The sequence below is a fragment of the Impatiens glandulifera genome, chromosome 9, assembly GCF_907164915.1.
Source record: "Impatiens glandulifera chromosome 9, dImpGla2.1, whole genome shotgun sequence".
NCBI lineage: Eukaryota > Viridiplantae > Streptophyta > Magnoliopsida > Ericales > Balsaminaceae > Impatiens > Impatiens glandulifera.
The window spans coordinates 38396968-38450599 of record NC_061870.1 but is presented as its reverse complement, the minus strand read 5'-3'; the positions used below and the strand labels follow the sequence as shown (position 1 = coordinate 38450599).

Below are 53632 nucleotides of genomic sequence, written 5' to 3'. Positions count from 1 at the left end.
ATTTTAAGTTATATAATTTGAAACATAAAAATAAATTGAAGCAATTAAACTTTTCAAACACACATTATTAATTATTTCATTGAGTTGAATACTATCAAATAAATAAATATTTAAAAAACTAGCTGAATCAAACTAACTTATAAACAAAATTTAAGTAAGAAACCAAAAAAAGTAATTAATAAAAGGAAATATTATTTTAGATGGTTTGTTCCATAAATAGTTAATTTCATTTTTATTCAATAAACGGTTAATTTCGTTGTATTTTGGACATGTACAGATTTATAAATTAGAATTATGGTGATTTGAATGAATTCGTGGTAGAATTGAAATAAATGAAAACATAATTATGAAAAAAAAAAAAAGAGTGGATCAATGTTGATCTGTACATATTTTTTTAAATGATAAGAGTAAATAATGAAATGTATTTAAAAAATTAAGAAAAATGAGGGAGTTCATGTCACCCTACTACAATTTAAAAATATATATATATATATATATATTATAGATGGGTTAAAGATACTTCAGGCAGGCAGGTAAATTGGTCACTAAAGTAAGGGTGTATTTGATGAGATTGTTTTTGTAACTCTCATTCATATATCATATATTATACAGAATTAATAAAATAAAATCTTGGTATTTTTTAAACTTGTGTTGCAATTTGATGTAATCATATCAATGGCCGCCGGGAGTTGTTTTCTCTCCTGCAGTGCATTTGAAAAGGCAGCATTTCCTAGCTAGGAAAACGGCTGCGAATTCTTTGAATAGTAAGAACTAAACTATTTTAATCATTTATTATCCAACCAAGACCGGCTGTTCGAACCTAAAAGTGATTAACATGCTTTGTTAACATTTGTTAATTTCGTAAAAGATTGTCCTCCCAAAGCTTGGCAACGAGTGCTCTGTGCTGCCCCCCCTATATATATATATATATATATATATATATATATATATAAACCCCATATAGCTAAGTTAACCAATTTGATTAGAAAATCAACAAAGCATAATCATAATCATAAATTCATAATTACAACATATGCTTTCTATATAAATAAGCCAGCTAAAACAGTTGTATTTGGACTGATTTCCATGAAAAGCAGCAGCAACTAAATAATATGCCCAAGATTGGCTTTTACGGCGGTGCCTTCCATCATCAAACACTAGTATATAACAACAACCAGTCTTCATTTCCAGTACCAATCCCCCTTCATCTTCATCATTACCACAACATGGTATTAATTCTTGAATTTGAATGATTGAGCATGGGAAATGAGATGGGCAACACCAATGTTTCAGGTTTCAAAGGTAATAATAATTAGGTGGTCGTTACATAGATAGTCTTCTAGCTTTTACTACTCTTAATGAATAATGACATTGTTGTTTATACAGCAGCAGAAGACGAAGAAGAACCCAAGATTGAAGCTGTTGGAGATGATGATGATGATGATGATGATGCTGGAAGTGAAATTCACCAGGCACTCCTAGTCCCTTTAAGTGGAGCTAAAGATTCTGATGAAAGCCTCCAAGTGTTGTCTTCTGATGATGATGGTGACGAGGATGATCCGTTTGGAAGCCATAAGGAAACAACATCATTTGCAAGAGGTATAATTCGTCTGTCTTCTACAAATTAAAGTTAATTGTTTTTTTCTCCATATAGTTAATTCCATAACCTCCTTTGAATGTTGAATCTTGTTCTTCTTTCCAAGATTCTGAAACAGAGGAGGGCAAGATAAGTCAATTAACCTCCCACACAAAAATTGAAACAGGCGTGGTGGAGAATTCTGCAGGAGAGGCACAAATTGAAGGCGAATTATCATTCACTGCTGAACATAGAAACGTGCCTGAGTCTGAGAATATCATTTCTATGGCGGAAGAAGAGGAAGATGAAAACTTATCAACAAAGGAAGATGATCAGGATCAACCAACCGCCATTTCTAGTGAAAAGCCTGAATCATTAGCTTCTTCTCAGAATATTATTTCTATGGCGGAAGAAGAGGAAGATGAAAACTTATCAACAAAAGAAGATGATCAGGATCAACCAACCGCCATTTCTAGTGAAAAGCCTGAATCATTTGCTTCTTCTCAGAGTATCATTTCTATGGTGGAAGAAGAGGATGATGAAAACTTGTCAACAAAAGATGATGATCAGGATCAACCAGACACCATCTTTAGTGAACAGCTTGAATCATTGGCTTCTTCTCAGAATATTATTTCTATGGTGGAAGAAGAGGAAAATGAAAACTTGTCAACAAAAGAAGATGATCAGGATCAACCAACCGCCATCTCAAGTGAACAGCTTGATACATTGGCTTTTTCTCAGAATATTATTTATATGGTGGAAGAAGACGAAAATGAAAACTTGTCAACAAAAGAAGATGATCAGGATCAACCAGCCACCATCTCTAGTGAACAGCTTGAATCATTGGCTTCTTCTCAGAATATTATTTTTTTGGTGGAAGAAGAGGAAAATGAAAACTTGTCAACAAAAGAAGATGATCAGGATCAACCAACCGTTATCTCAAGTGAACAACTTGAATCATTGGCTTCTTCTCAGAATATTATTTATATGGTGGAAGAAAACGAAAATGAAAACTTGTCAACAAAAGAAGATGATCAGGATCAACCAGCCACCATCTTTAGTGAACAGCTTGAATCATTGGCTTCTTCTCAGAATACAATTTCTATGGTGGAAGAAGAGGATGATGAAAACTTGTCAACAAAAGAAGATGATCAGGATCAACCAGCCACCATCTTTAGTGAACAGCTTGAATCATTGGCTTCTTCTCAGAATATTATTTCTATGGTGGAAGAAGAGAAAAATGAAAACTTGTCAACAAAAGAAGATGATCAGGATCAACCAACCGCCATCTCAAGTGAACAGCTTGAATCATTGGCTTCTTCTCAGAGACATCACATGGACAGTGAAAGCTCCAATGAACAACTGATCATTCCCGAGATAGAGGATAATAAATCAGAAAGTGAAAGCTCCATCTTCTCCAATCATGATGAAACTTGCAATATTCAAGCAGGAAATGAATCCAATGTTGATCAGATAAATGATCATTCTTTGTTGGTGGAATTTACATTTGATCCTCCTGAGGAAGTAGAAACAATATTGGCGCCAATAGTGGAGAAATTAGAGGTTAAAGATGATGATATCCCAGAGTCTGAGGATAATGAAAAGGAGGATATGACAGCCGGAGCGGAGGTTGTGGCAATGTCAGATGAAGATGCGACAAGGCTCAGCATTGAATCAATTTCAGAGAACCCATGTCTCCAAATTGAGCTGACAAAGTCCCCCAGCTTTGGATTCGACTTTCCAATAGAACCACGGACAGAAGAATCCGATCAGACTCCATTGTTGTGCCATGGGAGTGGGGTAGTAGCAGCAGAAGCAGGAGGAGAAGAAGAAGAAGAAATGACTAGGTGTGATCAGCAAGAGAAAATGCAGGTGGAAGAAGAAATCAAGAGTGTTGATAAAATGGAGAAAAGCGATGATTATTATTCAGAGAAGTCGAGAGGTCAGGAGGAGTTGAAGAGATTTTTAAGAGAAGAAGAGGGGGAGAAACAAGATGGGAGCTTGATGGGGAAGAAGGAAACTGCATGTATGGGTATTGAATTGGCTTCATCATCAAAGAGTGCTGGGAGTTGGAAGACCAAGATGAAGCATTCTTTCTTCAGCTCCTGCATCTGTTGTGCTGCATCAACCAACTAGGCGGCAGCAGCAGCAGCAGCAAATCCATCAAAACTACAGCTTTTCAATGCGTCATCATGTATATATAGAAGATTAATTGGTGGAATATTTCTTGGAGTTGGAGTCAGATTTCTATCAAACACAGACATAATTCTGCATGGGATTGGGACCGAGTGTGCTGATCATAAGCCCTGTGCTAGCTACCTCTGTCCGTCAGCCCAGCAAAGAGTGAGCAATTCATTTTCAAACTGTTTTTTTTTTTTTTTATTGATAAAAAAAAAAACATATTTTTATATACTATTATTATTATTATTATCTTAATTCTTGGTTTTGGATTTTGTGTATGAATTTTGGGGGAATTGGAATGAAGCTTGTAATTTTTGTGATGCATTATGATTGTAATATTATTATTACTATTCTTTCAAAAAAAACTACCATAAATATACTCCTAAACTGTTTTACAATTTAGATATTTTCCCTACATACTTTGAAGAAAAAAATAAAAAATTTGGGTTTGGATGGTAAACAAAACAAACTAAATAAATATAATAACATATACAGATATATAGTTCCAAATTGATACATTAAAAATGGATACGGACATGACATGAAGAAATTAATTAAGTTTATTAATTAATTAATTAAAACACCCTTCTATATACCTATAATTAGCTACCTACAAATACTGACTGACTGTTGTTATAATAATAATAATAATAATGTAATTAGAAAGATAAAGTAATTAATTAATTATTAAAATTGATCATGTGGAGGAATGGTGGTGGTGATGATGTTGATGAATTCGTGAAAGTTGACTTTACCGTCGCCATCGAGATCAGCCTCTTTAATCATGTGTTGCACCTCTTCATCTGTCAATTTCTCTCCAAAATTCATCATCACGTGCCTCAGCTGCACATCCATCCAGATCTAATTAATTATCAAATCGATCTAATCTACCACCTTATAATTAATTAATTAATTAATTAATTACCTCATTTGCAGAAATGAAGCCGTCTTCATCTTTGTCAAATACCTTGAAAGCTTCCTTCAACTCATCATCATCTTCTTCTAAGGATATATTAATAATGTCGTCCTCATGCACCTGCTGTTGCTGCTGCTGGACATACTACATTAATATTCATTAATAATATTCTTCTTCTAATTATTATTCTTCTAAGTACGTACATGTATGTACGTACGTACCTTGGTTTGACCGGCCAGGAGGAAGTGGAGGAATTCGGCAAACTCTATGATGTCGTTTTCTTCCAGAACCTCCTCCTCCTGATCTTCATTATGATCCAGCGCCGATCCAATCACCGTCACCAACTCTTCTACCGTCATCATGCAACCTAATTAATTACATATATTAACCACACATATCATTATGCATGATGATGATTTAGTATTATATATATATATATATATATATATATATATATATATATATACACTCACTCGGACCATGCATTTACAAATGTATGTACTAATTATATATATATACCATAGCCAATATCTTTGACATCGAAGATGAAGCAGCTGAAAGCTTGGAGGAACTCAATAATAATAATATGATCTTGATCCTTCATCATCATTAATATTTAATTATCTAGCTAGCTAGTTAGCTAATTCTCATCTCAGATACATATATATACATACTAGCACTAGTAGCTAGCTAGCTAGGGTACGTAAGAAAGAGAATGGTCGGGGAGCTTTTTTTATTTATATATATTTGTATTAATTGTTGTTGTTATATATGGAATCAGAACACACAGTCCATATCAATTAATACAATTACCGCTGTTTAGTGGAATTATTATGACAATCTACCATTAATGAATTATATATGATTAATTTGCAGATCGAGGTTTAGCCAGCCTGGGACGACGACATGATACTGCAGGAACAAGGCATGGAATGCACTTCATTTTGCAATTGCACTGAACCTAGACCAGACCAAATCAACCGCTAATCGGCAATTGGATTATTAATATATATATATATATACATATGCTTATCCAATCCATCTGGAAATTTTAATAAAATAATCCATGCATTTTTCTTCTTCTAATTTCCTATACCACTCTTGTACAGAGTCTGTACAGACAAACAGCTGTAATGCTTCAAGCATACCGGACAATAACAGATCGAGAAAACCACATTCATCATGCCATGACTCTTAGCTCGGAGATCGAAGGATATATGTCATATATATATATAAATAAACCCTAGTTAGTTAGGTTTGTCTTTCACATCGGAACACTAGTTAATAATTCGTTGTTGGAGTTGATTTTTGATTACCTGTCTATTTTGTGATAACTGAAATTATCATCGATAATATTCAAGATTATATATAACTTAGCTAAGCTAATTCTTTGTGATAGCTGAAATTATCTTATTATATATAATATTGGCTCCATTAACCATAAATCTAAATAATGTTATTACTAATTTGATATTATGTACGATGATTAACAGTCCATTTGAACAAATATTGTTAACTTTTTAAGAACTTATTAAATGTTCAAAGAGAGTGAGACCTAAGTTAGACAGAATTATTTTTGATTTATTTTAGTCCCTCGCCTTTTTTAAGAAGGTGTGATCGATCCTTATGGATTATATAATGGATGCAATGGAATTTTTTTTATTGGTTCTTATCGTTCGATAAAAGCTAAAATTATATGTTAATTGCACTTATCGGAAGGTTCCACGGACTATTGACTTTAAAAGATTTTGATCCATAAGTCTTTATCATTTTTCTATAAAATTATATATCAAGACGAATAAGTTTCACGGAGTTCCTAGATAAGATTAGTTATTTTGGGCAATTAGTTGACTTTTATCCAGAGTCGTCAAATATTTGAATTTTAATGAGTGCATTAACATGGCTAAAATTGAGCATAGGAGAAATTGATCAACTAGATAAGATTTTGTATTACAATGATAAAGTTTTCTATTATTATTAATGAGAATTCTCAAACAGGGATCCATTGTCCCTTTTTTTTGTTCGCCAATGTCATAAAAAATCTTACTAGAATGATGGTATTTGCGAAAAACGCGGGTCTTATCCACGAAGTGAATTGTGGGTTGAGAAGGTCCCCTTCTCTATATCTCATTTGTTTTTTGTTTTTTTATGGATGACACTTTGTATGATTCAAGTCACGGATAAAAACATCAAATATTTGTGAGATATCCTTTTATTATTTGGAGCTTGCTTTGGGCTTCACATTAATCTTAACAAATACAAAATTTTATTTCCTAGTTGAATGAATAGATTGACTAATGTTCTCGATTTTGACCGTGGGGTTTCCCTTCTATGTATCTGGGGCTTCTATTGGGTGTTAAACCAAATCTAAAGCCCTTTTGAGACACAATTATTAGTAAGACGGAGATTAAGTTTCCATTTTGAAGAGTAAAATGATTTATAAAGTAGTTCAATTAGTTAAAGTTGATGGAGGGCACAACCATGATCCTGGTTAAACTCAAAACATTTTCAGATAAAATCGAACTAGCTAGATTACCTTGGTGGGGCAGCGACATCGCTTATTTATTAATATGCGTTGGAATTAAACAGCTAATCAAGAGCAAGTCAGATTAAAATTAGTTTGGTTGGTTCAATAAGTTGTCCTTACAATGTTGTAGTATTTGGAGGTTATTTCCGTTATGTGGAAATATTTTTGAGAATAGTCAAGAATTATTGTTGGTTATGTGGAGGTGATGTGGGGGAAAATGCCTTGTTACTAAAAACTTGTGACTTATAATTAAGGAGATCAAACTTATTATTATTATTGTTATTATTCGTAATGTTATACAATGACATGATATGAAAATATTGGTCACTGTTGTACGCTATATTATAAAGTCTATTCAGTTGACTGAATTTGTTGTGGAACTCAAAATTGACTACTAAGATTACGTTAACATATAATAGATATCATAAGGTAGATCGATGAGGCCCGATCTTTCCTCCTTTGTCATGTGGCCCATCCCTTCAATCACCAAAGTCCTCCGACAGATGGGTTTGTTAAGTAGATTTGCGGCTACATGATTACACTTTATTTTTCAAGGACAATAATATTCAACCACAAAAACACTAACAAATTACAACTTATACTATAATAATTAAGGAAAAGAAAAGTGACTTGGGAGTTGGATTTCCCTTTGGCTAAGGCTACTTGAAGTCTTGAACAGGTGGTGGTTAGAATATAATATGCGAAGGTCCCACTTCCGGCGGATGCGGTGGAAGAACATCCGGCGGACCCTGTGGAGGCAGAGTAGTAGGGGCCTCGGGGACAGGTGGCGACGGAGTTGGTGGACCCGGAAAGTCTGGCGGCGTCGGTACTGAAGGGGGAAGATCAAATTCGGGGATATTCGGTGTCTGAGGAGGATCAGGCACCTCCGGTGGGATGATATCAGGTTCAGGCACATGGGTAGGAAAGTCCGGCGGATAGGATTGGGATTGGGATTGGTTATAATGAACTAAAGCAGGCACCCTAGACTGATATTGATGATAGAGGAGCAGAGTCGGCTTGGATCGTTGGTGGTTGATGATCAGTTTATAAGTTGCACTTGTCTTCTTTTTTGTGGTCGAATTGTTGATTATAGCTGCTGCTGCTGCTGCTTCTGTTGAAGATAGCAACGCCGCCTTGGATTTCATCATCATCATCATGGATTCATGGGATCGATCGATTTTCACAAATTATTAATGTTCAACACCATATATATTATTATAATTAAAACTCATTTTGCTAATGTTGATCCAAATGTCATGACGATCCTATAATAGGGACGACGTGGCATCCATATGGACGGACACGTGTACTCCATGCATCTATCTATATATGATCCAACATCCCCACCTCTTACTCTGCTTCCGATATGGGCCTCTTTTCGGCCCGTTTTATCTTCATCAATGGCCCATCATTAAAGTAGATAGATAGATAGATATCCATATTCCATCCCTTAATTTTATTTCAAATTTCATTCATTTGTTTTAAACATTGACTTCTCCTTCCTTCATTTTCTTTTTTTTTTTGCTTTGTTGAAAATAAACTACTTATAATAATAATAATAATGTAATAAGAGTACGTAAACTAACAAAAATTAGTCGTAGTAGTGGAAGAAATGGTTGGAAGTTATGAAATCTAATTAGGACAATTGAACTTTTATCCATATTGTAATTCAATGTGTGGGTTCGTTTTAATTAACAAACTAATATCTACGATAATTTGAATTAACTTCAATCGTCATATTTACAAGAAGACATAGAAACGCTAGCATTAATTTTATTTACCCTTTGTTTTGCATCATATGTTAATTGATCAAATATGCATGGGAAATAATCAATCAATTTGGATGTTTGCTATGCCAAAATTGATTCTCTCATTAAATTAATAGAAGCAATCACTCGAATATCTCGTTTATGTAGGACCCGACCCTGATCCTGAGTCCTGACCCTAGACCTATAAACTAGGGCCCGACTGGTTTTGTTTGGTCGTATATAAATTCTTAACAGGGTAGTCTGTGTTTGTTTGTTTGTTTGTTACCAACTCTGAAAACGAGTAAAATAATTTCCTGAAGAAACAAATAATTAATGCGAGACCCCGCATTATTATGTCTTGTTTTGTTTTCCTCACACGTTTAAGTGGGCCATCTGAGCCTTTGGGCCTTTCCGAAAGGCGAAAGGGACTCATTGAAGAAGAGTGATTTTATTTATTTATTTATTCTGAAAATCACTAAAACCATCCATGATTAATAATAGTGGAAAGTTGCATCTGATATCATATGCTATCTAATCTATGGGACAATAATGTAAAAAAAAAATAAAAAATAAAAACTCAATTCACCCTAAATCAAAAGAGTACAACTAAGGGATGTGATAAATCTTTGCTCATTTTCCATCCCTAGCTAGCTAGCTAGCTAATGTCATATATAGTTTATCCATCTCTTCCTTCCTTGAAAATAATTTAGATTTAGGTAAACCAATTAACAAAATCATTCAAATAAAATTATGATCTTGATCATATTTAAATAGAGATATTGAAAGAAATAATAAATAAATAAATAAATAAACATCACCAATCAACTGCTACAATAATAATATATATTTGGACACTTTCCATGAACAGAATATTATAATATAATTTGTCAAGATATGTATGACTGACATCTTTCTCTATTCATTTGCCCCCCACCACCTTACTCTCCCCCATAATTCATTTCTCGGGAACATTAAGACTTGTTTGGATTTTATCCTTGGATTCTTACCGAGTTTTGTTTTAGATTAATTTGATTTTTTGGCCGATATTATTTGTCAGACCAAACAAGTCCTTAACCTAAAGTTGAGAGAATTAATGTCTGGACATATATACACGGACTAAATAGAATTAATATGATTTGAGGCAACATACAATAATAGTGTAGACAGATCAACAATTAGTTTTATTATATCAAATATATTAATTATATGTATTGATAATAAATTAAGTGGTTGCTGCATACACACTAAAAAATAGATTCAATTATTATTATTTTAAAAAATAATTGTGAAGCAAAATAAATTGTAGTTTAAATTAGATTCTTGCCACTTTGAAGTTAATTTATATTGTTAAAGACAAAAACTTCTTTCATTCAAATATAGTGTACATTAATTAATTAATTAATTGTTGTACCCTACTATGTTTTCACCTTTCACCTGGCCCGGATTCTCACGAGAATTTCACCTAAAGTGAGACAAATTTATCAACTTAAAATTTAACATTTTATTTCCGTGGCTGATTTTGTAACAGGGAGAAATATATTTATTTAAGTCTAAATATAATACTTTTTTAAAAAAAAATTCTAATAATCGAATCCATTTACAGAAATAATGAATTAGCCTAATTGGTTCAATAGTTGATTTGTTTTACTTAAAAAAAAAAAAAAAAAAATGTGTAACTTCGATCCTCCATTTCTTCATATTCTTCGAGATGCAAATCTCAAATTTTATTTCTTTTGATTATAATTGATTGAATATTAGTTTATTCTTTTTATTATTTGAATTTTCTAGTTGATTATGAATTAAATTTGAGAAAAAATTGCAACTATAAATTCAAATTTTGATCGTTTTATAAAATATTGATTTTTTTTTTTAATTCGGACTAACTTTTATATTTTTTGTGTATCTATTTTAATGAACATATAGTTTATGTAAATTGAATCAAACTAGCCAATGTTTTTATTATTAAAAGTATGCCTTTATATTTAAAATAATACAGATTTTAATATTTAAAGTGAAAGACTACATTAATATTGATTTGCGCTCATTAGGATTAGAAAATATATATTTATTGATTATAATTGTGATTTATTTGAATAATTTTTATATAATTAATTATCTATTCAATTCTATCTAATCGATTATATCAATTAATTTATATTCTATTTCTAAACTATATATTTTACTATATTTTTTTTTATCATAAATTAATATTTTTAAGTTTTTATTCAATAAATCAACTATGTACCATTCAATTTGATATATAGTTTGATGACATATATTGAAGGGTGGACATAGTTTGGGTTAATTCAAATCCTAATCCTAATTCAAATTCAAATTCAAATATTAATCCACGTAAATTAATTTAGTTTTGGTTAAATTTGAGTTGGGTTATGGTTCCTAAATTACCCAAATTAAATTATTTTAATTAAATTCTCTCTTATCAATCAAATACAAACTAATTATTTTTCAATTCCAATATATTCTCTTAATTTTCAATACAATCACCATTACTGACCAACAAAAAATAATTAAAAATTTTAAAACTCATTAATAATATATTTATTAATTATAGTCTAGCCATACAAAATAACATATTAATGACTTAATTTGCTTATAAAAATAAACAGAATTTATCATATTTAAGACATTGTTTAGTTTGAATTATTTACACGGATTAAAAATGTTAAATGTATCACAAATGTATTAAACGAGTCAAAACGTGTTAAATATGCCAAAACGTGTTAAATGTGTCAAAAAAGTGTGGAATGTGCCAAAACGTGTTAAAAACGTGTGAAATGTACCAAAAACATGTTAAACGTGTTAAAAACAAATTAAACGGATTGAAATTGTTAAATGTATCACAAATGTGTTAAACGAGCCAAAACTTGTTAAACGTGTGAAACGTGTCTAAAACAAGCTACATACTTGTTAAAATAAAAAACGTATTAAACGAGTCAAAACAGATCAAACAAATCAAATATTAGTTAAACGGGTTAAAAACGTATTAAATAAAGTAAAACGAATCAAATAATTGTTAAACGTATCAAAATGTGTTAAACTTGTTAAATGTTAAACGAGTCAAAAACGTAATAAATGTGTTTCAAACTAAAATTTAATTTAGGTTACCTAATTCAACCCTCACCTAGCTAACTAACTCGTATTATTTGATAATATAAGTTGAATAATGGGTTAATTAAATTAAATTTAAGTTAAATATGAGTTGAGTTTATTCATTTACACCCCTAACTATATTATATATGTTTATAATTATTATTTAAGTTAAGTATCATTCATTACAGTTACCATCATTATTTTCAATAAAGTCGATAGATACAGGCATACAGATTAATTATTACAGAATTTTAATATTACAAAAAATAATGGTAATCTCAGAATAGATCATTCATTTTGTATACAATAGATAAATCATCAGAAATATAATTACCAAGTTTACTGGTACAAACTTTTATATTTGTAAATAAGAATCATATTTTTTTTATTAATATTAAAGAGATGGGGTCAATTAATCATAACTCAAGTTAAAATAATTTTATTTAAGAGATTATGTCCAATTTTCATTATGCATCACATAATTTATATGAAAGGTCATGTAAATACAAGTGTCTTTTTTTTAAACAAATTATGATCTTAAAAAAATTAAAAAGTAAAACAATTTACACAAAGAAATCAAACTAATGTATAACTTTTTAAAATAATCAGAATGCATATGCTAACTAGTAAAAATAATTTATAAAAACTAAAAATTATAAAATGAATGAAAGCCATAATTAAAAAATAATTTTAATATTATTGTTTTTGTGGGGATATCACCCACTTAGACTTTTACTCCACATTCTTCAATTTCAATATATAACAAGTTGCACTATCTTTTTCTTTCTCATATAAAAAAGAAATCAGATTGTTTGAACTTTGAAATAATAATTTTCTTTTATGATCAAGATATATAACAGGCTAGCTAGTGTTTAAACACATCGTTTCAATCTTAATTTTGAACAATAAATAGTTCAACCTGAGACATCACTAATATTCTTAATGCAATCTAACTTATATATTGTCGAGACATTACCTGGAATTAATTCGTGTAAATTAGACCGTGGAAAATCCAAGCAATCATATATATATATATATATATATATTAATTTGGCTAAAATATAATATATCAACTTAACATTTTTATTATTATTATTTTGTATCAAATTTCATGAAACGAGCTATACTTATTCCAAATGTCCACTTTAAATATCTGTGGTCATGCAATTAATTACCATATTTTGTTGAACATTTTTCACCAAGAATAATAAGAAATGTGATTAGCTCTTTAATTATCTTTTGTAGCTGACAAACTAATTAACTTAATTAATACGAATAAACCTATAATCTGTCTAATAATCTCTATATATAATGATGCTTAATTTTTAAAGTTTTCGGATTGCCGGGTCGAGGGTTTGTGGTTAATTTAGATATATGTGAGAGTAAATGGATATTTGGGTCGGATTGTGGGTTGACCCGCCCATAAACTTAAAACGGTTAAAAATAAAATTAAAAATGTTATAGGTATGGTTCGAACTTACAACCTAACAAAACAAATACAACCCTTTAACTAACTAAGCTAATAACACTTTATATTTTAAATTCGACACCAAATTTGATGAACACGAGACATTTTAACAATATAAGTTCAATTTTTTAACTAATTAATCTATATATATAATGATGCTTAATTTTTAAAGTGTCCGGATTGCCGGGTCAAGATGGTTGATTTATCGAGGGATAAAAGACCGGTAATAAAGGATTGGTACTGTTAAGATAGTTGAGTATAAAAATGATATTACGAAATTAGTAATATGAGATGTCTATTATGTAAGAAATGATAATTTTAGTTGACCGAAAAATTAGGGTAAAATCAGTGAAGTAATGAGAAAAAGTTAAATGAATGTCTACTTAATAAATTTGTTATTTTGTGTCATATATTTTAATAATTAGATAAAAAAATATTGAATTAAATTATAAAGTCACATTTTTTTATGTAATTTTAATTTTTATTTTTTATAATTACTCGCACGGGCTCAATGCTAGTGGATATTAATTGCTCTCTCATCTATATATATATATTCCCATTTGTGTAAAACTTGACATCTACACCATTCTAAAACTTAATCTTTAATACTTTAAATATCAAAGTTGTTTATTCTTCTTTTACTTTTTAAGACATTACAAAATATCAAAAAATAATAATTCACTTGCAACAATTTCAATATATTGTATTATGGTATGTTTGATAACCCTGGAATTGGCATTAGAATTGGAATTGGAATTAGAATTGGAATTGGAGGGTCCAATTCCAATTCTTATGTTTGTTAGACACTTTAATATTAAGAATTGGATTTGGAATTAAAATTCCAATAGAATTCAATATAGTGTAATTTGATAGTTCTCAATTCCAATCTTTTTAGGTCAGAATTGTAATTCCAAATTAACACGTTTTTCATGTTTTTGACATGTTTAACATGTTTTTTACACATTAAACACGTTTAACACGTTTTTAACATGTTTAACACGTTTAACATATTTTTTTGGCATGTTTAACACGTTTTTGACACATTTAACACGTTTTTTACGTCATTGACACATTTAACACGTTTTTGACACGTTTAACATGATTTTCACGTTTTTAACACGTTTAACACGTTTTTGACACGTTTAACACGTTTTTGACACGTTTAAAACGTTTGACACATTTAACACGTTTTGACACATTTAACACGTTTTTCACGTCCTTGACACGTTTAACACGTTTTTCACACGTTTTCCACATTTTTTACACATTTTGACACGTTTTTAACACATTTAACACATTTTTTTTTACGTTTTTGACACATTTAACATATTTGTTTACGTTTTTAACACATTTAACACATTTTTTACGATTCTGACACATATACCTCATTTTGACATGTTTAACACGTTTTCACGTTTTTGACCATTAAACACGTTTTTTTACGTTTTGACACGTTTTCATGTTTTTGACACCTTTAACACGTTTTTCACATTTTGACACGTTTAACAAGTTTTTCACATGTTTGGAATGTTTAACACGTTTTTGACACGTTTTCATGCTTTTAACACGTTTAAAATGTTTTTAACACGTTTAAAACGTTTTTAACACATTAAACACGTTTAACACGTTGTTGACACGTTTCACATGTTTTTTTTATGTTTTTGAAACGTTTGACACATTTTTAACACATTTAACACGTTTTTAACACATTTAACACGTTTAACAAGTTTTTCACTTATTTGGCACTTTTAACACATTTTTGATACGTTTAACACGTTTCTACGTTTTGACATGTTTAACACGTTTTAAACCTATCAAAACGTGTGAAAAACATATTAAACGTATTAAAAATGTCAAAAACGTGTTAAATGTGCCAAAAACGTGAAAAATGTATTAAAAAAGTGAAATATGTGTGAAAACGTGTTAAAACGTGTGAAAATGTGTGAAAACGTGTGAAAACGTGTGAAAACGTGTGAAAACGTGTTAAAACGTGTGAAAAATGTGTGAAAACGTGTTAAAACGTGTGGAAAACGTGAAAAACGTGTTAAATTTGCCAAAACGTGAAAAACATGTTAAACGTGTCAAAATTGTGTAAAACGTGTTAGACATGCCAAAAATGTGTTTAACGTGCCAAAAACGTGAAAAACATGTTAAATATGTAAAAAACGTGTTCAATATGAAAAACGTGTTAAATGTGTTAAACGTGTGAAAACGTGTTAAATATGCCAAAACGTGAAAAAACGTGTTAAATGTGTCAAAATGTGTAAAACGTGTTAAACGTGTGAAAAACGTGAAAAACATGTTAAACGTGTGAAAATGTATTAAACATGTTAAAAACGTGCCAAAATGTGAAAAACGTGTTAAACTTGTTAAAATGTGCGAAAAACGTGTGAAAAATGTGAAAAACGTGTTAAACTTGTTAAAACGTGTGAAAAACGTGAATAAAGTGTGAAAAACGTGAAAAACATGCTAAACTTGTTAAAATATGTGGAAAACGTGTGAAAATGTGTCTAAAACGTGTTAAACGTGAGAAATGTGTTAAAACGTGTGAAAAACGGGAAAAACATGTTTATTGTGTGAAAAACGTGAAAAACATGTTTATCGTGTGAAAAACGTGTTAAACGTGAAAAACGTGTGAAAATATGTGAAAACGTGTTAAATGTGCCAAAACGTCTTAAACGTGTCAAAAATGTCTAAAACGTGTTAGACATGTCAAAAACGTGTGAAAACGTGAAAAACATGTTAAGCGTGTGAAAAACGTATTAAACATGTTAAAAACGTGCCTAAAACGTAAAAAAAGTGTTAAACTTGTTAAAACGTGTGAAAAACATGTTAAACGTATTAAAAATGTCAAAAACATGTTAAGCATACCAAAAACGTGAAAAACATGTTAAACGTGTGAAAATTAGTTTTAAGTGTGAAAATGTGTTAAACATGTCAAAAACGTGTTTGAACGTGTCAAAAACGTGTAAAAATGTGTTAAACATGTCAAAAACATGTTAAACATATCAAAAATGTAAAAATATATTTAAAAAGTTAATATTTTGAACCAATATTTTATTTTACAAACATAGAAATTAGAAATGAATTACAATTCTATCATTTTCCCCAACATAGAAATTGGAATTGAATTACAATTCTATAATTTTTTCAAACATAGGAATTAAATTGTAATACAATGTCAATTCTCATGGAATTGGAATTAGAATTTCAATGTCAATTCCAATTCCAATTCCCCCTCATCAAACACGTGTATTTGTCTCTAACTAAATAACTAGTTATAACGATAATGATAACATTGAAAGAAATAAAATCTAATTTTTTTCATTTACATTTTTCTTTCTCAAAACATAATTTTAACAAATTGTTTCAATAATATTTTATTTGATTTATTTATTATATTTTAAAAAATATAATATATATTTATTATTTTATTTCTTTATATATATATTTAACTTTGGAAAATAATTAATAAGTAAAAGAAATTATTAATGAAGAAAAAAAAATTAATGGAGAAGAGAAAAATAATTATTTTACAAGTCATGTTCACTCTCCACATTATTTATTGCAAAATTTTTAACTCACACAATATTTACTCTTAAAATATATACATAAATATATTAATTGATTTATAATATATACTTATTAATTAAATAAATAATTATTAATACTATATTTTTAGGAAAATTGAAAATTTTGGGACCCTTAAAAAGTGAGAGTCCTATGTAATTGCATAGCTTGTCTTACTCTTTAGTCGGACCTGCCTTGACAGTTGACTCGATCGATCATGGGGTGGGTCACAAAACGATTATCTTACGCGAGACAAATTGAGTTGGTATTGAGTTGGTCAAAAAAGTACCATGGGTATCATTGGTTATTGGGCTAACCAAATTATCCTCCCGAATAAGGTGACAAAAGAGAGCTCGATAAGCTTATGACTTCATATGGGGCAGTCATGGATGTGGAGATAAGAAAGTCAATTGGAGCACGTTTGTAGTCCAAAGGAGAAAGGGGGACTTGACATTAATAACTGTGTACGTGTATTTAAAATTTATGAAACACGAAACTAGTATTTGGACATGCACAATCAGGAACGACATGATTTGGTCCCTCAAAAAAATCCTCAAGTTGAGACAAAGCGCAAAGAAGATGATACGAACTTGTTTTGGTGATAGCAAAGACACACTCTTTTGGCACGACACATGGTTTTAGGAACAATCAATCTCCTTAAAAATAGAGTTTGAGTGAGTTCGAATACGGAGAGATTGTAAAGCTGCTACAGTCTATGATGTAAAAAATGGGAAATGTAACACATTTCTCAAGAGAATTCCCAAATGTATCAGAATCTTTGATTTTGTTAATGTTCTTCAATTTTACAATAGTAGGGATTCTCGTATTTAGAAAGTTACGGAAAATTAAGCTCGAGTTTCACTTGGGATAATTGCTCGCACTAGGGAGCAACTTGTTGACTGACATCAAATTGTGTGGTCCCAAAAATTATTCCACGACACAAATTCTTGGCTTGTTTTTTTTGGAAGTTTGACAACTTCGAAAGTATATATGAACATTCCAAATACAAAATGCCTTATATGTGTGGGGAATAAGAGACTGTTAACCATCTTTTCGAAAAATGTCCTTTCGTAACATTGATTTGAGGTAGATTTTCGACATGTATGAGTTTGTTTAACCTTTCAAAAAGAATTTGTATCAATCAAAGTAAGAGGGGTGACTTTTACTCAAATGTCCCCAAATATTTGTTTGCCACCATCATTAATCTAATTTGGGGCTCTATACGAGGACTTGAAGAAGCATGGATCAAGTCTGGAAGGATATAAATAAATATAAATATATATATATATATATATATATGTTTTCTAACTATTACTCTATACTAAAATAAGGGTGATATTTTTTTTTTGAAAAATAACATATTAGGGACTTATTTTCTTTGGATTTTTAAAAAAAATTCAACCAAAACAATTTTCAAATCAATCATTTCTCAACAATTACATCACTCATCTCATTAATTAAAATACTAAAATACTCTTTATTTTAAATTATTATTTTTTATTTTATATATATTAATATCTTCTAAATATTTTTATCAAAAATAATTCCAACAAATTCAAAAAGGCCTAAATTCAATAAAAAAAATGTATAGATAGATAATAAAAAATGATTTATTGAAGGGGGCGGGTAATTAGACAAGCTAGTATATATGGTTGCCAATATTAGAATTTATCCCCTAATCCCTATATAGGGACTGAACCCTTCATTCATTTCTTTCAACCTATCAATGATCACGAGAAGCCACCTATTTTTAATTTATCAGCCTTTCTTTTACATGTTAAAATAATTACGACTCTTCATTATTTTAGAATTTAGATAATTATATATATATATATATATATTGATATTTTAGTGTAAGTTATTTAAAATATATTAACACTATTTTAAATGTGAAAAATTATTATTTCTAATGGGTAGCTTAATTGATAAAAAAAAAAAAGGTTTAAGAGATAGAAGGACATAATTTTTATTCCTATTTAATATATAAATTTGAAATCTTAAAATCTAAATCTTATCTGTTAGTCATGAAAAAGCACAGCAGGTATGTAATGTAGATTGGACATGCCATGTTCCCAACAACAATAAAGGAGAGGAGGAATTGTTAATTTATATATGGACTATTAATTATCATATCTCATATATATATATATATATATATATATATATATATATATATATATATATATATATATATATATATATATATATATATATATATATATATATGTATATATATATATATTTACAGAAGTGTTCAATAAATTTATAGCCACATATTAAAACAATTCATATATTTTAATGGAGTAAGGTGAAAAATTGAACTACTCCAACAATTAACTAATCAAATTTATTTACAACTCATCATTCTCAATAAACTAAGCTGAACGGAGATTCTTCAAATTTATGACAACAGTTTTAATAATAATAAAAATGACTCAAATCTTATATTTCTAATTCTCCATGTATATTCACTCCTTTATTTGTGATTTTAGTGATGATTTTTTTCAATGATATTCCTTAACTAAAAAGAAGAAAAAGAAACATGATATATATTATTTTTGTTGCTATAAATTATTTTTGATATAATATTTAATATTGTGTTCAAATTTATTTAAAACATTTTTTTTTTATGCATAGATAAACCTCAAAATCATTATCTTCAGTGTGAGGACTCACTTTGACCAAATATTTCACGCTGCTTTGGCTGTGTTGTAATCGCATTGTCCAACTCTTCAATTTAAGAGAATAATTGATCATTTTTTAATGACTCAAAAGTTACTTTTCTGTTTTAAATCTTATTTAAAGTTCAATAATAATTGCTTACACTATAATTTTTTATTTATTTATTTTATTTTAATGATTTTTAAGAAAGATTGTAATAGAAGCTGCTGTGACAAATTAAACTAATATTTTATAAAAGGCCATTTAATATAGCTAAAGTTATACAATATAATAATTGAAAGAATACAATAAATTTTAAAGTTAGAATGATTTTAAGTTGAACAAAAGTTATGACTATTAATTATTCTATCTTTCAATATTTAAAAATAATTAGAATGTGACTACAATCAAACTAGTTTTTCACTATTCAATGAAGTGGCATTATGTACTTTTTTTAAACTAATTTAAACATAAAATAATTATGATATAACTAGTATAATTATAAAAATAAAAATGAAATGAATAGCTAGTTTTATCTTGTGGGTTATTTAACTTAAAAATAACTGTATCACACCCTTATCTATCATTATCAATTAAAATAAAATATGAATATATAATTGATTTAAAATAAAATAAATAACTTATTTATTTAACAAAATTTTAATTTGATAAAACTAAATATCCACACATCATAATGATAGCATGGACATAAGAAAGGAAAAAAATCATTCCTATTTTTCCCCAAAAAAAAGTTATTAAAGTGTCATCTAATCAATGCTGCTGTCGCATTAAAGTTGCAGCACAAAAAGCAATAAAAAGGGGAAGGTACCCAATATTATCATTAATGGTTATAGCTTTATTTTTGTTCATCATCGTAATTATACTTTTTTTAAATGAAAAATTCATGAATTTAATAATTGTGTAAGCAATTGTAGACTTTAGTAGTCGTAATAATAATAATAATAATAATGTAGGTGCTAGGTATTAGTAATACTCAAGAACTGTTGTGTGCTCTTTGAAATTGAAATGAATTTATTTTATTTATTTTAAAAAAAGTTTAAGAATATATAGATGTGAAATTGTTTGATTTAAAAGTGTAGTTAAAAAAAGCAATAAGATTTAGATGAAAATGGCATTTCTCACCTAAATGAATCCTTCACGCTGATCGGACGCTACAAAGACTTTAACTACAAATTTCACTACACTACACACATGCATCCCTTGTGACCATTTTTTAAGGGAATAACAAAGACCAGACTTTTCACCAATAATATTTGTAACTACATTTTTTTTATTTATTTTTAATAATATATATATATATAAGAGAAAAAAAAAAAAAAACAGAATTAGAGTAGACTGGGTTGTCCAATTGTTCATCCTTTTTATATACATTTTCCTTTATCCATATTTATTATTGGTCTTAATTTTATTTTCATGTGTTTTTACATTAGTTAATATTATGTTATATCTTAATATATAGAATTATTAGAAAGATATTCAGGGTTGAGTTTGTAGTTTGAAATGTGAATTTTGCCTGGCCGACGGTTTCTACTCCCCGCAAAACATGGGCCATGACCTATTTATTCATTTCTTACCGCTCCTCCCCGGCTAGACCTATTCGGAGGGGTAGTACAGTCATTTTGCAATCCCCAGAGCCAATTAACCGCGCGTCCTTCCACGATGATGGCGTCGCCGCACCCTACCTACCCCTCGCCACGTTTACAAAACCGCAACAATTCGTACCTGATGTGGCACGTTTAGCCACGTCAGCACCTCTGTTTTATATACTCTTTTATTTTATATACTGCTTGCTGCTCATCGTATGGTTTCTAAACCACAAATTGATTTCATTTCCTTTTTCTCTTTCTTCCTTCCTTCCTTCCTTGTCTTTCCTCTTATCATTCTTCGCCGTGGTGGTGGTGGTGGCCGCCGGTAATGGATATTCTTGCCGTGGGTTACTCCCTGCGAAACAAAAATGCCATTCTCTCTCTTCCCCACCGTCACGTATTTCATGAAGCAACTCTTACCCATTGCTAGCTTAGCTAGACGCAATCAATTCCAGTTTGTGGATTCGATTCTTCTGCAGTAAGGCACGCGGAAACATATATATATATATTTCTTTACATACTCTGAGCCTATTTTTGTTTGTTAGCCACTCGGAGGAGCGGGATTCACTCACCTACGTGAGATGACGATGATGAGAATGGCGGATGGATGGAGCCGATCGGATGTTATGAACTAACTAACTGATAGCTAGTTGACTTTGTTTGCTTGATAATAATAGTCACACACAGTTTCCTTGTTTTTAATTTTATATATATTTGGCTGAGGAAATCTTACCGCAATATCTAGCTGTTTTATAACCATGACAAGCAAGCAAGCTCTCTGAGTCCATTAGCTGTACCTGTACATGCAAAAATGGATTATAATTATTAGGCAATTCTAAAGGAAGGAAGGAAGGAGAGTAGCTAGTGCAGAACCTACCTTTCCTTTTGTAAAGTAAAGTAAATTAATGCCTTTTCCTATGAAGATCCAACCTCTAGATAACACTACTCAGGAGGAGGGTTTCAGAGAATCGATCCGAAATGATTCCACGTCCAAACCCGCGTCCAAATCGCGACTTAGGAGGCTCTTTGATCGCCAGTTCCCCAGTGTACTTCGAAATTCTACGGCGGCGGCGGAGAAGACGACGACGGTTGTGTTTGGCGAACTACAGTACTTGGTCAAAGATGCTGCAACCGAGTTCGAACCCAGCTCTGTGTGCTTGGCGAAGATGGTGCAGAATTTCATTGAGGAGAACGAGAAGCCATTGTCGACCAAATGTGGCCGAAACCGCTGTAATTGCTTCAACGGAAATCGCAATGATATCTCGGACGACGACGACGACGACGAGTTTGACTACTTTGCCGGTTGTCTCAACAACGATTCAAACTCAAACGCCGATACTCTCGAAACCCTTAAGGTGAGATTTTAACACAATGTCACATAATTTTGTATGTGCGAATTCTCATAAGAAACGAACGAATGAATGAATGCAGAGTTTGATTCTCTGTGCAAGTGTATCGGAGAGAAATGTTGTAGCAGATACTTGGAGGATTGTGGAGAAGAACAAAGCTGCCGGTTGCAAGCGGAAAGATGATATGCGCAATCTTGTCACTGATGGACTAATTCTTCTCGGCTATGATTCTTCAATCTGTAGATCGCGTTGGGAAAAGTCTTCTTCTTGTCCAGCCGGTACACACACCATATCTCTCCATCCTTCCTTTCTGTTCTGTTCTGCTGCTAGCTCCATCTTATCTTAATAGATTATGTATATATATATATATATAATATGCAGGAGAATACGACTACATAGATGTAATTGTGGAAGGAGAGAGACTGTTAGTAGACGTGGATTTCAGATCGGAATTTGAGATAGCTCGATCAACCGGGAGTTATAAATCCGTCCTTCAGTCACTACCGCAGATATTCGTGGGGAAGGCGGATCGGCTGGAACAGATGGTTTCCATAGTCTCGGAGGCGGCGAGACAGAGCTTGAAGAAGAAAGGAATGCACGTCCCTCCTTGGAGGAAACCGCAGTACATGCTAGCTAAGTGGCTCTCTCCACACACAAGAGCCGCCACGGCACCACCGCTGCTGTCCGATGAAACTCCTCCTCCGACGGAGGAGGAGGAAAGAAGAGAGGACGGAAAACACGAGCAGCAGAGATCGAAGGAGGAGGAGGAGGAGAAGAAGTTTCCCGAGGGTTCGGAAGATAAAATGGTGGTAGTGCAGCAGCAGCAGCAGCAGCAGCAGCAGCAGCAGCAGCTAATTACTACATGGCAGCCTCCTCCGGCAATAACAATAAATGTGAAGAAATACGAAAGAGGACCTAATAATAATAATAATAATAATAACAGTAATATGGTTCCCGGATTGGCTTCTCTCCTGCTACTGGGAGAGACACCCTAACAATTTTGGGAAAATGTTGAAAAGTGTAATTCTTCCATTTTCTTTATTTTGAAGCTTTTTGTTTGAATTTGAATTTGAATTCACCCTCCTCTTTGGTTGTTGACTGGTTCGTGTTCATGTTCACGTTCAAGAGAATATATTATAAATCATTGCTCTAAAGATATAGTGTGAGATCGATGGATTGATTGATCAGATAGAGTTTTATTAAAGAAGAAGAAGAAGAAATAGGAAAAAAGATTAGAATAAAATGATATTTAATTTCTGGATTGATTGATCAGATAGAGTTTTATTAAAGAAGAAGAAGAAGAAGAAATAGGAAAAAAGATTAGAATAAAATGATATTTAATTTCTGTGTTGCGCTGATGACAGTTTCTGTAAAGGAAACATAGCATTGTCATATTGGAGGCGGGGCAGGGCAGGAGCTCGTGGCGTCTCGGTTGCCGTGAGTATCGGCCAAAGAAGGCTCACTTGAATGGCGTGATATTCCCCCTTCTTCTTTTTTTTACCTCTCTTTTTACTTTTTTTACATGTTTTTTTTAATGACTTTATGCTTTTCGGAAAGAAAGAGTACTTTTAAATGAAATAAAGCTTGGATTAATTATGTGAATGAATTGTGGTTCATTTATCATGATTAGTTAATTTTTAAAAATAAATATATTTTGTGCTTTGTGGTTTCCCAATTTGGAGGTCTACCAATGAATCTTAGGTCTAAGATTTTGAGTAGGTCCAAAATGCAACCCTTCAAGAATTTGTGTGTAATTGTTTTTTATTTCAATCACCATAACTCTTAAGTATTTTAAGAAGCGCTCTTATTATCATATATTCTGTTATTAATTTCAACTAATAAGTTTGCATTTATAATAAGTTCTTTAAGCCAATACTCTCTTACAAAGATTCCTCCAAGATCCACTGTAATGTGTACACACAACTTACAACAATAAAGAAAAGATAATGTGCTGATCATGTTCGCACACACAAGTTACATCTAAATTAATGACTGTTGTTTTTCTTGTATGAAAGTCTATATATCATGTCATTATATATATATGGCCCATTAAACACACAAACCAATTTATTTTAAAAATAAATACATCTTGTGCTTTGTGCTAGCTATATAGAATAATGTGGGAGTACGTAGTATTAAGTGATGAAAAATGACAAAATCTATCTTACAATTGAAACAATAAAATGATACATTTGATACCAATAACCATTCCACATTCAGTTTATAATTTTTGCCCGGTGGAACATGAATATATATATTATGTCATTTTCGTTTTACTATTAGTGTATAAAATATATAGAGCTCGACAGACAAACATTTACATGTTTTATATAATCTCATTTTTTTTTATCGTGATTCTCAAACCTAAATACTGTATATCAATTATTTAAGTTAATATGCTACCTCCTATCTAGATATTCATATAAAACAAATTGATGTCAATTAAATTATTTCTTAGGTTAATCATGTTGTCATCACAATATAAATAAAATTTATATAAACTATGCATTCTAATATTTTTTTTTAATGAACTAAAGGAGACAATGATTTAAGAATCATAATAAATAATTAAGAACCAGATAGATAATAAGGACAATTATAAAAACAAAGAAAAACGAAGGGTCTTAATCACAAAGTAACCATGTAATTATAGCTTGCTTGTTTGTTTTTTTAAAGAAAAAGAAGGATTCTATTAAAGATGGAAGAGTCAACAAATGTTTGTTTGCTTCGGGTAAGCCATGAGCATTTTAGTGACCATAGGAAGCAAACTCCTGGTCCTTCACAGCAACAAGGCCTCGAGCATAGACGCGAGGGAAAAAGGCTTGAGTCAAAAGTTGCACAGAGAGGACCACTTACACTAGCACTAAATTAAGTGTGACGGACCGAGACACCTGTATACAAGTCCCAACAGAAATGGGGCAAGGGCCACAGGACCATCTGCAGCATAAAGGGTTGGAGCGATGGGAATGAAACTCTTCAGCACCTGCACAGATTGGTTGCAGACAAGACATTTGCAAATCCAATAAAGGTAAAAAGTCTTCCCGCGGGCTTCTTCTCTATCCTTTCGTTATTCTTGCAAGAACTTGCTGTATGCAGTCACAACAGGCCATTCATTGATAGGCAACTAACGCACGAGATTCAGAAGCTTCAAGTGCAGATAGTTCAATGCCAGTTGGGGATAAATTGATTTAGATGGATAAAAATACAATTTTGATTATTTCAAACATTGTTTTAAAAAGTCATGTATTTAGGGTGAAAACATTTCTTATAGAGAATGATACTAATTTTATCATCGAACTATAACGAAATATTCATGTAGAACTATTTTTTGTTCCGCTCATATGAGTGTAGTTGAACTTAATATTCATCTATATCACAGCTAACAAAAACATTCAGTCCGTTAAGTTTTCTGTTGAAGGATGACATGTGATTGACATGTCATTTTTTAAAATTAATATATATTATATTTTTATTCATAATTTATGAATAATAAAACTTTTATATTTTTAAAGTCATTAACCAAACAATATAGATATTTTTAAGAAAAATTAACAATAATTTATTTTTTTAATTAATATATTTTCAACATTTATTTTTAATAACGGGTTTTATTATTTAGAAATGTTAATAAAAATAAATGTTCAAAATATATTAATTAAAAAAAGAATGAATTATTGTTAATGCTTTTCAAAGAGTATTATAATTTGTTTGATCAATGTATATGAAAATATAAATTAAATTTTATTATTTAGAAATAGTGTATAAAAATAAATATATAATATATAATAATTAAAAAAAAAATGATACGTGAATTATTATTAATTAAGTGATATATGTGAATATTTAGGTATAGTGATGATAAATTTTCCATTTTTCCATAAAATTATAAACAAAGGCAATAACAATTAAAAAATATAATTATATATCTCTCAAATGAAAGAAGGAGTGGAGTTCATTAATTTAGGCTTCATCTAGGATTGCCACGTGTTGTGTTTTTTTGCTGGATAAGATAACTCTGGAGTCATTCTTGCTTGGTCCAACAACAGTACCAAGAAAAATGGCAATACTCTCTACCCTTCCCTTCTCCGTGAAGTACTCAATCCCGGCGGCGGCGGCGGTGGCCAGAACAAGCTCCGGCGACCAAAAATCATCTGGAAAACGGTGTCCGTTGTTGGTTCGGTCGACAGGAATTAGCAGGAACCCGCCAATTTGCTTAAGATTTAGCAGAGTGTCGTCGCCTTATACTATTAAGATTTCAACAACCCAGTTGAATGCCGCCTTTGCAGAGATTGAACCAGATCTCAATGAAGATCCAAAGGACCGATGGGTCACCCCGGGCGTTACCGACGTACGTACGTACGTAGTTATTTATAATTTGTCTCGTTTAATGTCTTCACTAAGTACGTACGTACGTACGTAATAATTAAGTTGGTGTTAATTTTTTGGTTAGGATGAATTCATTCATGGGAAGTGGGATGGTCATCATACTTATTTCGAAGGCGAAGAGGAGAAAGGTATATTATATATATATATATATAGATTGATCATGAACCAGAAGCTAGCCTTAATTACTAATTATATTAATCCAATTACTAATTAATTACTTATAATGTGCAGTATCATTTTGGGGATCAATTGCAGAAGACATTGCATCTGTTGATCCCCCCAAAGGCTTAAAAGGTATGAATAATAATAATAATTATAAATTCTCATTCAAATCTATATTATATTCATCAGCTAGCTCAGCTTGCTTGCTTGTCTGTGCATGGTCTGTCTGTCAGGTCTCATCTCATGGCTGTTTCTCCCGGCAGTTGCAGCTGGGTTGTATTTCGACGTGCCGGTACAAATATCCAACACTTAATTATGTCTTAATCTGGGCCGGTTTGACAAAATTATTAATATATAATTAATTTGTTGTTGTTGGTGTTCCTGCAGGGCGAGTACTTGTACATTGGAGCGGCTCTGTTTACTCTTGTTTTTTGTATAACTGAAATGGACAAACCGAGCGAAGCACACAACTTTGAACCGCAGATATATAACATGGAAAGAGGAGCTCGTGACAAATTAATTTCCGATTATAACACAATGAACATATGGGATTTCAATCAAAAGTATGGTGACCTCTGGGATTTCACTGTCAAGAGGGATGATATTATCAAGAATTAATTATTTATTTATGTGATAAATAGGAAGAATTACTCATGTCATCTTCACTGTATTATTATATATTTATATATGATGTTATGCAGACTAATTGCTATAAGAATTTTAAGAAAGAAGATCTTATTTACATATTATTATTAAGACATTAATAAATTAACATAATTTTTTTTACAAGTAAAATATATAAATAAAATAAAAAATATTTAGTATTTTTTTTGAATTATTTAAATAATTAAAAACCGAATAAAGAAAAATTCCGAAACAAAATAAGAGACTTTGTTATTTATTTTAATTTTGATGATGTAATAAAAAAAATGAAGAATTTGAAAAAAGAAAAAGAAAAATATTTATGACATCGAAATGAAAAGGAAAAAAAAATATCAAGATTGATGACCGGCAAGATTACATGCGTAAGCAGCGGCGTCGTTTTGACCATAGTTCCTCCTCTCTTTCTGCTTGATCCGCCGGCGCGCGGTGATTTCTGATAAAACTTCAATGTTGGGCGAATAATAAGTAGAAGCAGATTTAGCGTATGATAGACACAATCCCTATGTTTACATGTATATACTCGGATCTTCTATATCTACAACCGCGGCACCATCGCTAGAAAGGAGGAGGAGGAGAGGGGAATCAGGTTCCATGGAAAGTGATATACAATGGAGGCTGCTCTTCTTGTCCTGCTGTCTCACTCTCTTTATATGCACCACGGATCTCTTCATCATCAGATCGACGGCGGGAAGCGTTACGCCGGAGGAAGCAATGCTGCTCAGAGATGAGGTCATTTCTCTTTGTATTTTCTGATAACATGATACGCGCTTCTCAAAGCTGACAATTTTTAACTTGTGTCGTTCTAGTCAAAACTTTCTCTGCTAGTTGCTCCAGCATTTCTTCTTACAAACTATACTAAAATGTTTCAGTTCTATTGATTCGTCAATTAGCTCAAGTCACTGTTAATTTGTTTGTCTAGATTGTTCTTGAATGTTTCTTGTTGATTTTATAGATAATAGATTTCATGACAACATCTCACACTTTCAATCTTATAAGTATAACATTCATCTAGAATATGTGGCTTATTTGAGTTGGAGATACATGGGACCTGGTTATCTTAACATGATGGCATTCTTTCTATAATGTAGGTGCGTGAAATGTTCAATCATGCCTTCAACGGCTACATGCTACACGCATTTCCGCGTGACGAGCTAAGACCTTTATCATGTGAAGGAGAAGACACACTTGGTGGCTATGCTTTAACATTAGTAAGGATCCTTGTGTCTTGTATTGCCTTTATTTTTGGGAGCATGTTTGACATTACCACCATAGCATTGATTGCAGATAGATTCGTTGGATACATTGGCTTTGCTAGGAGATAAGGAAAGGTTTGCTGAGTCTGTTGAATGGGTTGGAAAAAACCTTAGATTTGACATTGTAAGTAATGCAATTTATTCTTTTATTTTGAATATCCCATACATGTGAACTTTTAGATCCATTTGGGACTTGTCTCCTCTTTTAGCTCCATCTTTTGAGTGTGACATCTTAAATCCTGATCAGTTATGACATGACTTTGACAAGGAATCCTGGCTTGTTTTATCTGGCTCATATTATTCTAGCTTTGGAATGGAAGAAACTAAGGCTTGTATTATTTGTTCTCTGCAGAACAAGACTGTTTCTGTATTTGAGACAACAATACGGATCCTTGGAGGCTTACTTTCTGCCCATCTTATTGCAAGTGACTATGCTACGGTATTGTTAATATAGGAAGAACTGAAATGTATATATTTCAAATTTCTTTATCAGTATGATAAATAATCAATCTCAACCATTTCCTCCCTCCTTTTCCTCAAGGAGCCACCGTTTTTATTTGTTTTTTATATTTCCTATAAATTTGTTTGTGATTTTTCATTGTGATGTTTCAGGGAATGAAAATCCCCACATATGATGATGAATTGCTCCACTTAGCTGAGGACCTGGCACGGAGACTTTTACCTGCATTTGACACTCCGACTGGTATGGTTGTCTGGACTCCAACCTTTTTGTTCTTGCTTCTAGCTTGAGATCACTTGTTTGTTTTGCTCAACCTCCTTTCCTATGTGCACAGTTTGTCAGTGAACTTCTATGCTGATATGTCACATATATCATTCAGTTGATGCAATACATGTATAAACCTCTTTTTATCCTATGCAATTTTATTTTTCAGGAATCCCATTTGGATCTGTCAACTTATTGTTTGGAGTTGATGAAAATGAAAGTAAGGTATATCATCTTTTCTGATGTCTTCCTATGTCTAGCTGCAGCTTTATGTAAGTGTTGGTGCATTATGTTTGGGTACCATGTAATCTTGTACCTTGTAGAAAAATGAAGAGAATGTAGATTGATATACTTTGTGATGTTGTTGTACTAGTCTTGAATTAGGAGATCTTGCCATAAGCTCTGAAATATAACTATAAATCTGACGCAGTTAGATATGTCTGTACTTAAAAATGTATCCTTTCTGTTAATCTCGAATTTATTGATTGGTTTTTGTATCATAACTTAAAGGGGAAAAAGATAAAGCAAATAAATAACTGGTGTGATTGTTTGTCATGATTTTTCCGCGTCTTGATTTAAATGCTTGATCTTGTTATATATTAAATTATAATACGGATCCTGGTATTCTGAAGTTGAATTTTTGGATTTCTCATAGATAACTTCAACAGCCGGTGGTGGGACTTTAACACTAGAATTTGGTGTTATTAGCCGCTTAACAAATGATCCAAGTAAGTAGTATTCCTCATATATACGGTGCAGTGTTTTACTATATTTAATTCCTTCTAATCTTTTAACATTTTATGGGAAAATATAGCGTTCAGTAAACCATTTTTCCACTCTATTTTGACAATATTTGTTTGGAAGGTCTCTCTTATGCATCACTTTTTTATAACAATTTTGGTTCCTTAGACAACTTTTTTGTACCTTCGCTTTTCCTTCTTTGAGAACTGTGGATGCTTATATACTGCTTCGTTCTATTTTCTGCGTCCTTATAATGAGTAAATTTCTTGATTTTTATTCTTTTCCCATTTGTGCATGGTCTTTCTTCAAAATTCAGTCTTTGAGCAAGTATCAAAGAATGCAGTACATGGATTATGGGCCCGTCGATCAAAGATTAACCTAGTTGGTGCTCATATTAATGTGTTCACTGGAGAATGGACACAAAAGGTAATTATTTCCCTGTCTTGTATCACTGTGAGGGACACTGGAGTTATTTGTATCTTAAATTTTTGTATTGCTTGTACATGAACATGGCCCATTAGCTTATTTTTAGAGAAAATGTGACTTGTAATGAACTGAATCTTAATAATATCTCTGTAATCAAGAGACTTGCTAAACATGTCACTTTTGCATGTTCCATCCACATTCAGGAAACAAGATCTTGCAAATTATCATTTTTTTGTGACCCGAGTTTATTCTTGTGGGTGACTGGCTAGCATGACCCCACGGTCATGACCCCCTTTATATCAGAACGTCCTGTAAATTATCATGTTAGCAAGACTTTTGCTTCAAATAAGAAAGTTTTGGGGGATATCTTTTCCTTTTATGTTCTTGTTGTTTCCTTGACTACTATTCTTTTAACAAATTGATGAATTTGATGGCCAGATTGGTTTTCACCATTCTTGACAGTGAAATGTACCGTTAGATTCATGTGTTTCCCTACTTGTTGTTTTTGTTCATTTTGATATCTAGATTAACTTGAAGTTGTGCTTGATAGTCGACAAGGAAATGAACAGATTGAATAGTAATAATATTATGATATCTTGGAATACATGTGATTATATTTTATTCAAGGATGTTATGTGTCATTATGTGAAAGATATTAAAGTTGTATTATATTTAAATATCATATTACTACCAATTCATTGTGGTGCTATGTTAACAATGTTGAGCTCGTCACATGTTCAACACTTGGTATAGACTTATTAGAAGTCACATTCACAACAACTCTATTAATATAGACTTTAACATTCCAATATCATACTTCTGCATTTTAAGCAACTGAATACAAGTAAAGAGTTTCAATTTTTGAACTTAATCAGTTATGACAATTTATAAATTAATTAGTGAATAATTTATTTGATCAGATAGCAGATGAGTTTCTCTTTTGGCCATCAGTTCACGTTGTTAGTTTCTTAATTCAATTATTTGAGCTACCACATTTGCTTGTTTTTCAGGATGCTGGAATAGGAACCAGTATTGATTCTTTCTACGAGTATCTTTTGAAGGTAATTGCAACTTGGGAGAATTTCCTCTTGTATTGCTTCACTTAATATGAGGTTGCCATTGAGCCATAGAGGGACTTGTAAGGGGATGTAAACTGATTTGTCCTTTTCCTTGCAAAAACATGAGTTGGAACTTCTAGAACATTTGGAAGGATTAAATGCTTTGACTTGGAACATAGAGGAGTACTAAAAACAATTTTTTCCTTTGGTTTGCATGTCGTTTTTCAATTATAGTGTGAGGACAAGGAATGATCTTTCTGATTCCTATGGGGTGTAATGCATTTCACAAGGCTTGTAATATGGATGATGAATTAGCATTGGTTTTCATGAGTGACTAGTCTAGTTTTTATAATTGTTTTATAAGAACTAATCCCAGGGTTTATACTTTGTCAATCCTTACAATCTTCCTTTTTGTTTGGGCTGAGAGCATAAGAAACAACAATTTCCTCTATTTTCTCCGTGAACATAACTTTTTGAAAGAAAGTTTTTTTCATGTTGTAATGGTGAAATTCACCCATAACAACAATTTTCTTTAATATTGTACTCACCAGATTGTGCATTTTATTTGTTTAAATTTCTGTTTCCTTAACTTGGGGTCGTTCATGGTTTTCTTCCCTTAGTAACTGTTTGTTTTGATGAAGGCTTACTTGCTATTCGGGGATGAAGAGTATCTATTCATGTTTCAAGAAGCTTATGCTGCTGCAATGAATTATCTTTATACTGATCCTTGGTAAAAGATTTTGGTTGCATGGTCTCAATCTGTATAGGATTTTTCTTTCATTAATAACAGAGTCCTAACCAAGTTTTTTGGTGACTTGTCCTTCATTTTAGGTATGTGGAGGTAAATATGAATTCTGCTGCTCTTGTCTGGCCATTATTTAACAGCCTACAGGCATTCTGGCCTGGACTTCAGGTTTTGGCTGGGGATGTTGATCCTGCAATTCGAACGCATGCTGCATTTTTTAGTGTATGGAAAAAGTATGGTTTTACTCCTGAAGGTTTTAATCTTGCTACATTCAGTGTTCAGGTACTTTCATCCTTGTATATTTATAATTGTAGTGATTTGCTCAATGGTTCTTCTGCCAGCTAATTAAGTTCTGGAAGTTAATTATGTATTTGGCTTGAAAACTATAATGCTCTTGCTTTTATTTGCTGTATGAAATGAAAATCATACCTAGTATTTAAGTGTTGTTGGTAGTGCATGAATTTCATTGATGATCTGCTACATTGTTCTGTAGCTCCTTAGTCGTGAACCCTGTGCTGAAATTAAGAGTATAACACTCTACCACCTAATCACTTGGCTGAGGTTTGGTAATGTGCTGGTTTGTATAATATGAATATAATTCACATTAGGAGACATAGTACATGACAACTTTAGTTATAGTGGTATTTTTGGCTATTATCAATTATAAAGGAGCAAACTGTTTTTTGGTATTTACATATACAACTGAAAAAAATACTTTAATGGTCAATGTTATAGAAGTGAGCTAACAAATGCATTAAACATCATATTGCCAAGCACATACTGGACTGGAGACACCTAGCTTTTAGTGCTAAAATCAAGCAACATGTCAACTGTATCATAAACTGATATCATGGCCTCTCTGCACTTCAGGAAGCGTCAACGGTTCATTCCTGTTTCGCTGAAAGTTCCTATATCAATTGATCCTAAGAAATGACGAAAGAATATTAGCAGCCTTGATAGCCTACAAACCTTGAATCTTAGCTGATTGGTCTTGGTTAAAATGCCTCTATGTATTATGGCACTAATGCTGATGCTAGTGGACAGTGTCTATAAAGCATAGATTGCATATAGTAAATGTAGTATCTAAATCTAAACTGTTGAGTTTTAGATGATTGATAACAGAAGTTCAGTCCTACATGATGTTTCTCTAGTACGCTTGGCTCTATATTAAATGAATTTTCTATTTATCTTTGTCTAATCAATCTTCTATTCTTTTTGTCTTCTTTAAAGTGGTTGCATGGTAGATAAATCCATTTAGTGTATTTGACATCAAGATCATTATTTTCAGCTTGGTCAGAAAAGCTACCCCCTTCGACCAGAACTTATAGAGAGCACATATTGGCTTTACAAAGCAACTAGAGATTCCAGGTTTGTCTTTGGACTCATGCAATTTGGATCTATCTTGTATTTGTCAATGTCTCGTCAGCTCAAGTTTCCCTTTCCTAGAAGGAAAACAAAATCTAAAGATTAAACAATAATGTAATATCCATCAGAAGCATACTTCTCTACTCAAAATGTAAAATACCACAACTAAATATCCTGTAGATCTTTATGTGGATTAATATTCTGGACAAAAAAGCTTGCGGAAAGGGGGTGAAATATCCGCAAATATTTAGGATAGAGCAATTCTTCCAGGATTAAGATGGGGACTGGATAATTTCTTGACAGATCGCTATGCAGTCACTTCTAGATTATTTTCCTGTTTTAACACGTTTTCTCCACTTAGTGCACCTTTCCAATAGAAGTGTGTATGCATACACACACTTCACATATTTCTTGCAGGAAGAGAGAGATTGAATACCATTTTCATAATTTACCAATGCAGATATCTTGATGCCGGGCGTGACATGGTTGCTAGCCTACAATATGGAGCTCGATGCACCTGTGGGTATTGTCACATTTCAGACGTGGAGTTTCATAAACAAGAAGATCATATGGAGAGTTTTTTCCTAGCTGAGACGGTAGGATAACTCACTTGCATTTAAAGAGTAATTGTAGGATAACTCACTTGCATTTAAAGAGTAATTGTAGGATAACTCTTTCATTTTGTGAGACAGGTTAGAAGATAAACTTTTCCTACATATTTCTAAGATTTATAGTTAAGATATTTGACATGTAAAGCGATTAATTCTTTCTAGCTATAGCGTCTAAATCGTTACGGTTACGTTTGTTTAGTCGGAGGTGAAATTGAATTACAATTCAATTCCTATGTTTGAAAGAACAGTTAGAATTGTATCTCTTGAAAAACTAAATGTAACTGTTATTCCATTGAGTTCATAATGGATTGAGGTGAATGAAAGTATATAGGTGTGGATTCCATTGGAATTTAAATACCCAATTCCAATTCCATTTCTTACCCTAAATAAACATAATGTAGGAGTTGCAGTCCAGTCTAGATGCATATATGTGCAAAGTGATGAGAATATATAGATATATCAGGATTTTATATAAACCATCCATGTAAAATTGCTTCTGAGAAGGGGGATCTGCCCCCTTTGACTGTTGTCATTGAAATATTCTTTACTTTCCTACTATTCCCTTGTGGCCTATGTTTTGGTCAATTTAAGCCTATTTCACACATGAAGTTGTGTTTGGCTCTGTTCATTTTTTGGTCTTGACCTATTTATGAACAATCCTCTCAAGCTATGTGAAATTTTTTATGCAGGTCAAATATTTGTGGCTTCTTTTTGATCTGGCTGCTGGTCCAGATAACTTGGTGGAGAATGGCCCTTACACGTAAGTGATATAGCTTCTTAGGCCTTTTCTTACCTGAGGCACATATGTAATAGTGTGTTTAATATTTACATATATATATATTTGTGTGTGTGTGTGTGTTGTATCTCCCACTATTGACATTGGAAACTGCATGATGCAGCTACATATTCAGCACGGAAGGGCACCTATTACCTGCAACTCCACAGATATCTTTAGTCCGTGAACATTGTTCTTACCTTGGAGCATTTTGTGGAGACCACAGCATAGGACATGGATCTCGTACATCAAATGACACCATAAATACTCAAGAAATTAAGGATAGCAGACTGTTAAGAGGCTCAAGTGGATCTAGGTTTGGACTAGATTTCAATGTTATGAGATCAACCTCTGTTGCGGGATCGGTGAAGGTTAGTTCAAAATATTTTGTAACCTATTGTAGTTTTTTTTTTTTATCTTACTCATTTTGGCCTTCATCAATTGGAATCATCACCTGATAATGAAAATGGAGATGCATCATAACTTCACTGTTGTTGTTTACAGGGGCTCTGTCCAGGGCTAAGTCATGGACAGAAATATGGCGTACTATATAAATCATCACAAGATGAAGACAATGTGTCTTCATATGAAGGAGAAACTACTACCTTGTCTCCAAAATATTCTGTAGTGGTCCTTACAGATAGTCAGACAGACCATGAAAGTGCTCCAGAGCCGACAGTTGTAAGACCGGAAGGTATTTTATCTCTGGGGGACCTTCAAACGGGTTACAAGAATGTGGAGGAGCCAATGGAGGAGGGATCAATCTCCACCAAACATTCAGAAGGGGCATCATAATTAATGTTGACATTTTTTTCATGCTAAACCCAACATGTTTGAAGATATGAAGACATATAGGATATACATTTGTCGGTTTATTGGTGGCTTAGGAAATGGAAGTTGAACCAGTTGGCTATATATGCGTCCGGATTAGGTCTGGTTAATGGAATTCTCCCTAAGAGGTTCGACCAACTTGGCCAAGCATCAAGTGTCTGGTCTGTATAGCAGGTCAATGGATTGACAGTTAATTTTTATTTTATTTTTTTCTTTCTAGTATTTTTATTTATTACTTCATCAAATGGTTGATAGTGGATGATATGGCATTAAATTAGCTGGGAGATAGATGAGTAGGGGATTGATCCATTGACAGGGGAAATCATACATGAAAGATTACTTGATTGAATAATTTTATGATTAATAGATATAATAAAATTATTTTAAATCTTATTTCTTCAACCAATCCAACGGCTTGTTTATCGAAATATTGAATCCCACCCCCCCTTAATTGTTTATTTGGGTAAAATATTTCTGACTGGTTACCCATTTTTTATTCAATATTAGTTTGTGTTGGAATTTTATACAATAATAATAATAAAAAAGAGACGTGAAATTAAATTTGTGGGGGCCCATGACAGTGGTAAGCCTGTATACATTATGGGCTACATTAGGCCCAAGATTCCAGAATCTAGGGGTTGGTTGACATTCCCCGCGGTTACATGAATGAATCTTTGCATCTCTCTCTCACTCACGTCCAACACCCTCGCTTCGTCATTCATTCCTCTTTTCATAAATTTGACCTTGTAATTGATTAATATGGAGCTCGTTCCATGTGTTGTTTCATCATATGCTCGATCGGTGACGGTGGTCTATGCATTGGCTGGCTGGCTGGCTGGCTGGAGGTTGTGTGTGAAGTTCAACTGCAGTAAGGTCCGAATACCTCTTTCCTTCCAAATACATTTTCACTTTTGCTTGTGAGGTCACTGATTAACACTGTTATATTCGCGATCTATTGCTTACCTGTCTAAATTCCAAAGTGCCAATAGTTTCTTCTTCTACTTCTTAAGAAAACAATAATTTGTTAAAAACTTCACATGGGAGACCTTGCGACGTTGATAAAACAATGGATTCTGAATAATAAATTAGTCCGAGTCAAATCAAAACATGATACAGACGTACGTCGACAAGATATATGTTTGTTTGCAAACCTTGAATGGGATATTAATACTGCGTACCAAGATCGCACTGATAGATAGATGTTAATGACAATTTCTGTCCTGAAATATTTACAATAAAATTAAACACATAAAATACTCACATGGCTTGATAAGATTCTTTTAGGTCGAAAAAGTTGATTATTTATTTATATATAGGTACGCAATCCAATTCTGAGATGCCAGTTGAGTGCCAGAGAGAGTAGTTATAGAGTAGCACTACTAGTGGGGAACATGAATCTATCTTTCTGTATTGATAAAATTCGTTGTCTAGTCAAAAGTGCCTTTGATTATTAAATTAGTTTTGTATTTAATAGATTTTATTCAATCTAAAAAACAAAACACCGTTCAAAATGAACAGTGACATAATTATAGAGATAAGAGTCCTGTAATTTGAATACAACATAGGGAAGATCTGGGAGAATCTATCCACATGTGTATGTTTTTACTATTTACTTTCCTTGGGAGTAGTAGTAGTGTTGAACTTCAAACATGAACAAAAATGTCAGATAGACCGACTTGGAAAGAAGAAGAAGAAGAAGAACAACAACTGGCATGCATCCCGCTTTTTCTTGTTTCTGTCTTCTGATGTTGAATTCTTACACAGAAGTTTGAAACAGCTTAATTATATCCGAAATTAATATCCCAACTAATTTAGAGAAGAGATTCTCTATGTGCTTTCAGGCATGGGTAATTTCCATTTTAGAGGCGACAGGATATTAATTAATTAATTAACTCAAAACCCCACAACCCAGAATCAAGGTCTTAATTAGCTTCTGATGGTTCCTTTCATCATTCTGAGACGTCTCTTGCAGGATGCTAGCCATGAACATTCTGCAGAAACAACACATGATGAGTGACTGCATTTAGACTATGTTTGGATTAATACAGAAGCAAGAACTTACTCCCATGGAACATCTCCAAGAAGCATCCAGTCACCATCTTTGTCTTGGTAGGTGGGGGCAGCATATTCATATAATCCCTTGTATCCTTCTGTCTCAGAGTATTCTCCTAAGGTGAGTTTGAACATGTTGTGTATAACTATTATAGAGCTTAAGATCAATCTTTCTTAAGTAAGGAACCCCATCCATGCTTACTTTGACATAGGTCGTCCCACTTTCTCCACGTGGGTAATTTCATGAGTTAATTAATTATACAATTATATATTAGATTGTGTAGGTAAAAGATTATATATATATATATATAAACTGACTTGGAAGGAGGTGGTGCAAGTAGAGAAAGAGTCGTCATCACCGTGATAGTAATCATGATGAATATCCTGAATGATTTGAGATGGAGGAGGCAATGATCTCTTCTTGTTAGCAGTTGGTAGTTTTTCATTATAAATGATGGAGCTGCTGCCAGGTAAACCCAAGCTAAGTTCTAGTGTTGCCTTAGAAATTGTCAAGATGTGTCCTTGGGTTTGTGGTCCTGTGGATGGGATTAATAAGTTAATCTGGGCCATTGGATTATCACTTTGATTAGAGAAAGAGACATCTTAATTTAGCTTTGGAAAGTAACGTATGACCTTGTATAGACTCTTGGGATGAAGTACCACTAGGGTAGAGTGACTTAGGTAGGTAGCGACTTGTCTAAAATTTAATTTAATGGGTTGATATTGATATTATATAGCATAACATATATATATATACGAAATTGATGATGATCTCCATCATGCATATGATTTATGCATACTTTGAACTGGAGCTTCTCACAAACAAAACGACACTCTAGAGAGAAAGTAATGGATTTGGTTGGGGTACGTACTGCAATGGTCCCCTACCCTACACCCTGAACAAATAAACAAATTAAAGCAACCCAAATATATTGCTAAAGCTAACTTTGTCCCAACAAACAAACAAATGCCGTGCCATGCCCTCTCATTTCTTCTTCTTCTTCTTCTTCTTTAATTTATGTTGCTCCCAACACCACAAAATTGAATACGGGGATAGTAGGAAATATATTGAGATTTATATACATATATTGTATATTTCTTGTGTTCCCCTAATTAAAGCTCTTCACCCACTTACTACACCATCACAATCAAATTCTATACTCTCTTTCTCTCACACACACATAGACACTGAGAAGAATCCAATCTTTTGAGGCAAACGTATGAAGTGGAGTTGGGTTCATGTTTTTACGTACTATTATTAAAGGGCAATAAAAAAAAATGAAGAAATAACCTAACACGATAATACGTGTTGTGACAGATGAAGGAGCCATGATTAATGAATGCAAGCATACGTGTGGTGTGGTGACCATGAGCCCAATTTACACGAGGCTGTCATTTCATATCATATGGTAATTTCCCCAATCCAATCCAATACTTTCTTCTTCCTTTCTCTTTTCACCTACAATCTACATATAATATATATACATATATATAGTTATTAGTTGTTGAAAAAAGATAATAGTAATATGCCACGTCTTCTTACTCAAAGCCATATATTCTATTTATCAACATATCGGACCCTACTTATTTATCACTCATGCACCATCAAAATCCATTCAATCCTGTCATTCTTTTTCTTTCGACCGGTAAATCTTTTACTAAGATAAATATATCAATATTTCCCATTATTATGTACTAGTTATCTGTCCCTTATCTTCTCAATTAGTGATCAAGAATCCCACACTCCCCTAATTTATTTGTCTATTTTTCTTGTATGTATTTTACTCTTTTTCACTTAAAAATCCAATTTTACTGATTTCACTTTATCCTCATCTCATATATATGGTGTCTAGCTAGCTAGACTGATATAAAAGATGAATGTGTGTAGACAATAGACTAACAATTCTTGCTAGAGATTGACTCTTATTGTCCTCCTTCCTCTCATCATGTTTAATTAGTAATTAATTCGATATGAGATGGGTCGGGCTTAAGACCAACTGGCTCGATCGAAGATGAGTAGAAGAATAAGACTTATGCCTGCCTTACTTATCTTGAGAAAATCAAACTTGGAATTTTATTTTGATATCATAGACTGTCACGCCAACAAATATTAATATAATTTGTGGCTTCATACATTTATAGAATTTTTCCCACCCTAAAGTATATATGAGTGATTATTTAACTAAACAAGTCTCTTTAAGGTCTAATCCCCATTTTAGAGAGATTGTGAATTTATTTTCCTTCTTACACCCACTATACCAATCTCTATTTTTTATTTTTGTTAATTAACTACTAATTAAACAAAATTTCATATATTAATGAATGTGGGCATTCCAAGGCAATAGATAGCCTCCGCCATGGAATCCCATTGTCTCACATTCAACCAACATCTGGAATATTATTATATTTATATAATTCGGATGGAGATTCCCATATTTTCTCTATAGGTCCCGCCATGTTCATTTTTTTATGTTGTAATTAGTGACAATATTCTCATTACTTAAATGGTTATTTTCTATTAATTAGCCGCTAATTATAATATATTAATTGAATGTCCCCCATTATAGCACTTTTTTTTTAGTAAGAAGAGGTACGTACTGTAGTGATCATACAGGGCATGTGCTGCTCTATGTCTCTCACACACACACACGCAACAACAAAGTTTATCGTAGGAAAAGTTTACTGGTGTGCCCCCAAATTATTTACATTGCAAAACATTCAAATAAACTCTTATATTCACATTTATGACAGCTAGGTGCCTCAACTTGATTAACATGTGAACTTCACCCTTCAAATTTTAGACTTTTGCTTATGGAAAATGTTAATTTTTATAATACACCGAAATCCGCTTATTTATTTGAGTCCACCTTTCAAAATGAATTCTTAATTAGAGTAAATAACTTCTCTATGACATGAGAAGTAGTAAATTAGCTTGTCTTTTAATTAATGATCCTTGAAAAGAATTTATTACCTTTTGGTTTTGGAAAGTTTTCTTTCCTTCCTCGTGATCACCTAATTCATGTTTCAAATAAGAATAAGAACAGTTTTTAAAACTGTTTAAAGAGGATGGGAATATATTAATTGTGATTAAAAAAAATGATGAATTAATTAGTGAATGCTCTGGATGATCAAGATATAATTAGACATGTAAAAGCAGGAAGAGTTGAATGCACTATATAGAGAAATTTGTATGCATGATTATATATGATGATGATGATGATGACTCAACAATGGGGATGGTGTGGTTGGGACTTGGGAGGGGAAGAAAGCGGGGCATGGGTATATATGTTATATGTGTTGTTGACAAGAAAGGGCAGAAGTGGTTTGTTTCTTTCCCATATATATGGAGATCTGAAGATCGATGTGACCTGTCTCTTAGCTACCACCATCACCATGCCCATTGTTGAGTCATCAGCTTAAAAAAATATCTATTATTATTATTATTATTATTTTTGTGGATGATATTGATGATCACTGACTGCTACTGCAGTCTGCTAGCCAGCTACCTATATTTTGTTTTAGTTTAATTGATTACACATTGCTGGCATATTGCAATTTGCTTTCCCCCCATCCCATCCCATCCCATCATTTCTTAATTATCTAATACTTGTATTGAAATTTTAATATCACAAAGGTTACAATAATATCCCCATAACAGGCAGAAAGTTGTGTGTAAAAAATGGCTTAACCAACCACCCAATACACTGATTCTTCCTTGGATAGATGAGATCCCATGTGGAAAAGGTGAGAGGAAGTTGAAATCTGGTACGTAATAATTATGATGATATGGTAATAATACTAATTTTGATATATAGCTCGTATGATATATAGACAATTGGGGTTGATGCCTGTTTTTTTATTTTACATGTCTGTCTGGTATATCTGAAAGTTGGGAGCTAGGGCCTCATGAATTGATCTCACCACCACCACCACCACTTTATTAAAGGCATGCATGATCATTTGAATTAGAAATAGATTTGATCTTGGCGGCCAGACAACCTTGCGATTGACTTGGTGAATAAATCTGACCCGTTGATGATGTAAATGAATCATATTTATAAGCTGACCTGTCAGTTAATAATATTATTATTATTATTATTATTATGTGTGGCGTATCGTAGCTGCCTCCATTGTTTTTATTAGTAATTTAGTTGATAAAAGAGAATGGTCTCTGTTAACAAGGGGTATCTTAGTAAAGATTAAATTGCATTATTATTATTATTTGTCTCTGTTAACGTGTCGTGATTGCGGCCTTGGAATTATAAACGACAGTGCATCCTGCACTGGATATATGTATTGCACGCACATGAAAAAGTTAGTTATTTAATGCCTCCTCCTCCTTCTCCTTTATACAAGACTATACATTATCTTTATCTCTTTCTCTCTCAATATTAAGTAGGTCGGAAAATGAGCGGAGGAGGAGGAGGAGACGAGCGAGGTAGTTACAGGTTGGAGACTGAGCTCTGTCTCGGGTTGCCCGGAGCTGAGATGAAATTAGTGACGTCAACGACAGCAGCAGCATCAGGAGGGGGAAAGAGAGGTTTCTCTGAGAATGAGAGTGAGACTAGTCATGTTGATTTAAAGCTGAAGATCGAAACCAATCATAATAATATTGATGATCAATCAGCAGATCACAAGAAGCTACTAGCTTCTTCTACTTCATCCTGCAGCAAACAGCAGCAGCAGCAGCAGCAGCAGGATGATCATGGCCACAATCATTCCCCCAGCTCCAAGTAAGCATTATTATTATTATTATTATTATTATGTGTCAGTCATGAAGAGTGTTCATCATCAACAGACACAGACAGTAATTATTATTATTGTTATAACTTATTATTAGGGCTCAAGTGGTGGGTTGGCCACCAGTGAGATCACACCGGAAGAATGTGATGACGCAGAAGATTAAGAATAAGAAGAAGGTGGAATATTTAGAAGATGAAGAGAAGATGAGTACTACTAGTGGTAGTGCCAGTGGATGTTGTTCTAATAATAAGGTAGCATTAGTAGCTGTAGCAGCAGCTGCGTTGGTGAAGGTTAGCATGGACGGGGCACCATACCTTCGGAAGGTGGATTTGAGAATGTATGGTGACTACCAACAACTCTCCAATGCCTTGGCCAACATGTTCTCTTCTTTCATAGGAGGAGGAGGAAGTGAAGGAAGAATGATTAATAATAATAATAATAATAAGATTGATCTGTATAATTATGTTCATACCTATGAAGATAAGGATGGAGACTGGATGCTCGTCGGGGATGTCCCATGGGAGTAAGTAGTAGTAGATAGATAGAAGACTCAATCATCATCATCAATTAATCATGCATCTTCTTCTTCCCATTCATTAATTCTAATTCTAATTCTACCTACTACTACTACTTGTAGGATGTTTGTTCATTCTTGCAGACGCTTGCGCATCATCACCAAAGGAAAAGGAAAGGAAGGACTTAATTGGTATTAATTTAATTAATTAATTATACTTATTCCTAATTACTCTTTCAAATTAATTATTTTATCTCAATTCATTTATTAATCTTAACTAATTAATTAAAGAGTATCTTGGTTGATTTCAGCACCTAGCTACTGATGCAAGAGTAGGAGCTGCATGCTGCTGCTGATGATGATGATGAGATCACCGCAGGAATCAATGAATTTATTTTATAACACTAGTTAATATTATTATTCAACCATATATGTATGTTTGAGTTTGTTTTTTCTTATATAGTAAAATAATTAATTATTATGATCTGGATATAACCGAATTAGAGAAGAAATCCAAAGCAGCTGCTTGCTAGCTCTCTATTATATTATATTATTATATTATATGGTAATTAATTGGATTTCTTTTTTTTTTATGTTGTTTGTCGCTGCTGCTTCTTTTCTATCACTGTCACTCACGTGAGTTGTCTGTTTGTTATTTGTATGACGATGAGGTGCCTTCTTATAGAGCTCTTCATCTTTAGATTATCTTTTTTTTTTTATATATTAAAAATGTATTATAAAAATTGGTTTATTTGAGAATTTTGTAAGATATATTATTAATTTTTTTTTATTAAAGTAAGATATTTTAATATTTTTATTAATAAATTTATGATATGATAGAGAAATGATTTTAATTTTTTTAATAAATAATCAAAAATTAAACCAGCTCTAACAAGAAGAATAGATCAAATAAAAAAAATATTGTTTGCTTTAAAGAAAGAAAGCCTTGTGTTTTTTGTTCATAGTTCTAATTGTAAGTATTTTGGTTTATTCATTGTCTTAATTATATCTATACAATAAAACTTAATAATATATATTTAGAAAATAATTATTTTTTTGAATGAAATAAGTAAAGACTAAATAAAATAAATTTAAATGTATAATTAACTTATTTTGAATGGTATTGACAAATTTACTCACTATTCTATTTTGAAGAATATAACATATACTGATATACTTAACCCAATATTTGTCAATACCATTAAAAAAAAAAAAACATATACTTTTATTCTTGCACTCTTTTTTTTTTTTAATTTTTTTTTTCAGATTTCATAAATAAAAATAAACCTTGGGATGGTTCTTAGAAAAAGTATACGTTCATTGTTTGTGTGGTCACTCTCTTATGGAATGTGAATGCAAGGTAAGGTTGTGGGCTTGTGGCCTGAGTCCAACTATATACACAAGATTAGGCCCAATTCCCCAACGGCCCACCATAACCGCTCAGCTCAGCTCAGCTGCTGCTCAGGAAACATTTTTTTGAGAAAAAAATAATAAAATTATATATATAGAGAGAGAGAGAGTAGAGTGTGTGTGTTTGGATTTAGTATTATTTAAATTTAGATGAAAAGATAGAATAAATGGCCTTTGAAGATGAATCAAATTCTTTCAATAAACTTAAAAATATTGGGCATTGCAGATTTACTTTTGTAGGTCTAATTGATCAAACATTATTAAAAGGAATACAATATTTCTCTTATTTATCTGCTTCTTTGGAAAGGAAGAATACGAACAAAAATTACCCACTAATGAAGGTGATAGATAATGTGTCAAAAATGTTAAAATAATAAATAAAAAAAATTAATGCATATATAATATGAGGGCAAAATTCAGTGTAAAAGACGCACAATAATGAAAGCAGCATTAATTAGGTCATCCTACTCTGACTTATTCAACTAATTCTATATTTTAATTGGTGGAGTGAAATATAATATTAGACACATGATGTCAAATTAAATATAATTTTAATAATTTGAAAAATAAAATATTAGCTTACAAAGATTGTACTAGAGTCACGAATATTGAGTCAGCCTCTCAAGAATTATTATTCTTATATGTTACCTGGGTAGGTTTAATCTAATATATTATATATTATTCAATCAAACACTATTTATTTCAAAAAATTGTATTTTAATAAATAAAAAGTCTACTTTATATTAAATATAATTATTTTACAATAATTTATTAAAAGTATACCATATAAATAAAAGTTTGTAGACAGGTGTACAAAATAAATTGTAACAATCCTTATTAACAAATAATAATTATTTTTATAATAAGTAAAAAAATTATGAAGAGTAATTAACGAATAAAAAATAATATATTATAATCTTAAATGTCAATTATTTTAGTCCAAGAAAAAGAAATAGTTTTTTTTTTTTTACTCGAAATGAAATAATATTCTGCTGCTGCTGCTGCATATTAACGCGCGTAATCTCTTTCTCTTTCTTTGGAGCGCCGTGCGGGTTTGCGAATGAAGCGAATAGCCCCTAGCCCTGCTGCTGCTTCTGCTGTTGCTGTTGCTGTTGCTGCTGCCATGTCTTAAAGAGAGAGAGATGTAACCTTCTTTGCTTTGCACAACAGTGAGCCCTTTTCATTTGGCGAAGAAATCATCTTCATTTAATTAGGGCTTCTCACTCAGTCAGTCGCCACATTTATATATTCTTTTGTTAGAGAGATAAATTGATTCCGGGGATGGTTAGAGATGGGTCGAGAAGGGACCATAGTGCCGGCGGATCCTCAGGCTGGACCCAAGAAGAAGGCCCCGAGTTCCAGAAGTTGGATTCTTATGGATGCGACGGGGCAGGGAACCGTTCTTGATGTCGACAAATACGCAATCATGCACCGTGTTCAGATTCACGCCCGCGATCTTCGCATTCTTGATCCCCTTTTGTCATATCCCTCTACGATTCTCGGCCGTGAGAAGGCTATTGTTCTTAATTTGGAGGTGTAATATGTTCCCTTTCTTTTTCTCCTCCTGCTCTTCCGATTTCTTTTCGCCTTTTTCTGATTCCTTTTTTCTTTCTTTCTCTTCTTCCCTGGCAGCATATTAAGGCGATAATAACTTGTGAAGAGGTAAAACTTCTTCTGATCTTGTTACTGATTTCCTAACCGATGCATGTTCAGTCTAATTGTACTTAGTTACACGATAGTCTGTGTGATGATGAATTTCTGAAACACATTGAATCCTGAAATGGGTCTGAAATGTCTTTTTCGTATTCATTTAAGATCGATCCTGAATCCTGGTATTTGGTATATGACCGTATTTTATCTGATTACTTAAGTTGGGTTTATCAAAATCTGATCAGAAATAATTAGTTTGCAAGACCACCCACCACATATAAAGTTTCCAGCAGATCCTCTTGTCATTGAAAACTAGTTTTGATCTTCGTTTTATTTGGATGAACTGGCTAGGGCCTAGGGTTCATTTCACAAGTTCTAATAATCATTTATTAAGTTTTGGTCAGGTACTTCTTCGAGATCCTCTAGACGATAATGTTATTCCAGTTGTTGAGCAGTTACGGAGGCGACTTCCCCCATCATCGGGTGACATGCATGAAGCTCAAGCGGAAGGAAAAGAAGTTGTCACCCATCCTGATGAAATGGGTGAGGAAGATGGTATACTTTTGCCAACTTTATATATTATGTTGTTATTATTGTCTGAGTTTGTTTTATATATGTCCCCTAATGAATGAATCCAAATTAATGCAGAATCCCCTTTTGAATTTCGGGCCCTTGAGGTGGCTTTGGAAGCCATTTGTAGTTTTCTTGCTGCACGTACAACAGAACTGGAAACTGCTGCTTATCCAGCATTAGATGAGCTGACATCGAAGGTCTACTCTTTTTCTTTTTTCTATTCATCGAGAAGCTTAGATCAACATTTCTTCGAGTTTGAGGAGATTTTGCTTCTAAGAACAGCATTCAGCTAATCTAATGCTTTATTCACGAGATGTTATATCTGGAGTAGATCGATCCATAAGAGCTAACTTTTTCCTGTCAATCCAATATTTACCCCCATCATCCCTTTTTATGGTTTTCTAACTAATTTTCAAAATTCAGACTATTCTCGACAAATTTGTGCTAATAAGAGTTAAAGGCAAGTTAAAGTTGTGCTCAAGTGCAAGAAACTTGTATTTTTATTGATTGAATTTTAATATTTCATCTATCACAGATTAGCAGCCGTAACTTGGACAGGGTTCGTAAACTGAAGAGTGCAATGACAAGGTTGACTGCTCGGGTTCAAAAGGTATGTATGATTGATTTGTGGTGTTTGCTTCAGCTATCCCGTCAATGTGTGATTGGCAATGATGAATGAATTGGCTGGCAGGTAAGAGATGAACTTGAGCAGCTCCTAGACGACGACGATGATATGGCTGATCTGTACTTGTCAAGAAAGCAAGCTAGTGCTGCCTCACCAGTGAGTGCCTCCGGCGGTGCTAACTGGTTTCCTGCCTCACCGACCATAGGGTCAAAAATATCGAGAGCCAGTCGTGCAAGTATGGCAACCACTCGCGGAGATGAAAATGATGTTGAGGAGCTTGAGATGCTGCTTGAGGTAGCTAGTTTTCCTTTCCTTTCTTGTTTTTCCTTCTATATTCACTACAACTGTTTTGGCTAATTAACTCACTTGCCTTGCAGGCATATTTTATGCAAATTGATGGGACACTAAACAAGTTAACAACGGTAAGTAGAATAATAATATTATTAGAAAACTAGGTCTATAATAGGTGTTGTGATTGTAAAACATTATTCTATTTAAAAAATAAAGAGTGAAGTCTGATTAATAACAAACATTGCAGCTACGGGAGTATATAGATGACACAGAGGACTACATTAATATTCAGGTAAATAAATAAATGGAAATTTCAATATCTACAGTTATGATCTAACCATTTATTCTGAAATGAAATTTTGCAGTTGGACAATCATCGAAACCAACTGATTCAGGTGAGATTTTGCGAATAATATTATTTGCAATGCCTCGTAAGGATAGGAGTTTATTTATTTTTTATGTTATTATTGTGAATGTGCAGCTTGAACTTTTCTTAAGCTCCGGAACTGTTTGCTTGTCGATATACTCGTTGGTGGCTGGAATATTTGGCATGAATATACCATATACATGGAATGAAGGATATGGCTTCGTATTTAAATGGGTAGGTTAAAAATGAGTGCAGTTGTTCCATTAATAATAATGTTTGATTTTGAAAGGATGTTTAATTTTGTTTCTAATTGCATATATTCAGGTGGTGGTTGCAGCTGGAATGTTTTGTTCTGTCCTATTTGTACTCATTGTTTCCTATGCACGTTACAAAGGTCTTGTTGGATCCTAACCTAAGGTTTTACTTTTACATACATAGATAGAATATGAGATTTTTTTAAAGATACCATAAATTTGACCCATTTGAAACTATGATCATAGAAAGAGTTGGAATACTAAATTGATGTGTTTGGCATTTTGATATCTAAAAATCTTGTAATCTCATATGGATGGATGAAAAGTGGTCATTTATGATGTTAATTTCAACATAGTTTTCTTAATTTCGATGATTTATCCAAACATTCTATAGCCCAATATGCAAAGTCATACAAATAAAACATTGTTGTCAAAAAAAATTGTTACTCAATATGTTATCGAATATGTTACTCAAAAAAAATTGTTACTCACAAAATCTTTAATCATAATTTAGCACACAATGACATACCATATCAATGTATGTGGATAAAAGACGACCAATTCTGAACCCCAACTCATTTATCAACTTCAATTCTGAGAAAAATATATTTGACTTATTAAGATTAACTCAAAAATCAAATTATGTACCGAATAAATATAAAATATTTCGAAAGTGTTTAAGATTAATATAGATAAGTTAAAACATGCAGAGCGAATAACAAATGTGATATATCAAAATATATCTTCTTGACTAACAACTCACTTAAGGGATGAACAGTGCCGTTCCTGAGATTTTTTAGGCCTTAGGCGAAAGCACGAAATTGGGGTCCTACGCATAAACTTCACTTGTGTTTCACCGTTGATCTTCAATAACCTTCCAATATCTACAAAGATGCAACATAAATTGTCAACGAAAGTGACTTCTTCTTGCATTTTTAGATGCAAAATCATTGATAATTGTATCGTAATCAATATATTCCAAAAAATCTTTTTCAATAAATAAAATAGCAAGTCCATTCAATCTATCTTGAGACATCGAAGATCTTAGATAATTTTTCAATAATTTTAACTTAGAAAAACTTCTTTCAGCAGAAGCTACCGTAACAGGCAATGTTAGTAAAATTCGATATACAATAGAGACATTATGATAGCAATCTATTGACATTACAAAATCAAGAATTTCAGCAGCGGGCATATCCAAACTAGGTAAAACAACTTGTAGTATTTTTAGTTCAGAAAACAAATCACTCAAATTAACATCACACGTACCTTCATGAGAAAATACATTACAAAATGTGCTACACTTTTCTTTCAATTTGCTTTCATTAAATGCCTTCAACTTTCCAGAATTCATAAGGAACCCAAATAAGTGGAGTCTAAATTTTCAGAAGCTTTTGTTCTTTTAACAAACTTGTCAAGCGCACCACTTTGAGATTTAACAAATTGTTCTTCTAATTCTTTTCTTTTTCGTTTTTCATATCCAGATAAATATTTTTTCGGCACCATCAAACAAGTAAACTATTTTCAAAGATCTTTACGGCTTAACCACACAAATACACAATCTCAAAACAAAGCATAAAAATAAATAACAATCAAACCCTGATGTTGAATTTTCACTTTTAATGGTTAAACTTTACCTCAAGGCTCAACCCAGCAAAACAGAGCCACCGTCGAAATTATTTTGTTGTCGGTTTCGTTGTGAGTTTCGTTGTCGGTTTCGTTGTCGATGTAGGATACAGAGACTGAGAGAGACAGACAGCAGAGTTTTCAATTTTTTGTTCTGATAGTGTTAGTTTGTTTCTCTATTTGGGCTATAAAGGCATGTGCCAAAAAATCTAACATAAAAAAAAATTAAAGAATAAGAAACTAAAAATCCTTACTAATACCTAGCATATATAAAAAAAAATGGGCCCCTTTTTGATCCTAGGCCCTAGGCCGTGGCTGCCTACCCCTCCGGGCCGGGCCGGGCCGGGCCGGGCCTGGGGATGAGTCCTAAATTATCGATAAAAATCATATATTTTAAAGATCTTTTTATACAATAACTAAAAAAATGAGTGAATCACTCTGTTGATCTTTGATGTATTTCAAAAAGTAAAAATATAAGCGTCCGAATATGTGCTGTTAATCTGATTTGATTTATCCATGTGATTTGTTTGATATTATATATTTAAAATTTGATTAGAATTAGATTAATGATAATTTTATTGTTTATTTTCCAAAGTTAGTATTCCAATAATATAATTAAACATTAAAATATAATATAATATAATAGAATTAAATATTTTTCAAATTCATTAAATATGTTTCCCTATAAACTAATTAACATTAATATAACCTTATTTAAATTAGGAAAATTTTCGTACAATACACACGGATAAGGATAAAAATAAAATAAATTAAAAAAATTATAATAATATTTATTCAATGTTTAAAATTATTAAAATAAAAAATATAACGTTCTTATTCCACATTTTATTCACTTCGATAAAACAACTTATTTTCTCATATGTTTCATCACATATTTTTTCCGAATGAATCTCTCATTTCGTGACTTTACATTTTCACTTTGTCAATCAAATATTTGATTCATATTTTTTAATAATTGGCATCGTGACCTCACACTTTGATCAATTAAATATTTGACTCATATTTCTTTAACCACTTTCAAATGATACCGGTCTATTATCCCTTGACAAACCACATCTCAATCACATTTGGTTAAATGTTGTACTTGTTTTGTTAGGTTGCAAGTTCGAAACCTACAAATAACATTTTTAAATTTATTTTTAACTGTTTTAAGTTTATGGGCGGGTCAACCCACAATCCGACCCAAGTATCCATTTACTCTCACATAAATATCAAAATTAACCACAGCTCTCAACTCGGCAATCCGAATACTTTAAAAATTAAGCATCATTATATATATATATATAGATTAGTTAGTTAAAAATTTGAACTTTTATTGTTAAAATGTCTCGCGTTCATCAAATTTGATGTTGAATCTTAAATAAAAAGTGTTGTTAGTCTAGTTGGTTAAAGGGTTGTACTTGTTTTGTTAGGTTGCAAGTTTGAAACTTAGAAATAACATTTTTTAAATTTATTTTTAACCGTTTTAAGTTTATGGGCGGGTCAACTCACAATCCGACTCAAATATCCATTTACTTTCACATAAATATCCAAATTAACCACAACTCTCGACCCGGAAATCCGGACACTTTAAAAATTAAGCATCGTTATATATATATATATAGATATGAACAAAATAACTGTTAGGATCTAGATCGCGGTTGGGGAACCGGGGTCTGGCCGGTTAGCGCCTTTCACTCAAAGGTTGGTGATTAACCTGGTTAGAGATTAACACCGGGGTTTCAATACTACACAAACTGTCACAAACCCTTAAACCGAGTTCAAGTGCGGAAGTGGTTTGTTTCAGGTTGAAGCAATACACGCACAGGATGGGCAGAACCGGATTTGGATAAGGTCGGTTTGGGGTATGGTAAGTTGGTTTGGGATTCGATAAGTTAGTTTAGGTAGAATCGGTTAGAGTGTAAGGTCGGCAGAAAGTAAATAACAAGACAGATTTTTATGGATGTTCGGAGATAAACTCCTACGTCACCCCTTCCTCTCGAAACCGCGAGAAGGATATTCACTAATGAATACACAAACACAATTCGATCGAGACTTATTTTCTGCTCGATAACACCCGTACAATTCTAACCGGAATTGTAATCTAACTTCAGATACACACTTGAGCTCTTAATCTTAGAAAGATAAACTTGTAAATAACTCTTAGAGTTTGTAGTTGGTGGAACGAGTAACCACATTTACTCCTCTTCAGCTCCTTCTTTCATAGGTGAGATGTGCCAACGGTCACATTTCATTTTCTTGAATCTGATTGGTTGAGCAGAGGTTCAGTGATTCAGACCTGGCGGTCTAGACTTCCAGTGTATAGATCAAACCGGCTAGGTTTGTCTTTTACTTAGTATGGCAACTGTCGGTTGGACAGTTGCCTGTACCTGGAGGATTGCGTTTCTAATTTATCCTGGAGTGGAAAGATCCTGTCGGACGATCTTCTGCAGTCTGCAGATTGTCCTCAGACTTGTATGAATATGATAATACTAGGATCTGTCCTTTGGTATCATCTTTAACAGATACTCAAAGTATCTATTTATACCGGTCGGTTGTTTAGGTTAACCGGAAGACTTCCGGTTTTTCATGACTTCAGGTTGACCGAATGTCCAACGATTTTGGCCTTCTTGTCTGACCGGTCTTGTCTTCTTTATCGGTTAAGTTTATGGTCGGTTGGGTTGCTTGACCGGTTGAGTAACTTGACCGATTGGATTCTTTAACCGTTCCTGCACATGAAATTTGTTTTTGTTAAGTTCTATTTAACCGGTCTAATTTTATCTAACCATAACATTTCAACTTGTCATGTTTTACAACTTGTCAATCTTTGTTGGTTTTACCTTTACAAAAATTAATTTAAAAAAGAAATACAAAAATTAAAGAAAAGCTGGTCAATGGAGTCAGCATCACTTTTATGAAATGACCATAATAAAGCTTTCTTTTTTGGAAATTACCATTTAGACGAAAATATCTCTTCGCGTCGCGTGACGCAACTTGATGGTATGTGAAAAGTCCAGAATACCCTTAATATTTATTATAATTTCCTTTTTTTCATTTCTTTCTTCCTTGTTCT

The 53632-nt window shown here is 32.4% G+C and overlaps 9 protein-coding genes across 9 annotated transcripts; 6 read left to right on the top strand and 3 right to left on the bottom strand.

The window, feature by feature from the left end:
• Positions 1-1259: 1259 nt before the first annotated feature.
• Positions 1260-3712, top strand: LOC124916455 (myb-like protein X). The gene is made up of 3 exons (XM_047457170.1): positions 1260-1302; positions 1387-1599; positions 1704-3712. Exons 1-3 carry the CDS (start codon positions 1260-1262, stop codon positions 3710-3712), a joined length of 2265 nt encoding a protein of 754 aa, XP_047313126.1.
• A 732-nt stretch (positions 3713-4444) lies between these two features.
• Positions 4445-5280, bottom strand: LOC124916454 (calmodulin-2/4-like). The gene is made up of 4 exons (XM_047457168.1): positions 5193-5280; positions 4891-5040; positions 4683-4759; positions 4445-4600 (listed from the first exon to the last, which is right to left on the bottom strand). Exons 1-4 carry the CDS (start codon positions 5278-5280, stop codon positions 4445-4447), a joined length of 471 nt encoding a protein of 156 aa, XP_047313124.1.
• A 2606-nt stretch (positions 5281-7886) lies between these two features.
• On the bottom strand, positions 7887-8357 carry LOC124916453 (sulfated surface glycoprotein 185). Its single transcript, XM_047457167.1, has one exon. The coding sequence runs from the start codon at positions 8355-8357 to the stop codon at positions 7887-7889; it is 471 nt and encodes a 156-aa protein (XP_047313123.1).
• Positions 8358-21595: 13238 nt separating this feature from the next.
• Positions 21596-23709, top strand: LOC124916452. The gene is made up of 3 exons (XM_047457166.1): positions 21596-22720; positions 22797-22992; positions 23096-23709. Exons 1-3 carry the CDS (start codon positions 22271-22273, stop codon positions 23707-23709), a joined length of 1260 nt encoding a protein of 419 aa, XP_047313122.1. The 5' UTR covers positions 21596-22270.
• A 3024-nt stretch (positions 23710-26733) lies between these two features.
• LOC124914933 (photosynthetic NDH subunit of subcomplex B 5, chloroplastic) lies at positions 26734-28011 on the top strand. The gene is made up of 5 exons (XM_047455566.1): positions 26734-27062; positions 27165-27228; positions 27332-27394; positions 27496-27554; positions 27650-28011. The coding sequence occupies exons 1-5, from the start codon at positions 26772-26774 to the stop codon at positions 27878-27880; spliced, it is 708 nt and encodes a 235-aa protein (XP_047311522.1). The 5' UTR covers positions 26734-26771; the 3' UTR covers positions 27881-28011.
• A 232-nt stretch (positions 28012-28243) lies between these two features.
• On the top strand, positions 28244-36847 carry LOC124914602 (alpha-mannosidase I MNS4). Its single transcript, XM_047455190.1, has 16 exons — positions 28244-28654; positions 29014-29133; positions 29210-29302; positions 29531-29617; positions 29791-29881; positions 30072-30127; positions 30558-30630; positions 30960-31069; positions 32080-32130; positions 32769-32857; positions 32959-33154; positions 34161-34240; positions 34698-34833; positions 35538-35608; positions 35748-35994; positions 36128-36847. The coding sequence occupies exons 1-16, from the start codon at positions 28436-28438 to the stop codon at positions 36416-36418; spliced, it is 2010 nt and encodes a 669-aa protein (XP_047311146.1). The 5' UTR covers positions 28244-28435; the 3' UTR covers positions 36419-36847.
• Positions 36848-38342: 1495 nt separating this feature from the next.
• On the bottom strand, positions 38343-39076 carry LOC124916450 (auxin-responsive protein IAA26-like). Its single transcript, XM_047457165.1, has 3 exons — positions 38866-39076; positions 38517-38622; positions 38343-38445 (listed from the first exon to the last, which is right to left on the bottom strand). The coding sequence occupies exons 1-3, from the start codon at positions 39074-39076 to the stop codon at positions 38343-38345; spliced, it is 420 nt and encodes a 139-aa protein (XP_047313121.1).
• A 3798-nt stretch (positions 39077-42874) lies between these two features.
• LOC124915170 (auxin-responsive protein IAA14-like) lies at positions 42875-44294 on the top strand. Its single transcript, XM_047455835.1, has 4 exons — positions 42875-43239; positions 43347-43772; positions 43887-43955; positions 44075-44294. Exons 1-4 carry the CDS (start codon positions 42914-42916, stop codon positions 44079-44081), a joined length of 828 nt encoding a protein of 275 aa, XP_047311791.1. The 5' UTR covers positions 42875-42913; the 3' UTR covers positions 44082-44294.
• Positions 44295-46210: 1916 nt separating this feature from the next.
• Positions 46211-49207, top strand: LOC124913993 (magnesium transporter MRS2-I-like). Its single transcript, XM_047454453.1, has 11 exons — positions 46211-46707; positions 46806-46835; positions 47228-47378; positions 47472-47593; positions 47932-48006; positions 48088-48315; positions 48399-48443; positions 48560-48604; positions 48678-48707; positions 48794-48913; positions 49004-49207. Exons 1-11 carry the CDS (start codon positions 46465-46467, stop codon positions 49088-49090), a joined length of 1176 nt encoding a protein of 391 aa, XP_047310409.1. The 5' UTR covers positions 46211-46464; the 3' UTR covers positions 49091-49207.
• The last annotated feature ends 4425 nt before the right edge of the window (positions 49208-53632 follow it).

What these genes read in the sequence shown, in the direction of transcription:
- LOC124916455 (XM_047457170.1), top strand. Translation starts at nt 1,260, where the DNA reads ATGGGAAATGAGATGGGCAACACCAATGTTTCAGGTTTCAAAG. An exon ending in CAATGTTTCAGGTTTCAAAG is followed by an intron (nt 1,303 to 1,386) that starts GTAATAATAATT and finishes TTGTTTATACAG; the next exon opens with CAGCAGAAGACGAAGAAGAA. An exon ending in AACAACATCATTTGCAAGAG is followed by an intron (nt 1,600 to 1,703) that starts GTATAATTCGTC and finishes CTTCTTTCCAAG; the next exon opens with ATTCTGAAACAGAGGAGGGC.
- LOC124916454 (XM_047457168.1), bottom strand. Translation starts at nt 5,280, where the DNA reads ATGATGAAGGATCAAGATCATATTATTATTATTGAGTTCCTCCAAGCT. An exon ending in TGTCAAAGATATTGGCTATG is followed by an intron (nt 5,041 to 5,192) that starts GTATATATATAT and finishes GTAATTAATTAG; the next exon opens with GTTGCATGATGACGGTAGAA. An exon ending in GGCCGGTCAAACCAAGGTAC is followed by an intron (nt 4,760 to 4,890) that starts GTACGTACATAC and finishes ATATATCCTTAG; the next exon opens with AAGAAGATGATGATGAGTTG.
- LOC124916453 (XM_047457167.1), bottom strand. Translation starts at nt 8,357, where the DNA reads ATGATGATGATGATGAAATCCAAGGCGGCGTTGCTATCTTCAACAGAA.
- LOC124916452 (XM_047457166.1), top strand. Translation starts at nt 22,271, where the DNA reads ATGCCTTTTCCTATGAAGATCCAACCTCTAGATAACACTACTCAGGAG. An exon ending in ATACTCTCGAAACCCTTAAG is followed by an intron (nt 22,721 to 22,796) that starts GTGAGATTTTAA and finishes GAATGAATGCAG; the next exon opens with AGTTTGATTCTCTGTGCAAG. An exon ending in GTCTTCTTCTTGTCCAGCCG is followed by an intron (nt 22,993 to 23,095) that starts GTACACACACCA and finishes TATAATATGCAG; the next exon opens with GAGAATACGACTACATAGAT.
- LOC124914933 (XM_047455566.1), top strand. Translation starts at nt 26,772, where the DNA reads ATGGCAATACTCTCTACCCTTCCCTTCTCCGTGAAGTACTCAATCCCG. An exon ending in TCCCCCCAAAGGCTTAAAAG is followed by an intron (nt 27,395 to 27,495) that starts GTATGAATAATA and finishes TCTGTCTGTCAG; the next exon opens with GTCTCATCTCATGGCTGTTT. An exon ending in GGTTGTATTTCGACGTGCCG is followed by an intron (nt 27,555 to 27,649) that starts GTACAAATATCC and finishes GTGTTCCTGCAG; the next exon opens with GGCGAGTACTTGTACATTGG.
- LOC124914602 (XM_047455190.1), top strand. Translation starts at nt 28,436, where the DNA reads ATGTATATACTCGGATCTTCTATATCTACAACCGCGGCACCATCGCTA. An exon ending in CAATGCTGCTCAGAGATGAG is followed by an intron (nt 28,655 to 29,013) that starts GTCATTTCTCTT and finishes TCTATAATGTAG; the next exon opens with GTGCGTGAAATGTTCAATCA. An exon ending in GTTTTTTCCTAGCTGAGACG is followed by an intron (nt 34,834 to 35,537) that starts GTAGGATAACTC and finishes TTTTTTATGCAG; the next exon opens with GTCAAATATTTGTGGCTTCT.
- LOC124916450 (XM_047457165.1), bottom strand. Translation starts at nt 39,076, where the DNA reads ATGGCCCAGATTAACTTATTAATCCCATCCACAGGACCACAAACCCAA. An exon ending in TCATCATGATTACTATCACG is followed by an intron (nt 38,623 to 38,865) that starts GTGATGACGACT and finishes AACTCACCTTAG; the next exon opens with GAGAATACTCTGAGACAGAA. An exon ending in CTTGGAGATGTTCCATGGGA is followed by an intron (nt 38,446 to 38,516) that starts GTAAGTTCTTGC and finishes TTGTTTCTGCAG; the next exon opens with AATGTTCATGGCTAGCATCC.
- LOC124915170 (XM_047455835.1), top strand. Translation starts at nt 42,914, where the DNA reads ATGAGCGGAGGAGGAGGAGGAGACGAGCGAGGTAGTTACAGGTTGGAG. An exon ending in AATCATTCCCCCAGCTCCAA is followed by an intron (nt 43,240 to 43,346) that starts GTAAGCATTATT and finishes ACTTATTATTAG; the next exon opens with GGCTCAAGTGGTGGGTTGGC. An exon ending in GTCGGGGATGTCCCATGGGA is followed by an intron (nt 43,773 to 43,886) that starts GTAAGTAGTAGT and finishes TACTACTTGTAG; the next exon opens with GATGTTTGTTCATTCTTGCA.
- LOC124913993 (XM_047454453.1), top strand. Translation starts at nt 46,465, where the DNA reads ATGGGTCGAGAAGGGACCATAGTGCCGGCGGATCCTCAGGCTGGACCC. An exon ending in TGAAATGGGTGAGGAAGATG is followed by an intron (nt 47,379 to 47,471) that starts GTATACTTTTGC and finishes AAATTAATGCAG; the next exon opens with AATCCCCTTTTGAATTTCGG. An exon ending in TGACTGCTCGGGTTCAAAAG is followed by an intron (nt 48,007 to 48,087) that starts GTATGTATGATT and finishes ATTGGCTGGCAG; the next exon opens with GTAAGAGATGAACTTGAGCA.